Here is a 72,089-nt window from a genome sequence, read left to right on the forward strand (position 1 = left end):
TCTCAATAGCTTGGTGAATCAAATCTGGCCCATATAATTCTGTTTCACCGACTTCGAACCATCCAACTGGTGATCTACATCTCCTCCCGTATAGTGCCTCATATGGGGCCATTTTAATACTGGAATGGTAGCTATTGTTATAGGCGAATTCTATGAGTGGAAGATGATCATCCCAATTCCCCTTAAAATCTAGAACACATGCTCGTAGCATATCTTCCAGTGTCTGAATGGTACGTTCAGCCTGTCCGTCAGTCTGCGGATGAAATGCAGTGCTGAGATTTACCTGTGTGCCTAAACCCTTCTGGAAAGACCTCCAAAAGTTAGCCGTAAATTGAGCTCCTCGGTCTGATATAATAGATATGGGCACACCATGAAGCCTAACAATCTCCTTGATATACAACTTCGCATAATCTTCAGCCGTGTAAGTTGTCTTTACTGGCAGAAAATGGGCACATTTTGTAAGTCGATCAATTATCACCCAGATGGAGTCAAACTTATGATAAGAGCGAGGTAATCCAATAATGAAGTCCATATTAATCACCTCCCACTTCCAGGTCGGAATCTCTATATTTTGAAGCAATCCACCGGGTTTCTGATGTTCTATCTTTACTTGTTGACAATTGGGACACTGGGCTACAAATTCTGCAATAGACTTCTTCATATTATCCCACCAATACTGCTCCTTGACATCATGATACATCTTTGTCGAGCCGGGATGGATGGAATATCGGGATTGATGAATCTCATTCATAATCTTCTCTCGCAACCCTGCCACATTAGGCACACACAATCGGCTCTGGTATCTCAGTGCCCCATCTTTTCCGATCCCAAAAGCCATACTTTTACACTGTTGAATGCTTTCTCTTAATCGTACTAAGATAGGATCTTCATATTGTCGTGCTTTTACCTCGGCTACCAAAGATGATTCTGATGTATTCTGTACAGTAACACCTCCATCATCAGAGTCTAACAATCTGATTCTCATATTGGCTAGCTGATGAAGCTCTTTAATCAACCCCCATCTACCTGCCTCAATATGTACTAAGCTTCCCATTGATTTACGGCTGAGAGCATCTGCCACAACATTGGCTTTACCGGGATGATACAATATCTCGACGTCGTAGTCTTTCAATAATTCAAGCCACCTACGCTGCCTCAAATTCAACTCTTTCTGCTTGAAGATGTATTGTAAACTCTTGTGATCTGTGTAGATGTCAACATGGACGCCGTATAAGTAGTGCCGCCATATCTTCAAAGCATATATTACTGCAGCCAATTCCAAATCATGGGTTGGATAATTCTTTTCATGTTTCTTCAATTGTCTTGATGCATAAGCAATCACATTCCCACGCTGCATCAATACGCACCCCAAACCTATACCTGAGGCATCACAATATACCACATAACCTTCTGTTCCTTCAGGAAGAGTGAGCACTGGTGCAGATGTCAATCGATTCTTCAACTCCTGAAAACTACGTTCACAAGTGTCAGACCACTGGAATTTGGTAGCTTTTTGTGTTAACTTAGTCAATGGTGATGATATAGAGGAAAATCCTTCTACAAACCGCCTATAATATCCTGCTAGCCCTAGGAAGCTGCGGACTTCTGATGGTGTTGTAGGTCTCGGCCAATTCTTTACTGCATCGATCTTCTGAGTGTCGACACTAATACCCTCATCAGATATCACATGGCCAAGGAATGCTACTGAGTTCAGCCAGAATTCACATTTGGAGAGCTTAGCATATAACTTACGATCCTGAAGCGTCTGTAATACTATCCGCAAGTGGCCCGCATGTTCCGCCTCCGAACGAGAATACACTAGAATGTCATCAATGAATACAATCACGAACACATCAAGATAGGGCCTGAATATAGTATTCATGAGATCCATAAAAGCTGCTGGGGCATTTGTTAGCCCGAACGACATCACCAAGAACTCAAAGTGCTCATATCTTGTCCGGAAGGCCGTCTTTGGAATATCCTTCTCCCTAACCCTCACCTGATGATACCCTGAACGTAAATCAATCTTAGAGAAATACTTGGCACCCTGGAGTTGGTCAAACAGGTCATCAATTCTTGGAAGTGGATACTTGTTCTTTATAGTAGACTTATTCAACTGTCGATAGTCGATACACATCCGTAACGACCCGTCTTTCTTCCGCACGAATAGGACTGGTGCACCCCAAGGTGAAGTGCTAGGCCTAATAAAGCCCTTATCTAGCAAGTCCTTCAACTGCACCTTCAACTCTCGCAACTCTGCCGGGGCCATTCTGTATGGAGGAATAGAGATCGGTTGAGTGTCAGGCAACACATCAATGCTAAACTCAATCTCCCTTTCAGGAGGAAGGCCTGGGAGTTCATCTGGGAAAACATCTGGGAATTCGTTGACCACAGGGATTGATTGTAAAGTAGGCGGTTTCGCCTCCGCATCCCTAACGCGAACGAGATGATAAATGTAACCTTTTGAGATCATTTTCCTTGCCTTAAGATAGGAAATAAACCTACCTTTCGGTGTAGCAATGTTCCCTTTCCATTCAATGACGGGTTCACCCGGAAATTGGAACCTAACCATCTTCGTACGACAGTCAACATTTGCATAGCATGAGGCCAACCAGTCCATTCCCATTATCACATCAAAATCAACCATTTCTAACTCAAATAAATTTGCCGAGGTTTGACGACTACAAATCATCACAGTGCAACCTCTATATACCCTTCTAGCAATCACAGAATCTCCTATCGGAGTAGATACCGCGAGGGGTTTACTTATCAATTCAGGTTCAATGCCAAACTTATTAGCCACAAAGGGTGTAACATATGATAATGTAGATCCCGGATCAATCAGCGCATATACATCATAAGAAAACACAGATATAATACCTGTAACAACATCTGGAGACGACTCGAGATCCTGTCGACCTACTAGAGCATAGGTTCGATTTTGAGCACCACTCGAACTCGGCACTGCACCTCTACCCCTACCACGACCTGTCGACTGCTGAAAACCCCGTGCTGGAGGTCGAACTGATGAGGAAGAACCAGACACAGATCCAGTCGGCTGAGCCATACCATCACCTCCTCTATTAGGACAATCCCGCATCATATGGCCAGGCTGCCCGCACGAATAGCATGCATCAGAACCTCGACGACACAGTCCAAAGTGGGCCTTGCCGCACTGATCACAATGTGGTGTTGGGGGTCTCATCTGACTAGTATCCCTGTGATGTTGCGAGCCAGATGCCCGCGAACTCTGACCTGGACCAGAATAGGATCGATCATATCGAGGCCTCTGAAACTGTGGAGGAGCACTAGCTACAGGTGGCGCCGAACTCCTCGAAAACTGTGGCCTGATGCGGCCTCTGAAGTCATCAGAATACCCTGCAAATCTCGCCCTCTTATGCTGGCCTCTATCCTGCTCCCTAACTGCCCTCTGCTGGCGCTTACGATCCTCTAGGGTCTGGGCATAAGCTTGAATACGGGAAATATCCATGCCCTCCACCAAGGAGGCTGTCGTACACTCATTTATTAGATGTGGTCCCAACCCATTCACGAACATATGCACCCTATCACTCATCTCGGCCACCATATGGGGAGCATACCTTGCCAAAGAATCAAACTGCATACTGTACTCTCGCACACTCATATTACCTTGTCTAAGGTTCAAGAACTTATCAGCTCTAGCTCGTCATATCTCAACTGGCAAGTAGTGACGAAGAAAGGCCTCAGAAAATTCCTTCCACACAGCTGGAGGAGGGTTCGGACCCCTGGATCTCTCCCAACTATCATACCAGAGAACCGCTAAATCCCGTAACCGATAAGAAGCCAACTCTACTGCCTCTGTATCACTAACATGCATAACCCGAAGTGTACGATGAACTTGGTCAATAAAAGTCTGTGGGTCCTCCTTGGGGTCTGATCCGGTAAACACTGGAGGGTCTAAATTAATAAAATCACGAACTCTTGTACTAACTGGTTTCTCAGCAGCACCTGTATTCTGCCTCTGATCCTGAGCAGCTACCAAGCTAGTCAATAACTGCAAAGCACTCCGCATATCCTGGTCTGGAGTGCCAGACGGAGGAACTGGAGGCGCTGGGTGCCTTCTAATATCCTCTGGAGGAGATGGAGTAGATGAGGTATGAGAGGGCATCTCACTTTGAGCCTCACTTTGTCCTGCTCTGACTTGGGGCACCTGACTGGTACCCTCTCCCGCTGCTGTATCAAGCCGTCTACTAATCGTTTGCTTCCTAGTCGAAGGCATCACTGAAAAAACAAGGTGAATATTAGAGACGAACACTTACGACTCAACTCTACGCACGATCTAGATTCAGGAAGAAGGTAACAACCCTAGATGTCATGTAGCCTCCTGATTATAAATGTGGCGCGCTACACATCCATAATCAAGACTCTACTAGACACGGCTCATAGACAACCCCTAGGACAGACTTGCTCTGATACCAAGTTTGTCACGACCCAAACTGAAGGGCCATGACTAGCACCCGACCACACTTGCCGAGCACCAACGTACATTTCATCTAACCTTCATTATTATCTTTTAAGGCTGACGAGATCAATATAAATGGTAGACCTAGATCATGGACAACCAGCAATAAAATATGACGGCATGAACATACATAGCAGGGGATGACCAGACAATCAAGAAACTACGTATAAGGTATGAGCTACCACGCTACTATGAAAGACTATACAACAAAAACTAGCCGACAAGGCATACCAAACTATACATGAGCCGACACCTGTCTATGAGCCTCTAAAAGAACATAAGTGTTGCAACATAGCCGGAACAGGGCCCCGACATACCCATAATGTCTATAACAAAAATTGCATACCAAGACCAAGGCAAGTCCGGAGAAGGGATCTCGCCAATCACCGCTGAACTGGACAGTCTACTGTGGTGGGGGAGCTGCACCTGCCTGTCTATCAGGACCTGCAGCACGACATGCAGCGTCCACAAATAAAAGGACGTCAGTACGAATAAAGTACTGAGTATGTAAGGCAAGGAACCATAAATACGATCAGTAATGTAAGCAAGGATAGAGAATATACAACCTGTAACATCTTAGTACCTCTGAGGGCTACTTACATGAAATGCATGATACATATGTATAAATACATAAACCTTTAAAGCATTCGCCTCTGTGGGCATCATCATCATCATATCGTACCCGGCCATAATAGGCTCGGTAGAATCGTACCCGGCCACGTGGAGCTCGGTAAAACCCAACTGATCAGTGGTTGCACAATAGGTGCCGTACCCGGCCAACTATAGCGTGGCTCGGTAGAGTAAAATAGATACATATATATAATGCATGCTCGACTCATGGAATCACATTCTAAACCTTTCGGAGTGACGTAAGGTCGGTATCCTCTATACACGTTATTAGGACTAACTCTTCACTATGAACCTTATAAGATTTAGGAAGTACGAACAACATTGATAACATAAGAATAAGAGAAGTAACATTAACATCAATCGTTCCATAAGAGGGAAAACAATGTAAGTACTGCTAGCTTCTAAGAGTAGAGTATCTTGGAAGCTCGTTCATTACATTATGTACAATCGGAGTCGTGCAAAAGAAGGAAAGGGATAGCCTCACATACCTTGTATATACTGCCCCAATCTCAAGCTATGCAATTGTCAAAACTCCTTAGTCTACAATAAGAGAAACGATACTATCGTTATCATTTAAGCGTCATAACTATTATGTATCGACCACAACCTATTTTACGATGAAACGGACAGCACCTCCCCTATATATATGACCTCACACCATTCAAAACAGTCACCAAACAGCCCAAACAACATCAATAATAAACATATTGAGCCTCCCAAAATAGTCCACACATAGCCTAATCACTCCATACATACGACGACCACCGTAGTCGTGTCAAACAACCTGGAAATGTTACGAATAACTATCAGCCCATAACCCTACATATATATGGTGTTTCTCCACACCCTTCCTCCTCCAAAACTCCACAAGATAGTAGTAAAATACGCAGCCCAACAACAACGCAAAACAGTCCACAAAACAATAACATTACTACCAAGCCTTTCGATATATATCTCACAAGTTCTAGCTTCAATGGCTTAGCCGCAACTTGGATAATCTTAAATACATATAGAGTAAGAGGTTCCTTACCTTTATACAGAAAGAACAACTCCAATTTGACCTTAAATTTCCATGAAATATCCCTCCAATGCTGCCACAACAACAAAAAAGTGAAACTAGCGATCAATTAGTGTTTTTCGGCACTAGAATCACTTTAGAAGGCTTGAAATCACCTAGGATTGATATTAAGAACATGAGGGAGTATTTACAGAACATAAACCCTTTAAAACAACCTCCCACACGAGCTGAAACGACACAAAAATGAGCAACAACAAGAAGAACAAGAGACTTACTAGCGCCACGGAATTCCCGACACTTGATTTGTGTTGTTTGCCCTTTTTTGGGTCTTGAATCTTGAGAGAACCTTGAGAGGATGTTCCTAGGGTTCTAAGGTCTGAAAATAGTGAAAAGAAATGACTTAAAACGGGTTGGAGGCATCCTATATAGGTCCAAATATCTTAAACCGACTTAGTGGGCCCCATAGAGAGGTGCTTGGCGCAGTCTCGCGAAAATGCGAATATCTCTCTACTCCGAGATCGTATCGATGAACGGTTTAATGCGTTGGAAACTAGACTCATAGATCTTTAATTTGGTTGGTAGATCACCCCGTAATTCCTTGTAAATTATGAGAAAAGATTAGAAACATTTGACCTAATGTTTAAGTAAAATTATGAACCTAAGTTGCGACAACTTTTGTCGACTTTTGTTTCATAACTCGTTTGACTTCAAGACTTATGATACGGATATTATATGATTAAAATACCTTAATAAATGACCTCTTGAGTGTATTAAGCACCGCTAGATTACCTGAAAATACGAGTTACAACATCCTTGATTCGTTTAACTTCTAATACTGGTTAATCACCCTTATACACTCTTGTATCACTTAAGACCAATAGGATTGACTTCTTATCATCTCAAAGATAATTCCTTCTTGGATTTATGTTAACTAATATATGGCATGAACTAACACATGTAGATATGGGTTGTAACAAAATCGTTCTATTGGGTAAATTTATAGGTCGGAATATGAGCGATCGTTCTATGAAAATCATTGACGGCGAAGAACTTTGTGTTTCTTATCCATGGGTTAGTTTGTGTTTCGAAGAGTTTATTGAAAATTTATCACATGTTCTGACAACTGATTAAGCTAAAAAGAAAACAACGGGCAAACTCCCACCTTATACGGCGCTTGAATTCCCATTTTTGTTCAATGTATGAATGGTGGAAGTGTTTAATGATTTTCGTCAATTTTCAAGATATGATGATCGTGGGCATATATTTAGAATTTGAAGTTTTGGTTTTCAAAATCTCCCAAAAATTAAATTAATTCTATAAACTAACAAGTATTATAATTTTGTTTTTTAAAAAAAATTCCAAAACTTATGGCGAAACGCCTACATAATCTCTTATTTAGTTTGACTTAAATCTGAAGTTGAACAAGCAAACACCCCTCAATAACACTCGCGGCCTAAAGACAAATTTTAATAATGGGTCTTTAATAATTGCATTGATAAGAAAATTGAAGTTAATAAGATATTAGCCATGTTTTATAATGGTTACCTTAGATCTTATTGTAAAAAATATTATTTACCAATTTGAATATTTGAATAGCTTAATTTAAAATTATAAAATATTTTTATTTTAAAAAAATAGACAGTCATCTTTCTATTTTTATAGGGAGTTTGTACCTCTTTTTCTTATAAACTTTTTCTAAGCAAAAATAAGATGAAAAATGCAAAAGTAAAAATATTTCGGGTCCCAAATTTAGGGAACCTAAAGCAAAGACTTTAATTGTCTCCTCCTTGAGTCACCTCTATGAACCAATGTAGTTGTAAATCAACCTTTGATGCCTTAATTGGGCGACTATACGTGTTCTGTAACAAATAAAGTATGGAGTACGAAGAATAAAGTGATTAACAATAAAATTGGAAAGGCAGTGTGGATGTCATGCATCAAATGTAATTTCCTTCCGTCTCATTTTACGTGAATCGATTTGATATACGAGATTCAAACTATTGTATCTAATTTTTTTATGTGAATTGGGACATAAAAATTTTAAATTTTTGGATAAAATATACATATTTAAAAATTATATAAAATTATTATAAATCACAATATTAACAATTTAAAACATTAAAATGGTATTTAAAAGGTTACAATAAAAAAATTATTAAATTTTTTCAAATAGTAATTACGTCACATAAAATGAGACAGATGAGTAATACTAAAAAAGCTAATGAATATCTCAATTATTTAGTACTTTAGTTGGACATAAAATGTGTACCTTCGATAATGGATGGTTGATAAGGCCATAGGGAGGCAGTGTGTTTAATGTGTGGTGTTGACAACACACAATATGATTTGGAGTGTTGTAATTTTTTGACGGAAAATTTTGTTCATATATTCCCAAAAAGATGAATTAATAATCTTTATTATCATTTCACCAATTTCCTATTTTATTTATGAATCTGAATTATCACCAAATGTTATTATTAGCGCTTAATTGCATGTATAAGCTTACCAAATTCTAAAATCGTTTCAAATACTTGAATATGATCAAATTTAAGGTTTCCTTCATAATACTTTGTACATCATTTTGAGAAAGGACTGCGATTAATGTTATATTCAACGAATCAGGAAATTTCCGAAATATTTTATAAAAAAATATATATTTCGTACTCTGCACAATTTAGGACAGCTCGTTTTACTTCCGGATTAGACACAAATCACTAGCTTTAAACAACGGTGATTAACATAGTGCTTGGGAAAAGCAAGTTTTTAGTAATAAAAAAAAGAGTGTAATTAACATTAGCAAATTTTAAGTAATTAAAAAAGATGAATTGAATGGTTGGAAAACTTTAATTTTCTAAAAGCTGTTTGCTTATGAGAAGACACTTCTTATTGTTTCCCACTATTTGATTTTAGGTTTAATACTTGGCCATATAAAAGCAAGATTCCTCATCATTATTTGTTAGAAAGTAGGATTTAAAATCTACACTCTAAAGCCACGTATGCTAGTCATGTTTATAATGATATAAATACGCTCAGGCAAGCTCTGGAAATTAAAAAAGTTTATCTATAATAGGAATTTAGGAAGCATGCATTCTGATATAATCTTTTATTCTCATTTCGTTAGAATAATTATACCAAAAGAAGCCGTGAATGGTACCAAACTACTACCATTGATAAGGTTGTGGCATTAAACATCCTTCAGCTGTATATTATATTTCTAGCTAGTAACTTAGTTTTATTCTCTTAAATCTTCTCCCTTTATATGGACAATTTACAACTTCTGAATTTAATTATGCTAATGTATGGATTAGTAATAAAGAGTTTAAGTTATTTTGGGTATAGTTATTCCATCTTCTACCTAATAAAAAAATACATAAATTAACTCATAGCTTATATATGTTTTATTTACGTGGGATTATAAAATGATAATCAAGCACCGTACTTGACTACTTGGTGTGCTAAATTTTAAATAAAGTAACTAAAAAGCTATCAAATATGATATTAGCGGATTCAACTCCCCTCGATTTCCTAGTCTCTCCATTTCTCTAAGTCCATACTTGGATTGGAGACACTTGTTATGATTAAAAATTAATATATGAGATTTAATTAAATAAAATAAAGCTCTAACCATAGTTAAAATATTTAATTTCTTCTTTTATTTTTTCCCAAATAATCTCTTTTGTCTCTCTTAGTGTAGAACTTCCTATAATTCGTTAGGCAACATACATTTATACACAGTTAACTCCCACTAACTAACAACTAACCCACATAATTAACTGAAGTTATCCCTAACTAATTGTATAACTAACCTACGTCATTATTCCTCTTAACACTCCCCCTCAAGATGTGTAGTGAGAAGAGATTGAACACTCCCAACTTGGACAATAAGAAATCATGTTGTGATTTACCAAGTCATTTTGTGAGAATGTCAGCTAGCTGCAGGTTTGATGGTACATGAACTGTTTGAATAGAACCCTCATGCACCTTCTCTCTGATGAAGTGACAATCAATTTCTATGTGCTTAATGCGCTCATGATATACGGGATTTGCTGTTATTTGAATTGTTGCCTTACTGTCGCAGAATAACTTTACTAGCACTTCTACATCAAAATTCAGCTCCTTGAACAACCCTACTAACCAGACTATCTCTGCCATGGCATTTGCCATGCTTTTATACTCTGCGCCTGCTGAGCTCCTTGAAATGGCGTTCTGCTTCTTTGATTTCCAAGAGATCAAAGAATTTCTCAGCTTCACTACAAAACCACTGACTGACTTCCTTGCCATTGGTCAAGTTGCCCAATCTGCATCATAATGCACTGTGAGTTGTGATGAAACCTTAGTTGATAATAGTATTCTCAGCCCTGGTGCATTCTTTAGATACCTTACCACCCTTAGAGCTCCTTCCATGTGGGATTTCTTTGGTTTGTGCGTGAATTGACTTAAATTCTGCACAGCATAAGCTATGTCTGATCTGGTCATTATAAGGTATAACAACTTTCCTACCAGCTCCTCATAAATGGTAGGATCAGGCAAAAATTCATCTGATAGGTACTACAGGTTCCTCCTTCATCAAAATCCAGACTAGTAAGCCTTTGATTCACCTCTAATGGTGTGCCTGCTGGCTTAGATCTGGCTAGACCAAGATCACTGATCAAGTCAAGAGCAAAATTCCTTTGGCTGGCTAGAATTCCCTGTTTACTTCTAGCAATTTCAAGACCAAAGAAGTACTTTATCTCCCCCAGGTCCTTGATCTTGAAATGTTGTTGCAGCATGAGTTTAGTAGCCTCTATCATGATAGGATTGGATCCAGTGATCACAAGATCATCAACATACACTAGCACAAGGACTTGATCATGACCAGAGTGCTTACTAAAGAGAGAATAATTATGCAGACTTTGAACAAAATCAGAGGCATTTAAGGCCTCACAAAGTTTGAGATTCTATTGTCTAGAGGCTTGCTTGAGGTCATAGAGTGATTTTTGAAGCTTGCATACCTGGGAGGACTCCCCTCTGGCTAACAAGGCCAGGTGGTGGAATCATATAGACATCCTCCACCAAATCTCCTTGCAAGAAGGCATTGAAACATCCATTTGATGGAGCTTCCATCTATGCATGGCAGCTAGAGATAAGACTTCTCGTACAATCACCACCTTAACCACAGGAGAGAAGGTTTCCTGATAATCTAGGTCTTCCTGCTGCGTGTAGCCCTTGGCCACCAACCTTGTCTTGTACCTTTCCACCTCTCACTGAGCATTATATTTGACTTTAAAGACCCACTTGCAACCTATTGCCCTTTTTCCTGTATCCACCAAGCACCAAGTGTTGTTGTCATTCAGGGCCTTCAAGTCTTGATCCATAGCCTCAATCTACTTAGGATCATGCATGGCCTCAGCATAAGAAGTTGGTTCTTTGACTGCTGAAAAATTGCACACTGACTTGAAGTAGGAGTCTGACAAAGAAGTATAAGACATATAGGAGGAAATAGGATACATGGAAGTTGAACTTGCAGTAGAGGTTCCAGAAGACTTTCCTGTAGGCACTTGATGCACAAAACATGAAGCCAACCTGGTGTGTTTGGAAGGCCTGGAGGATCTCCTGGCAGCAACAGGTGATGCATCAGTATTTGTAATGCTTGTTGTAGGTGTAGCAGTTGGTGATTCTATAGGACCAGCTGGCTCACTATGTACTAAAGCAGGATGAGTCCCTGGTGAACATTTAACTAAAATTTCAACTGGTTCAACCATGTTGGGAGGGCTAACACTGTGATCAACTTGTGCATTATTTGTGACAGGAATGGACACAAAGAATTTTGTATCTGATGTTTGAGATGAAGGAACTGGTTCAAATGTGCCCCTTGTAGCAGGAGAGCTAAAAGGAAATACATTCAACCAGAACACAATATACCTACTAACAAACATAATATGGTTAGTCAGAATATAGAGTTTGTAGCCTTTCTGAGTAGGAGAATACCCCAGATGTACTGGCTTTTCTACTCTGAAATCAAATTTGTCTGTGTTGGCACCTATTCTAGTTGCATAACATAAAGCAACCAAGAAACCTTAGGTGTTGAAGGTTAGGTTTCCTGCCATAGAACACTTCAAATGGAGATTTTTCAGACAATGCAGTAGAAGGAATTCTGTTAATAAGATATACAACACTCTGCACACATGGTCCCTAGAACCTTAAGGGAATGCTTCCTTGAAATCTTATTGATCTGGAAACTTGTAATATTTGCCTATGTTTCCTCTCCATCACTTCATTCTGCTGGGGTGTATGCACACAAGAACTATGGTGAATGATCCCTACTAAACTAAAAATATCACGACAATGAGTATTAAAAACTTTGTACCATTATCACTCCTGAAGACCTTGACCGCTCTACCAAACTAAGTTTTTATTAAAATCAGAAAATCCTTCATTACAATTGAGATATCACTTTTGACCTTAAACAAAAAAAATCCAAACCAGTCTACCATGATTATCTACTAGAGTTAAGAAATATCTATTCCCATCATAAGTGGGAACTCTATAAGGTCCCCATACATCACCATGTACTAAATCAAAAGAACATGCTGCTCTACTAGTGCTCTGTGGAAATGACAGCCTAATCTGTTTGGCAAGAGGGAACATTGAGCATGAGCTGCTGCTACTTTTTTTTATACTGCTTTACTATATACATCTACTGCAATATTTTGTGAGGGACATGTCCTAGTTTTTTGTGCCAAGTCTCCTCATCACTTCTCACATGTAATACTACTGAGTGAGACATATTGTTGCTATATTTGTGATCCCAGTAGTAAAGTTCATTGAGAAGTCTACCAGTCCCCTTCACCATACCAATGTGAAGGTCCTGCATGAGACAAAAATCAGGAAAAAATGTCATACAACAATTTAGTTCTTTAGTGAGCTTAGAGACTGGAAGAAGGTTGTATTTTAAACCATGCACACAAAGAACTCCTGAGATTTTCCCTTGGTTTAGTTTACATTTACTAACATAAGCTATTGGTAGCTGAGATTCATTTGGCAAGTGTACTGTCTGACTCACTATCAGGTGTATGCTTTTAAAACATCATCTTAGAACTAGAAACCATGTAATCAGTGGCTCCTGTATCAACTATCCATTCAGGATTAACACAAGTGACCATAAATGATCTAATGATACCTGCCATGTTGCCTGTTGAAGCTGAGAAGGTATTATTGTTAGTTAGCATTATGAGTAACTAGTTGTATTGTTCTAGTGTAAAAGGCATAGGTCCTGCTCCTCCTACTCCTGCATCTGGGCCAGTATGATGTCCTCTAGAGTTAGTGTTGATTCATCCTATTGTTACATTGTATGTATCAAAGTGAGTGTGGCCTTGAGGTTGAGTAGGGTAAGATGCTACAGAACCAGACGTGTTATTAGATCCACCAAAACAATTTGTCTCCTTAGGTTTACCATAATTCACAGCATTAGGTCCACCATAATTCACAACATTAGATCCACCATAGCTCACAACATTAGCCCCTTGCTTTCTCCTCACTTTAAAATTAGGTGGATAACCATTGAGCTGGTAGCAATTTTCGTTGTTGTGGCCTTTCATCTTACAATGCTCACACTGAACAACATTGTGGCTCCTGTCATTGTAGCTTCTCCTGATCTTTTGTTGTGAGTTCTTAGCAGTCCAAAGGCAATAATATCGTTTCCCTCTCCAGGACTAATGAGGCTCTGAGTAGAATTTGATCTCTGAGTCTCATCCTCTATGATCAAAGCCTAAGCCTAGTTCAAAGTAGGCTCAGTGGTCTTCATCAGTGTCTGTCTCCTTACTTGAGCATAGGAATCATTCAATCCTCCTAAAAATTGAATCAATCTCTATTCGTGAAGATACTCAACATAGTCTTTTGACTTCTTACATCCACAACTAGGAATAAGAGCCATAACATCAAATTCATCATAAAGTTCCTTCAATTTACTGAAGTAAACTGAAACAGAATCAATTCCTTACGAGATCGTTGCTATCGCACGATGCAACTGATAGATTCTCATATGATTGACCTTATCGAATCGCTCTTGTAGATCCTTCCAAACCAAATGTGCATTCAAAGCATAAACAACTCCACTCAACAAATGTGGAGATACCGTGTTCATGATCCAAGAGAGGACAATTGCATTGCATGTCTCCAAATCCTCATGCAATGTAGTAGGAAATGATTCCTTAACACATGCACCAGTAACAAACCCTAGCTTTCGCTTGGCTTGGAATGCAATTCTCATCGACCTTCTCTATAGCCCATAATTCTCGGATCCCTAAAGCTGAATCGGATTAAAACAGAGCTTGGAGTGTCTGATGGATGTACAAATAAAGAATGAGTATGATCGATTTTAATTGCCGCCATTGTTGTCGTCAAAGAATCCCCCATTGTTCGATCAAAATGAATGAGAAATAGAATTCGACCTAGCGACTAAGGAGAATGAGAAACAATTAACTTATAGTCACGAGAACGTGGAATGCGCGATCAATTTGCTGCCATAGCTCTGATAACATGTTGATATGCAACCATGGAAGCTTCTAGATCGAGAGAGAAGAGAGAAACAGAGAATAAGAAGAGAAGTTCATTTTTTTCACTATTTCTGGTATAAATTGTACACATACATTTATACAAAACCTAATTCCCACTAACTAACAACTAACTCACATAATTAACTGAAGTTATCACTAACTAATTGTCTAACTAACCCATATCATTATTCCTCTTAACAGGTTTACTTCTTTGGGAATGCTGACTCGAATGCTTTTACACGAGTACACGACTAAAGTTGAAAAAAGTTGCTTTGAAATGGGTGTAAGATTGGAACTTACTTATAATATTTGTACTGTTCTTCAATTATTATCAAAGGATGAAACTTACTTCTAATATTTCTTATTTTATTAATAAGAATGTAAGAAGATTATGTAGAAGCGAAAAAAAATAACTCACGGAAAGAAAATTACTACAAGAGAGAAGTAATCCTAGAAAATGTGTAGCTATAATTGTGGGATTGCAAAAGATATTATTTGAGAATGAATAAAGGAAGGAATTAGATACTTTAACTATGGCTAGAGCTTTATTTTATTCAATTAAATCTCATCCATTGATTTTTAACCATGACAAATATGTCTAATATTAGCTATGTGTTATAAATAGTTTGTACATTGGATGCTACATTGGATGCCCATGTTGTAAATAACATAGTTTGTACATTGGATGCTACATTGGATGCCCATGTTGTGAATAACTTAAAGATTAAATATCCTATTTTATGTCCATCATCTTTACTTTTTATGCCTATAAAAGGCTATATAATTGCAATGGAAAGATACACCAAAATGAAAGAAGAAAAGACTTCTTCCTTCTTTCCATCTCTTCTTATTTACATTTTACTGCATTGCTTTTATTTTATAACACGTTATCAGCACGAAGCTCTAATTTTATTCTTAACTTCCGCTAAGTTGAGCCATATTTTATTAAGGCATGTATCATTATAATCATTTTATTTATGGTAGTACATATCATATGCTCATTGTTTGCAGATTACTTGTGCTCTTGGGTATCTTAAATAGTTTAAGTACATTGCAGTGATAAAATAACTATTTCCTTCCGTGCTCAAATCTTAGAGGACCTCAAAGTCATCAAACTAGCTATGCATTAATGACATACTTATAATATTCATGGATTCCCTGGATCAAAACATATCTTTAAGGCATTTTGAAGAATTGTGAGAAATGAATTGACAAGCAATAATTTTATAGTTTAATTACTTTATATTTATTGGAACATATAAATAATGTTAGACACGTTCAATTCTATTAACACATCAACAACAACAACAACAACCCAGTATAATCCCACTTAGTAGGGTCTGGGGAGGGTAGTGTGTACGCAGACCTTACCACTACCCTAGGGTAGAGAGACTGTTTCCAAATAGACCCCCGGCATCCTTCCCTCCAAGAACTTCCCACCTTGCTCTTGGGGAGACTCGAACTCACAACCTCTCGGTTGGAAGTGGGGGTTGCTTACCATCAGACCTTACCCCTATTAACACATATATATCAATAATAAAAAGTGAAATGAAACAAGTATGTAATTTTTACTTTATGGCAAGAATAAAATGAAATAGTAGATTGTTAACATGATATAACTCTATTTTCATTTCTTTTACCTTAATCGTTTTGTTTTCATTAATTATTTGTTATTATAATTAGTTCTCTAACTTATTCATCTTTTATGATAGTTTTACTATGTCAAATTTATCAAAACTTGAATTTGTGGCACTTCACATCACCGGGAGGAACTATTTATCATGGGTCTTTGATGCTGAAATTCACCTTGACGCTAAAGGTCTTGGAAATACTATTATACAAGGAAATGTAGCATCAAATCAGGATAAAGCGAAGGTCATGATTTTCCTTCGTCATTATCTACATGAAGGGTTAAAAACTAAATATTTAACTGTAAAAGATCCACTTGAATTATGGATTAATTTGAAGGATCGGTATGACCATCTAAAACTTACGGTATTACCGAAAGCTCGGTATGAGTGGATACATTTAAGGCTGCAAGACTTTAAAACCGTAAGTGAATATAATTCTGCTATCTTTAAAGTAAGTTCTCTATTAAAATTATGTGGAGACACTATCACAGATGAGGACTTATTGGAAAAAATATTTTATACTTTTCACGCTTCAAATGTGGTGCTACAACAACAATACCGTGAAAAAAGTTTTAAGAAATATTTTGAGTTAATCACATGCCTACTTGTGGTAGAGCAGAATAATACTCTATTAATGAAAAATCATGAAGCTTGTCCCACTGGATCAGCTCCATTTCCGGAAGTGAATGTTGTAGCAGCATATGATAAGTTTGAAAGAAAATAAAATAATTACCGTGGTCGTGGCCATGGTCGTAAACGTGGACGTGGCAGGGGACGAAACAATTATCGTCATTATGGTGAAAATAAATTGGAGAATAATAAGGGTTCTCAAATTTATCATTCAAAAGGTAAAACTAGTATGTGCCACCGATGTGGTATGAATGGTCATTGGGCACGCATTTGTCGTACGCCAGATTATTTTGTCAAACTTTATCAAGCCTCCCTCAGAAAAAAAAAAGAAATAATGTGGAGGCACACCTGGCCTTTCAAAATAATGATGATGAAGCAGGTCTCTCAAACAAATATGATTCTAAGGCACATCTTGCATATAAAGATGATTTTGGAGGCCTAACAAAAATTACTCATTTAGAAGCTGGAGACTTCTTTGAGGATATTGACTGAAGAACTATTCATCTTACTGGGGAATGAAGCTATAAAAGTTGTTATTTTTATGTTTGCAACTAGTTTATTTTTCTTGAGTGTATTTTTCTAATTCATCTTTCTACATTCCTAATGTATTTCTTAATGTTTTTTTTCTGTTTGTCTTTCATATTTCTTATGATGTATTTTGTTTTATGAAGAATATGAAAATTCCCCAGTTTTCAGTTGGACTTAAGATTAATAAAGATGATATATGTCTTTTGGATAGTGCTACAATACACACTATTTTAAAAGATAAGAGATATTTCTGTTATTTGGTAATGAAAGAAGCGAATGTTAATACAATATCCGGTAGTACAAGATTAATTGAAGGTTCTGGAAGAGCCAATTTATTACTACTAGGAGGAACAAATTTGGCTATTGATGAAGCACTATATTGTAGTAAATCTCAAAGAAACTTATTAAGCTTCAAAGATATTCGACAAAATGGCTATCATATTGAGACTACAAATGATGAAAAGATTGAATATCTTTATATTACTACAATAATGTCCGGTAAGAAATATGTGCTTGAAATGTTACCTGCTATTTCCTCCGGCTTATGCTACACAAGTATTAACAGGATCGAAACACATGCCGTAGTAAACGAGAAGTTTACTAATCAAGATAATTTTATTATTTGGCATGACCGATTGGGTCATCCTGGTTCTAATATGATGCGTAAAATAATTGAGAATTCACATGGACATGCAATGAAGAATCAGAAGATTCTTCAATATAAGGAATTCTCTTGTGCTGCATGTTCTCAAGGAAAATTAACTATTAGAGCATCAACTATTAAAGTTAGGATGAAATCCCCTGCATTTCTGGAACGTATACAGGGTGATATATGTGGGCCCATTCACCCTCCATGTGGACCATTCAAATATTATATGGTTTTGGTAGATGCATCTACAAGATGGTCACATGTGTGCTTACTATCAACTCGCAATATGGCATTTGCGAGATTGTTGGCTCAAATAATAAAGCTAAGAGCACAATTTCCAGATTATGCAATTAAGACAATTCGTCTTGATAATGCTGGTGAGTTTACATCCCAAGCCTTTAATGATTATTGTATTTCAACTGGGATAACAATTGAGCATCCGGTTGCTCATGTTCATACACAAAATGGTCTAGCAGAATCATTGATCAAACGCCTCCAATTAATTGCTAGACCAATGCTTATGAGAACAAAACTTCCCATTTCAGTATGGGGTCATGCTATTTTGCACGCAGCAGCACTTGTGCGGATAAGGCCCACAAGTTATCATAAAGTCTCCCCATTGCAATTGGCTTTTGGTCAGGAGCCAAATATTTCCCATCTTAGGATCTTTGGTTGTGCGATATATGTTCCAATTGCTCCACCACAACGTACAAAGATGGGTCATCAAAGAAGGTTGGGGATATATGTTGGATATGAATCTCCTTCTATTATAAAATATCTAGAGCCGATGACTAGAGATTTATTTACGGCAAGATTTTCTGATTGCCATTTTGATGAATCAGTATATCCAACATTAGGGGGAGAAAATAAGCAGCTGAAAAAGAAGATAGATTAGAATGCATTATCACTGTCTCATTTAGATCCTCGAACAAATCAATGTGAACAAGAGGTTCAAAAGATTATTCATTTGCAAAATATTGCAAATCAATTGGCAGATGCATTCACTGACCTACCAAGGGTGACTAAGTCACATATTCCAGCTGCTAATGCTCCAATTCGAGTTGATATCCCGGCCGGACAATTAATTAAAGCAAATGAGTCTAAGCCATGCTTGAAACGTGGTAGATCAATCGGTTCTAAAGATAAAAATCCTCGAAGAAGAAAAGGAGCAAGTGATCAAAGTGAACATAACACAAAGGTAGTGGCTCAAGAAGAGCCCCAAGACGTAACAAATGATAAGACCTTAGGGGAGGTCCAGGTACCTGAAAATAATGAGAATGAAGAGATATCAATAAGTTACGTCTCAACCAGGAAAAGATGCAACCGAAATAATATTTTTATCGATAACATTTTTGCTTATAATGTTGTTGTTGAAATAATGCAACAAGATGAGGATCTTGAACCAAAATCTATCAATGAATGTAGACAGAGAAATGATTGGCCAAAATGGAAAGACGCTATCCAGGAAGAGTTAACTTCACTTGAAAAAGGTGAAGTCTTCGGACCCATAGTTCGAACACCTGAAGGCATAAAGCCAGTAGGGTATAAATGGGTTTTTGTGCGAAAACGAAATGATAAAAATGAAGTCGTTAGATATAAAGCGCGACTTGTGGCACAAGGGTTTTCCCAAAAGCCTGGAATTGATTATATGGAGATATATTCTCCTGTAGTGGATGTTATTACCTTCATATCTCATAAATATGGCAGTGCAAGAAAAACTTGATATGCATCTAATGGATGTTGTTACAGCCTATTTGTATGGATCATTAGACAACGAAATTTTTATGAAAGTACCTGAGGGATTTAAAGTGCCAGAAGCATATAAAAGTTTTCGAGAAACTTGTTCAATAAAGCTTCAGAAATCTTTATACGGATTGAAACAATCAGGTCGTATGTGGTACAATCGCCTGAGTGAATACCTGTTGAAAGAAGGGTACAAGAATGATCTAATTTGTCCTTGTGTCTTTATAAAAAGGTCTGGATCTAAATTTGTTGTAATTACCGTGTATGTTGATGATTTAAATATCATTGGAACTCCTGAGGAGCTTTCAAAAACAGTAGACTGTTTGAAGAAAGAATTTGAAATGAAAGATCTTGGAAATACAAAATTTTGTCTTGGTCTACAAATTAAGTATATGAAAGATGGAATATTTTTCCAGCAATTAACATACATCGAAAAGATTTCAAAGTGATTCTATATGGATAAATCACATCCATTGAGTACCCCGATGGTTGTGAGATCACTTGATATAAAGAAAGATTCATTCCGGCCTCATGAAAATGATGAAGAACTTCTTGGTGCCGAAGTACCATATCTTAGTGCAATTGGGTATTAATGTATCTTGCCAATAATTCCCGACCAGATATAGATTTCTCAATAAGCTTATTGGCAAAATTTAGTTCTTCACCAACACAAAGACGCTGGAATGGTATTAAACATATATTCAGACACCTCCAAGGGACCATTGATATGGGTTTATTTTATTCAAATGAATCCAAGCCATCATTGATTGGTTATGCAAATGCAGGATATTTGTCTGATCCATACAAAGGTAGATCTCAGACATGCTATTTATTTACAAGTGGAGGTACAGCCATATCATGGCGTTCGACAAAACAAACTATAGTTGCTACTTCTTCAAATCATACAGAGATAATAGCCATTCACGAAGCAAGTCGAGAATGCGTTTGGTTGAGATCGATAACTCAACACATTCAGCAAACATGTGGTCTTTTTTCGAAAGAGAATATTCCAACAATATTGTATGAAGACTGTGAGCACGTGATTTTTGCCCTACAAGAACTATTCCTACAAAAATTCAAAATAAAATGGTTTTGTGTTGTTTGTGATTTATTTGTATTTTTGTCTGTGCATGTTTATTTCTACTTTAATTAAGAAAAATACAAAAATATGTGTTGCATGCGCATTTAGGATTTAATTTTACAATTTAGGAATTAATTAAACAATCAAGTTTGCTTTACAAAATGGAAAGATCACAAAAAATATGTACTTTGCATTTTTGGCGTTTAATATCCGAATTGTGTGATTTTATCTTTATTGGGTGTTTAATTACATGTGATAGCTGTTATTAAGAGTTAATGTTTTAAGTTAATTGTCAATGTTACAATTCAATTATGATTTTAGTTGAAAAGGAATTAAAAGAAAATGAAAGAAAAAAAGAGAAGAAAAAGAGTGGATATTGGCCGATTTCAGTGCAAAAATCAGGCCCAAATAATCCATGAACCAGGTCTAGTTTGGCCTGGTCAGAGACGTCTTAAAACGACGTCGTTTGGTCACTCTTAATCAAAGCCGTTGATACGACTTGATCCAACAGTCATTGATCAATGCCCCTTACCCATTCCCTGGCCCGACCTGCCACCCCGATCGACCCCGACCCCAACACTAAACCAAACGACACTGTATTGGGTTAATCTCCTTGATCCTGGCCGTTGATCTTAATTGATCTAACGACCGGGATTAAATTCCCCACCTGGTATATATTCCTAAATCCTACCCCGCCCCCTAAACCAAGCCCCCCCACTTCTTCGTCTCTGAGCTTCAGAGACCAAACATATCCGCCGCCTTCAACCACCGTCCTCCGCCCACCGGAAATCGCCTCACGGCGGTTCATGTGGTCCAAACGACCCCATTTTTACACCATGTATTCTCCTCGACCTCCCCAATTAGAACCCCTAACCCTTATCCCTCGAATCCCAGCCGTTTGAGTCGAATATTAGATCGAAATAAGGCCGGAACCCTAGTTCGTCCAATGACCCCCAATTTCACACCACAGCTCCGCCCTGACTTTTTCTTTCCAAATCCACCTTCCCCTTCCTTTGAATCTAGTCCCAGCCGTTCGAATATTGATTTTGATCCAAGAACCCTAGCGCCGCCACAAGATCCCCTGGTGGCGGCGCCTAACCTAAACCCTTCCAAACTCATACCTTTTGACCACTAGACCTCCCCAACCCCAAATCACACCCTAGTTTCATTCGAATCTCATCAGAACTATTCAACTCCCAAATCGAACGAGCAAACCCTAAACCTAGAGGCAGTTCGAGGAAAATTGGGGTTTATAATCGACTTTAGTCGAGTGTTCTCAGTTGAGAACACTCGATTAAAGTCCGTTTTTACCCCAAAAGGCTCAAGTCAGAGTTACGAGCAGAGCGAGTGAGAGATAGGTCTGAGTTCGGAGGTATTTCTTCTGTTTCTCTGTTTGTTTTCATGTTTTGTTTGTTTGTTTGTTTAAGATGAGTTCGAATTCGTCTTTTATCAATTACTCTTTTTCCTTCTCCATCAGACCTTCTTATTTGGTCCAATTTTATCATCATTTCTGTTTGTTGTCGGTTGTTGTATACTGTAATGTGTGTAATCGATTGAATAAGTGTCGTCGATTAGTCTATTATGTTTGAATATTAGATTAGCATGATAATAGTTTAAGTTTTGGTTCATCCCCATAGGTTTACCTTCCTGTTTCTTCTCTGTTCTAATGTTGTGTTGAAGTAAGCCTGATGGAATCAGTTGTTTCGAAGTGTTCCAATTTCCCTTTCTCATGGTTATCCACCATGTTCTTTCGTATGAGTTCAGTTTGTTTTCGTTCAGTGTTCATCTGTTTTGTCTAGGTTAGAATTGTGATAGCTTAATCCCTATATCAACGCGTTGTTTGATTCAGTTTCAGTTTTAGCTTCAATGATTCTGTTGGGGTCTGTGTGGTGTTAATATGGTTTTGATTCAAGTTCAGTCTGTTGGTTCCAGTTAGAATTCAGCCTTAATCATTTAGTTGTTAGAAACTTGGTAGGCTGGATTGATTATAGTTGTTGTAGTTTGTTGAATTCAGCTTGGCTAGTGGGTAGATTTGAATAAGTTGGAGTTGAAAGGCTCAATGCATGGTGAAAGGGAGTGGGTAGGACATTAATTTCAGGGTTTTAGGGGGTAATTTGGGAATTGAAAACAGGAAGAAATGGGTAGTTTGAGTGTTCTGTCCACTAAGTATTAAAGCACCATTAAACTAATGAATTGTTTGGTAATAGTGGGGAACAAAACATGATAGCATGGGGGTTAATTGAATATTATAAGCTGCCCATACCTTTGGGCACAAGACACATGATAATGGGCTGTAAGAGAATATCATGGGCAAAAGATGGTGGTGGTATTAGTTTAAGTGCTTTAGAGAGGGGGAAGGGCCTGTTTTGGGGGCAGATAAATAGAGGAAGGTTTGGACATAATAGAGTTTTTTTTTTCCGGACAGAGTTAGGGTCGAAAAATCTGAAGGGGGCTTTTTCTTTAGTCTGGGTTGGCTTTTCTTTTGGGGCAGACCTTAGAAGAGAAAAAGCAATCTGAAAAGGGAAAAATAGAGAGAGTTCTTGGGAGTTTCACTAGTCCTGAAGAAATCAGCTGGTGAGAAAACATTTTAAGTCAGTTCTTCTTTAAGTAATCTGAGAGTTTGAAAACACTTAAAATACTGGAGAGTTAGTCAGTCTCTTAGGGATCAGTTTGGGGAGTTTTAAGCTTGAAAAGGACAGAGAGAAATACTGAAGAAGTCTCCCTGTGTCATTGAAATTCTTTTCCTGCTTCAGTGATTTCATTTTCCTAATTCAAATACACTAGACTTATCTTGAGTGACTTTAAGTCCAGCTGAAGTGGTTTCTGATGGAACTTTAGTCTATTGAAAGTTTCAAGTGGTTTTGGTCGTCTCTTGGAGTTCATTTGGTTTGTTGGGTACTACTGTGGGTCAATCTTTTGGTTTCTGTTTGGTTTTTGGGTCATTGAATCATTCCTGGGTTGAAGAATAGCTGTGTTGGGGCTTTGTGAAATTCCTAATAGCTATTGACTGCCCTGCCGAGCTAACTGCTTTTACTTCCTGTTGATTTCTGATTTCCACGTACACAATTTGAACTCACCTTGATGTAACTGCAGATTTGAATGAAATGGAGCCATATTTCCAGAGCCTTGCTCGTTTGGAATGCATATGGCTGTATTTGATCATCTTTTGAGTAGTATACATATTTAGTCCATCTAATTTGTATTGTATTAAAGACTATTAAACTATTAATTCATGTAGATTATGTTGCAGACTTAGTATAGTTTAGTACTGATTTCGGTTAATATTGAGTTAAAAATTGAACATCAGTGTCGTTTGAACCTATAAATAATCCAGAAGTCAACATGTGGTGCTTATTACGATTTCAGGTTAAACGTTCTTTTAAAACAGTCCAACATGCTAGTTATTGATGTCCTCTCCTTGGTTTGTTAAGCTCACTATTTCGACGTAGGAACAAGTAGTTGCATGTTAATGGTTAATATCAATAGTCTACTTGAATTCGAATCAGTTAACTTATTCGTGAATGTTAGGCCCCCCCCCTGTTATTTCTTTAAGGACAAATAAAATAGAAGAATAATAGTCGTTTTAGGATTAGCCTTTAAATAATAAATTAGACGAGCGTCGCCAAATAAAAAAATACAAAGATCGCGGGGCCCTCGTTAAATGTATATATTAAAACACCTAGATTGCGGGACGGACCGTCTAATGAATTTCACGGCTTTTCCTAAAAAATAATAACGCGCTAGTCACTTTAGGTGCGCTTTTAATAAAGTACTTTCTTAAACTCGCGTGCACATTTATGTGACCCAAATCCAAATCTCAACGGAGTCGGAATATGTCAATAACCACGGGTGCATTGATGTGACGTGGTCCGAGATGTGTTTTCACGACGTTGCAATTCTCATTAAAAAATAATAATAATAAAAACGGTAAAAGGTTAAAATTTGCACATAGGTTCAACATGTATTAAAATCAGATAAATAAGTCGAATATGACAGTTGAGCGACCGTGCTAGAACCACGGAACTTGGGAATACCTAACACCTTCTCCCGGGTTAACAGAATTCCTTATCCGAATTTCTGGTTCGCGGACTGTAATACAGAGTCAATCTTTTCCTCGATTCGGGATTCAACCGGTGACTTGGGACACCATAAATCTCCCAAGTGGCGACTCTGAATTAAATAATAAATCCCGTTTCGATTGTTCTTTAATTGGAAAAACTCCTTCTGCGCCCCTTTGCGTTGGCGCGGGTGAAAAGGGAGGTGTGACAGCTCTGACGACTCTGCTTGGGATTTTAGTGAAACCCAGAACCTCTGGTTCAAGGTTCAGAATTCGAGCTTAGATAAATTGTTATATTTGGCTTTATCTGATTTTGTTACATGTTTGGGCCTAATGTGCTAAATGCTGCTTTTACCGCTTTGATATTATCTAAACTGCATATAAATTGTGCCGAAATCCTTCTCTTCTTACCTCCGGGGACGAGCTTGCTGGTCGAGACTCCCTATTCTGTTAGTGTCAATACCTGAAATAAGAAAGAGGCCGGACAAGTTACTAAGCCGGATGGCCTTTTGGTTCCCGGTACGTAGCCCCCTCTTCGACTCGAGTTGTCCGCTTGGGTACACAGTCTAGAGCAAATACCCAGGTTATGAACCTAGAATAACTCAGCTTTATGCCGGATCCCTAGTAGGAACGTTTGTTTGCATCACGTGCATTTGACTTTGGAGGCTCAACACAAGGGTTGGGTCTGTCTAGGACAGGTGTACCAAAAAGTGAAAATGACCATCCTGATGCATCTTACTTGATTCTACCTGTGCATTTATTTGCTTCGGACTTACATGCTGACCGGCTTTTGAATACTTTGAGGAAAGAGAGATAGAGATGGTTAATCGCCTGTTTTGAAAAATCAATAGTGTCGAACTCTGTCGATTTTTTTGAGAAAATGAAAAAAAAAAGGTTTTGTTTATGAAAAATTGTTTTATTTGCCAATGAAAAAGAGTCTTGTGTTCAAAAGAAGTTTGTTTTATCGGCCCGAACTACGCCGGTTTGATTCTCACCGGGTGTGAGATACGTAGGCAACCCTCATCGGGTCCAACCTCCCCTTTTGCAAAAATAGCCAAAAATGTTAAATTTTAATTGTCAACATAAATAAATCGGGTGATGCCATTTTTGTCAAAAGTAGCCGAATGTCCCCAAAAAAGGACGACGGAAGGCCGATTTTGCATAAATAGCCACCTTTGGTTGTTTTAAGATTTCGATCAGTTAATCTATACAGCCTTAAAATCTGCGTTCTCGAAATGCTGAAAGGCCATATTTGCGAAATCGGGTTTTTATTTTTATTTTTGGGGAAAATGTGTGTTAGTTTTATTTTGAGTCAAATAAATCTTAAATTTTAAACACCCTAATAAATGTGCAGAATGAGCACAAGTCAGAATTTATACGTAACAATAGTGAACAAGATCCCTTTGGAGTTGCACATGTGGTGGGATGATTTGGGCGGATCAGAGCGCGACACGGTCAAGCTATACTTGGGAGGCGTCACTGGGTGGCTGAAGATTAATCCTATGGGGATATCATAAAGGCTTTGGTTACATTTTTTGGAACACGGCCCACAATGTATTCCACTTCTCAGATTTCAAACTCACCCCAACCTTAGAAGAGGTAGCAGGTTATATGGACATTACTGAGGGGCTAAGGCACAAATATCTGATTGCTCCAAGAGCCGTCAATACGCGCCAGTTCATGGATCTACTGAAGATAAGCAAGGGAGTCCCGTACGCTGAGTAGGATAAAGTTTTTCTACTCTGCAGTTCATGGGCATATAGGAGGGTTCAACGATCCAAAAAGCGGGGTTAGCAGCAAAGGAAATCGGACAAAATGGGATGAACATAGGCGGTTCACCTTCATGGTAAGCATTCTTGGGCATTGTGGTGTTTCCCCGGAAAGACAGAAATATTGATTTAAAGGTGGCAGGAGTCGTCAAAACCCTGATTACCAGCAACAAAAGCACGTTTGCCCCATGATGGTATCCAAGATATGCCGAGTTCTTACAGCTTGTAAAGTCGAGGCAGATTTCTTCGAGGGGTACATAAGCGCGAGCAAAGCATACGCAGCAAATAAAGAGGGATTGCGAAAGGGACATCACTATATTGAGAAAAACAATATCCACTCTCAAAGAGCGGATCTTTAGACAAGCCCGAGATGCCAGAACAGATAGGAAGCGTTGCTATGATCTGATGGCCCGAATGGAGAAACAGATGAATGAGTTTCAGGATTAACTCTTTTACAACGCTCAAGTGTTGGGGATGCGAAATCAACAAATAGAGCGATTGCTTATGGAAAGGGACAGAATCAAGGGAAGAATCGACGATATCGGGCACTACATCACCATAGAGTTCCTAGCTTGTGAGGATATGTCCCGTACCACCTTTTTTGTTTCAATAATGATTCACGTCCACCAGATCATGGAAGATTTAAAAGATCTGCAGAGAGGCCTTGCAACAAAACTCGCGGAGAGGCCGAACGACGCCCCGCGGGTGCCCAAAATTAAAAACTCTAAGACATTCACAGTTTGAAGTCTGTATGTTCTTTGTCTTCAGAGTTTGTTGTCCGTTGGAGTTTGTAATTTCCCTTTTGTATAAAGTCTGTAGTCTGTGTCAAGTCCGTCAATTTCATTTCAAAAAGTGTTTTGCCTTGTAATAGATCGTTTTGCTAATGAAGATTGAAAAGTCCAAAAATGGTGTCTTTGTTTTTCGCACTTATGGTCAGAACTACGCACGGTCTGATTCATGCGGGGAAATGATACGTAGGCAATCCACATAAGATTCAACCACCATTAAAAAGAAAAGATAAAAAAATAGAAAAAAAAAGGGAGCACAATTACAAGAAGCCGGAATGACGCACGTAACTGAAGCAAATGCATGATAGAAAGGGTTAATTGCCTAGTTGCATTGCATCCTCAATGTGTGTTTTCTTATCTGTTGAAAACCCTAACGCTAATAGGTTGCTTCCATTTTGTCCTCTTTCAATAATCAGAAAGGTGGTTGGTTGTGATTCTAAAGTAACGCTTCCCTGCAACACAAAGGCAAAAGACAATGACAGAGAGCAGCAGAACTGAGTGGGTTGGTACCGATGCCCGGAAGCAGTTGGTTGAACATGACTACGGGTTGGTAGAAGAGGTAAGAATGTTGAGACAGCATGTGGCAGACATGTATCGGGCATGGATGACTGGGAAAGCACCACCCCTGCCACCGCCTAGCTTCCTAAACGCTATCCTTACCCAAACCCCTAACACAATACCGGACGATCCTCTATATCTACCCACCCATGACGGTTTTCCCAGCCACCCGAATAGCTCCATCACTCATCGTCCAACTATATTTTTCCAATGCTACTCCCCTCCCCAACGCTACTTCTCTCCACGGGACTCCCAAAGACATGCTTCACTTTCTAAGTACCCAGCTCCCCAAAAGGCCTATCCACGAGCACACCAGAAACCCCCTGGATCAGGTTTTAGGCCAAATCAGGCATTTAGGAACGAGAGGTTGCTGAAACGAGAAAAGGCTCTCACCCCTATCGGAGAATCTTATGCAAGTCTATTTGAAAGGCTAAAGCATGCTGGCCTGATTGAGTCGTTCCCCGAATATACTCCAGATCCACGTACAAGAAGCTTTGATCCTACTACACGATGCGCATACCATTCCAATGTCCCAGGGCATATCATTGAGAGCTGTCATTCATTGAAAAAGGAAATAGACAGAATGATTCACGAAGGAGTGGTTGCGATCGACGACAGTAATAAAGAGCATGTGAACCCTCTTAGGATATTGACTAAAGTTGAAGATGTGGAAGCAGATAGTGGTCTTGATGCGAAGCTCAGTGGCTAAGATGTCGTGCTTGGTAATTGGGAAGACACTCCCTTTCTTGGTCAGTCAGAGCGGAGCTTTGGTGGTTCATTTCGTTGTCATTTCCGTTGTCCGGGTTATTTGCAGGGTTGTAATCCGGACATTGTCTTGTGTCAAACCCTCTTATCCTTCCATTTTTGTCATAGTGGTTTGTTTAGTGTTGTCTAGGTTTGTTTTAGGGTTGTAGCCCAGTTGTTTTGCTTGTTTCATTATACGAACCGTTTCACCGCTTGTCTAATGCAAATTCCGGTCTTTTGTTACCTCCAGTCATATTCTTTGTTTAGTTCTTTTTATCCTTTTGTTTTGTCTTTGTTCAATGCCGATTCTAGTGACATTCCATGCGCGCATAGTTTGGGCCTAATCTTAATAGTTAATTATAAAGCCATTGGGAGATAATCGGGACACTTAAGGGAAATAAGAACAGCTTGAGATCATTTGAAGCCCGAGCCACGTGAAACTGGGGCAAGTAAAACATAAAGAAAAACCATAAAAGCAAGTTAGCCATATTGACAAGGGGGCCTTTCATGGTAACGAAAATGAGAGTATTGCCCAATGGTGCTTTAAAATGACAAATGAAAAGGCGAATGTGTGGATATGGTTATCAAGTCCGGCACAATCAGAAGTTGTGGCGAATGTTTAATTGTGTTGTTTGTGCTTGACATGTTTTGAAGATTGGAATGACGAAGGCATTTTATTCTTCTATCTAAACATTTTATCCTTCGTTAACCCTTTGAGCCTTATTGGTTTTCTTTCATACCCTCGTTCGGAATCAGTAGCAAAGATTAGAAAACGCAAGCATGGAAGATAAGGAAAAAGAAAAAGGAAAAGGAAAAGAAAATAACAGAAACAACAAAACAACAAAAGAGAAAGGAGAAAGGAGAAATGAGCAAAAGAGAAAGAAAAAGAAATAATAAATAAGTGGAAAGGAAAACAAAAAAGGAATTGGGAACTACGTTTGACCTGATTCCTCAAAGAGGATACGTATGCGCTTCACGACTCGGTCATAGTGTAACCAAAATCAAAAATCCCCAAGCAAGAAACTGGGGCAGAAGTTGTGTTTAATATAAAGAAATCTGGTTCCGAAGGTAATAAATTTTGAACCCAAATTGATTCGTTTTGAGCCGCTAATACCTTTTCTTTCTAGCCCTATCCAAAATCCCATGTTACGGTCCAAAGAAAGACCTTTTGACCAGTCTTCAAAAGATGCCAAGTCATGCAAATGGAAGTCGAGAATAACACTCTGATCCCCGGCAGAAAAGTAATAAAATGAGAGAGTCTTATCGGTGAAAACCTTCACGGGCACCTTGAGGCGGCTATAAGTTGAGAGAAAAATCAAAATGAGGGAGGCTTGATAGTGAAAACCCTTCGGGCACTACAAGTCGAATAAAGATTGAGAATCAAATAGGAAAGCACCAGACGAAGATTGTGAAAGGCGATTAACGACGTAGGATAGGCCACATGTGCATGTCATGGCCAATAGAGTTGGTATCCACATCTGATAGGTTTTACTTTGTAGTTTTTCTCGTTAGGAGTCATCTCTTCCTTTTGTCTTTTACTCCATTCCTTTTACCTTTGTCATTTCTTCTTCTTGAGTCTCTTTGGTCAGAACAAGTGAGAAATGATTTCAAAATTTGCCATTAGCTTTCCAATTATTCAAGACGAGATCTGAATAGTACATCAAAGTGGTATAAGTCAGGAAAGAACAAGCGCAATGAGCTGGTAATAGTCAACGTTCTTTGAGGTTCGTGCAAAATACCGAAGATTGGTCCATATCAATTCAGGGACAGTGCAACAAAAAGAGGGCCAGGGGGATTGAACCGAGGGTATATTCGATGATGAGATTGACAAAAGGATGGACCAGTGTCAAGAAGGATATTCCCGGCAGAAATCGAGGGTTATAAGGCCAAGGCCAGCGGAAAATCAAGAAAGAACGCGGAAAGCAATGGACATAATTGGGAAATTCATAGGAGACTCAAAGGTTGGGGAAATGCCAGTTCACGGACAGTACCGCAAAAGAAGATATTGGGTCTGCACCAAAAAAAGGTATTTCAGTAACACAGACGATAGAGGGAGTGGTTAATCAATGAACATGCAAGATCTTCAAGTGAAATCAGTTGTCATGAAAATACATGAGGTCAGATAAGGAGACTGGGAAAATGGTTAAGAGGTTTGTGAATAAGGAATCGTCAAGAAGGTCGGAACGTATCAGCCAAGCTTCAAGATGGTTAGACAACGCATAGATGGGAAAATGGTTGATAGCATCCCCAGCGGGAGTATCACAACCAACCACCACATTTTAAACTGACCAAATTTTCTTTAATTTGAAGCAGGGACAGGGAATGTTACTGATGATGGAAAGATGCGCCACAAGAAAGATTGTCAAACTGGGGCAGAAATTTTCGTTCATTTCGAAAATTTTCGGGAAGTCTAACACAAGTTTGGCGAAAAGCGGTATCCCCAGCAGTTTTTCGGGAGAAGGCAAAACAAGTTTTAAAGAAAGCAATGTCATGAGGAAGATAACACGAGTTTTAAGGGAGGTAGTCTTCGAAGGAAGAAGATAACAAAAAAAAAAAAAAAAAAGGAAGACCAGTTTTGCAAAAGGAAACGGTTTGCAGAGGAATGAAACATCAGTCTTAAGGGAAGTAGTCTTTGAAGGAGTAAGATAACATATTTTTGAAAAAGTGTTATCCCCAGCAATTCGCAGAGAAATGAGACACCAGTTTTGAGGGAAGTAGTTTTGAAGAAGGAAGACAGTACAAGTTTTGAGGGAAGTAGTTTTGAAGAAAGATAATTCAAGTTAGAAGGAAAATGGTTCAGGAGGTAAGGAGAAAGGAATGGCGTTTTATTTTTGAAGTAGTTGTTGAAGTCAGGAGCCCGCCTGAATAACGGATTGGCGATTTATTTTTCGAAGTTGTTGTTGAAGTCAGGAGCCCGCCTGAAGAACGGAATGGCGCTTTATTTTTCGAAATTGTTGTTGAGGTCAGGAGCCCGCCTGAAGAACGGAATGACGATTTATTTTTCGAAGTTGTTGTTGAGGTCAGGAGCCCGCCTGAAGAATGGAATGACGATTTATTTTCGAAGTTGTTATTGAAGTCAGGAGCCCGCCTGAAGAACGTAATGGCGATTTATTTTTCAAAGTTGTTGTTGAAGTCAAGAGCCCGCCTGAAGAACGGTATGACGATTTATTTTTCAAAGTTGTTGTTGAAGTCAGGAGCCCGCCTGAAGAACGGAATGACGATTTATTTTTCAAGGTTGTTGTTGAAGTCAGGAGCCTGCCTGAAGAACGGAATCACGGTTTATTTTTCGAAGTTGTTGTTGAAGTCAGGAGCCCGCCTGAAGAACGGAATGACGCTTTATTTTTCGAAGTTGTTGTTAAAGTCAGGAGCCCGCCTGAAGAAATGAATGACACTTTATTTTTCGAAGTTGTTGTTGAGGTCAGGAGCCCGCCTGAAGAACGAAATGGCGCTTTATTTTTCGAAGTTGTTGTTGAGGTTAGGAGCCCGCCTGAAGAACGGAATGGCGATTTATTTTTCGAAGTTGTTGTTGAAGCCAAGAGCCCGCCTGAAGAACGGAATGGCGATTTATTTTTCAAGGTTGTTGTTGAAGTCAGGATCCCGCTTGAAGAACGGAATGGCGGTTTATTTTTCGAAGTTTTTGTTGAAGTCAGGAGCCCGCCTGAAGAACGGAATGGCGCTTTATTTTTCGAAGTTGTTGTTGAGGTCAGGAGCCCGCCTGAAGAAAGGAATGGCGCTTTATTTTTCGAAGTTGTTGAGGTCAGGAGCCCGCCTGAAGAAAGGAATGACGCTTTATTTTTTGAAGTTGTTGTTGAGGTCAGGAGCCCGCCTGAAGAACGGAATGACGCTTTATTTTTTGAAGTTGTTGTTGAGGTCAGAAGCCCGCCTGAAGAACGGAATGGCGATTTATTTTTCGAAGTTGTTGTTGAGGTCAGGAGCCCGCCTGAAGAAAGGAATGGCGCTTTATTTTTCGAAGTTGTTGTTGAAGTCAGGAGCCCGCCTGAAGAAAGGAATGACGATTTATTTTCGAAGTTGTTGTTGAGGTCAGGAGCCCGCCTGAAAAAAGGAATGGCGCTTTATTTTTTGAAGTTATTGTTGAGGTTAGGAGCCCGCCTGAAGAAAGGAATGGTGCTTTATTTTTCGAAGTTGATTTTGAGGTCAGGAGCCCGCCTGAAGAAAGGAATGACTTTTTATTTTCAAGTTTTGAAGCTGGGAGCCCGCCCATATAACATGGGAATACATTGAAGTTTGAAGTCAGTAAAGCGGAGGGTTACAACAAAAATCCCCAGCATAGGTTAAAATTCAGAAGTCGGAAGGAAGGCAACACTAATTAGAAGAAGGGAGTTCAAGCTTCGAGGGAAAAATAATTCGAAGCTCACAAGAAGGAAATAAGCAGTTCAAATTTGGCAATCAAGAGAGAATACGAATCAAGTCAGAAGCAAAGAAACATCAGAGGAAACATAAGACAGCAAGACAGCAAAGCAACAAGGCAACAACAGTCACATGACCAAGTTTGAGAATAAATATTTGTAATTCATAGACCATAGCTTAGTATAACTTCTTTATTTTTATCAAGGTGTAACAAGAGGTCAGTAAGTAGCGGCAGCAGCAGCGACAGCAGTAACAGCAAATCCACAGCTCCAGGGTAGTCCCAGCTACCAAAATTTTCCGAACTACATTGACCTAATTCCCTTTTAGCCAGGGATATGTAGGAAACCTTTGAAGCAGAGGTTCGGTCAAATCATTCAAAAAATGCTTCACAAGGAGTAGCCGAACGGGCAAAAATCGCTCGTATCCGCTCACTTTATCTTTGCACGGAAACTCTTCATGTTTTCGTACAAAGAGGGGAAGCTGTGAGCACGTGTTTTTGCCCTACAAGAACTACTCCCACAAAAATTCAAAATAAAATGGTTTTGTGTTGTTTGTGATTTATTTGTATTTTTGTTTATGCATGTTTATTTCTACTTTAATTAAGAAAAATACAAAAATATATGTTGAATGCGCATTTAGGATTTAATTTTATAATTTAGGAATTAATTAAACAATCAAGTTTGCTTTACAAAATGGAAAGATCACAAAAAATATGTACTTTGCATTTTTGGCATTTAATGTCCGAATTGTGTGATTTTATCTTTATTGGGTGTTTAATTGCATGTGATAGTTGTTATTAAGAGTTAATGTTTTAAGTTAATTGTCAATATTACAATTCAATTATGATTTTAGTTGAAAAGGAATTAAAAGAAAATGAAAGAAGAAAAAGAGAAGAAAAAGAGTGGACATTAGGCTGATTTCAGTGCAAAAATCAGGCCCAAATCACCCATGAACCAGGTCCAGTTTGGCCTGGTCAGAGACGTCTTAAAACGACGTCGTTTGGTCACTTTTAATCAAAGCCGTTGATACGACTTGATCCAACGGTCACAGATCAATGCCCCTTACCCATTCCCTGGCCCGACCCGCCACCCGGATCGACCCCGACCCCAACACTAAACCAAACGACACCGTATTGGGTTAATCTCCTTGATCCTGGCCGTTGATCTTAATTAATCTAATGGCCGGGATTAAATTCCCCACCTGGTATATATTCTTAAATCCTACCCCGCCCCCTAAACCAAGCCCCCCACCTCTTCGTCTCTGAGCTTCAGAAACCAAACATATCCGCCGCCTTCAACCACCGTACACCGCCCACCGGAAATTGCCTCACGACGGTTCCAGTGGTCCAAACCACCCCATTTTTACACCATGGATTCTCCTCGACCTCCCCAATCAGAACCCCTAACCATTATCCCTCGAATCCCAGCCGTTTGTGTCGAATATTAAATTGAAATAAGGCCGGAACCCTAGTTCGTCCAATGACCCCCAATTCACACCACAGCTCCGCCCTGACTTCTTCTCTCCAAATCCACCTTACCCTTCCTTCGAATCTAGTCCCAGCCGTTCGAATATTGATTTTGAGCCAAGAACCCTAGCACCGCCACAAGATCCCCTGGTGGCGGCACCTAACCTAAACCCTCCCAAACTCACACCTTTTGACCACTAGACCTCCCAGCCCCACATCACACCCTAGTTTCGTTCGAATCTCATCGGAACTATTCATGTCCCAAATCGAACGAGCAAACCCTAAACCTAGAGGCAGTCCGAGGAAAATTGGGGGTTCTAATTGATTTTAGTCGAGTGTTCTCATTTGAGAACACTCGATTAAAGTCCGGTTTTACCCCAAAAGGCTCAAGTCGAAGTTACGAGCAGAGCGAGTGAGAGATAGGTCTGAGTTCGGAGGTATTTCTTCTATTTCTCTATTTGTTTTCATGTTTTGTTTGTTTGTTTGTTTAAGATGAGTTCGAATTCATCTTTTATCCATAACTCTTTTTCCTTTTCCATCAGACCTTCTTATTTGGTCCAATTTTATCATCATTTCTGTTTGTTGTCGGTTGTTGTATACTGTAATGTGTGTAATAGATTGAATAAGTGTCGTCGATTAGTCTGTTTTGTTTGAATGTTAGATTAGCATGATCATAGTTTAAGTTTTGGTTCATCCCCATAGGTTTACCTTCCTGTTTCTTCTCTGTTCTAATGTTGTGTTGAAGTAAGCCTGATGGAATCAGTTGTTTCGAAGTGTTCCAATTTCCCTTTCTCATGGTTATCCACCATGTTCTTTCGTATGAGTTCAGTTTGTTTTCGTTCAGTGTTCATCTATTTTGTCTAGGTTAGAATTGTGATAGCTTAATCCCTGTATCAACGCGTTGTTTGATTCAGTTTCAGTTTTAGCTTCAATGATTCTGTTGGGGTCTGTGTGGAGTTAATATGGTTTTGATTCAAGTTCAGTCTGTTGGTTCCAGTTAGAATTCAGCCTTAGTCATTTAGTTGTTAGAAACTTGGTAGGCTGGATTGATTATAGCTGTTGTAGTTTGTTGAATTCAGCTTGGCTGGTGGGTAGATTTGAATAGGTTGGAGTTGAAAAGCTCAATGCAGGGTGAAAGGAAGTGGGTAGGACAGTAATTTCAGGGTTTTAGAGGGTAATTTGGGATTTGAAAACAGGAAGAAATGGTAGTTTGAGTGTTCTGTCCACTAAGTATTAAAGCACCATTAAACTAATGAATTGTTTGGTAATAGTGGGGAACAAAACATGATAGCATGGGGGTTAATTGAATATTATAATCTGCCCATACCTTCGGGCACAAAACACATGATCATGGGATGTAAGAGAATATCATGGGCAAAAGATGGTGGTGGTATTAGTTTAAGTGCTTTTGAGAGGGGGAAGGGCCTGTTTTGGGGGCAGATAAATAAAGGAATGTTTGGACATAATAGGTTTTTTTTTCGGAAAGAGTTGGGGTCGAAAAATCTGAAGGGGGCTTTTTCTTTAGTCTGGGTTGGCTTTTCTTTTGGGGCAGACCTTAGAAGAGAAAAAGCAATCTGAAAAGGGAAAAATAGAGAGAGTTCTTGGGAGTTTCACTAGTCCTAAAGAAATCAGCTGGTGAGAAAACATTTTAAGTCAGTTCTTCTTTAAGCAATCTGAGAGTTTGAAAACACTTAAAATACTAGAGAGTTAGTCAGTCTCTTAGGGATCAGTTTGGGGAGTTTTAAGCTTGAAAGGGACAGAGAGAAATACTGAAGAAGTCTCCATGTGTCATTGAAATTCTTTTCCTGCTTCAGTGATTTCATTTTCCTAATTCAAATACACTAGACTGATCTTGAATGACTTTAAGTCCAGCTGAAGTGGTTTCTGATGGAACTTTAGTCTATTAAAAATTTCAAGTGGTTCTGGTCGTCTCTTGGAGTTCATTTGGTTTGTTTGGGTACTACTGTGGGTCAATCTTTTGGTTTCTGTTTGGTTTTTGGGTCATTGAATCATTCCTGGGTTGAAGAATAGCTGTGTTGGGGCTGTGTGAAATTCCTAATAGTTGTTGACTACCCTGCCGAGCTAACTGCTTCTACTTCCTGTTGATTTCTGATTTCCACGTACACAATTTGAACTCACCTTGATGTAACTGTAGATTTGAATGAAATGGAACCATATTTCCAGAGCCTTGCTCGTTTGGAATGCATATGGCTGTATTTGATCATCTTTTGAGTAGTATACATATTTAGTCCATCTAATTTGTATTGTATTAAAGACTGTTAAACTGTTAATTCATGTAGATTATGTTGTAGACTTAGTATAGTTTAGTACTGATTTCGGTTAATATTGAGTTAAAAATTGAACATCAGTGTCGTTTGAACCTATAAATAATCCAGAAGTCAACATGTGGTGCTTATTACTATTTCAGGTTAAACGTTCTTTTAAAACAGTCCAACATGCTAGTTATTGATGTCCTCTCCTTGGTTCGTTAAGCTCACTATTTCGACGTAGGAACAAGTAGTTGCATGTTAATGGTTAATATCAATAGTCTACTTGAATTCGAATCAGTTAACTTATTCGTGAATGTTAGGGCCCCCTGTTATTTCTTTAAGGACAAATAAAATAGAAGAATAATAGTCGTTTTAGGATTAGCCTTTAAATAATAAATGAGACGAGCCTCGCCAAATAAAAAAATACAAAGATCGCGGGGCCGTCGTTAAATGTATATATTAAAACACCTAGATTGCGGGACGGACCGTCTAATGAATTTTACGGCTTTTCCTCAAAAATAATAACGCGCTAGTCACTTTAGGTGCGCTTTTAATAAAATACTTTCTTAAATTCGGGTGCATATTTATGTGACCCAAATCCAAATCTCAACGGAGTCGGAATGTGTCAATAACCACGGGTGCATTGATGTGACGTGGTTCGAGATGTGTTTTCACGATGTTGCAATTCTCATTAAAAAATAATAATAATAAAAGCGGTAAAAGGTTAAAATTTGCACATAGGTTCAACATATATTAAAATCAGATAAATAAGCCGAATATGACAGTTGAGCGACAGTGCTAGAACCACGGAACTCGGGAATGCCTAACACCTTCTCCCGGGTTAACAGAATTCCTTATCCGAATTTCTGGTTCGCGGACTGTAATACAGAGTCAATCTTTTCCTCGATTCGGAATTCAACCGGTGACTTGGGACACCATAAATCTCCCAAGTGGCGACTCTGAATTAAATAATAAATCTCATTTCGATTGTCCTTTAATTGGAAAAACTCCCTCTGCGCCCCTTTGCGGTGGCGCGGGTGAAAAAGGAGGCGTGACAAAGACAATTCTGCATGCATAGCTCAATTGAAAGGAGGATATATCAAAGGAGATAGAACAAAACACATTTCACCGAAATTCTTTTTCACTCATGATCTTCAGAAGAATGGTGAAATAGATGTACAACAAGTTCATTCAAGTGATAATTTGGTTGATCTGTTCACTAAGGCATTACCAACCTCAATATTTGAAAAACTAATATATAAGATTGGAATGTGTCGTCTTCGAGACACTAAATGATTTTTCATCAGAGGGAGTAACTACACGCTGCACTCTTTTCTTTAACCAAGGTTTTGTCTCACTAGGTTTTCTTGGTAAGGTTTTTAATTAGGCAACAAGCAATGCATATTATAAATAACTATGTACATCCCAATATTTTTTTTGTAAGTTATTAATGAGACACATTATCTTACATGGACATCCAAGGAGGAGTATTATAAATAGTTTGTACAGTGGATACTACATTGGATGCACATGTTATGAAGAACATAGTTTGTACATTTGTAATGGAAAGATACACCAAAGTGAAAGAAGAAAAAGACTTCTTCCTTTTTTCTATCTCTTCTTATTTATATTTTACTGTATTGCTTTTATTTTATAACACTATGTTTGTTTTAAACTTTTAATACATAAACAACTCCATTACCAAATAACCCCTGATAATCTTAAAACAAATTTGCCTCCATTTCTTTCCCGTCATTTGAGGAGAATTCTCATAGACCAATTAAACAGTCCTTTTCCACAAAAAGAGGCATGATATTTGTTTGTTATCTAGGCTATCGCAAAAGATTTGATTTTTCAAGTTGAAGTCAAGCACATAATTATAGCAACAAGGCATGGAAATTGAAAATTGGTAATGCTTATCCACTCGTCACAAAACCACATGCTAATGGAATGAGAATATTAGGCAAAAGCTGCAATTTGAAGTTAATTGACGAGTAAACATGCTAATTAACGACCAAAACTGCAAATAGGCGTTAAGTGCGGAGCGGTATGTTGTCATTTCTCGAACAACCTTTCACTTTCTTCCTCTTTTCCTTTTTGACTATGAAATTATAATAAGCATGGATTATCGCGCTTCAAGTCTTTAATTTCATTATTATTATTATTATTATTATTACTTTGGCTTCAGTTCTTTATCCCTTTCATTCCCTTTTTGTGCTTCAATACATTCCAAATTTTAAAACGGGTAAGAGAAATTCTAAGTGGAATAGTACTAAGCAGATTATTCGAATTTGTAATACTACATATTGTAACGAACACTCAAACAACAAGACAATAAGGAGGGAGGGATTGATATAAATATAGCTGAGAAACTATGAATAACAATAAAATTTCTAAATTAAGGCAAAGATATTGATTTTTCACATGTTCCTAACTACTCATACATAATTTGCTAATTTCTAACTCGTATCCTTTGTTTCTTTTACCTTAAAACTACAATATGAAGAAATCTTCAAACAACGGTAGATCTAAAATACTCCCTCCGTTCAGTTTTACTCGTCTTTTACATTAAAAAATATTTTTACTTTTACTTGCTCATTATACTAAATGAAGAGAAAGACAAATTTTTTCATGTTGTACCATCATCATTAACGGCAATTGTAAAGACTTATAAAAATGCTATCATTATTATAGGTAAAATTGTAAAAAAAAAAAAAAAATAGTACTTCATTTATTTTTTCTTAAAAGGAGTGCAAAATCAAAAGTGGACAAATTAAATTTAATAGAGGGGGTAAAAATCAATGATTGCAGAATATTACCCTATTTGGCCAAGCTTCTCCAAATCCAAAAGCATTCCCCCCTCCCCCTCCATCCAAAAGTGTTTTTTTCCCTAAGTTAGAGTGTTTGACCAAGCTTTTAGAAAGAGAAAAAAAATCTTTTGAGGAAAAACAGAAAAAAGTAGAATTTTTTTTCCAAAAGCACTTTTTTTAAAATGTACTTTCGAGAAAAATACACTTAGAATCAGTTTTTAAAAGTTTGGTCAAACACTAATTGTAGATCCGAAATACTTTTCAAATTAATTAGTCAAACACAAGCTGCTTCTCACCAAAAGTACTTTTAAAAAAAATATTTTTTTAGAACAAATACTTCTCCAAATAAATTAATTTTTACGGCTTGGCCAAACATGCTGCATATTTGCACTCGTTAATGTTATATATAGCAATGGTGCAATCTTGATAAAATAAAAAAATTCTGAAGTTACTCAACTACACCCACCCCTATCTCTAAATAGGTGGAGACACACTTCCCACAATTATAAATTTGCACCTCACTAGTTAGGAGAGTAGTAGTCTAATTTCTAAAGTTTGTCCTGACCATATTTATGGTTATGGAGATTCACTATTCACTATTCACTATATATATATATATATAAGGAAAATGATGTAACTGTAACCAAAAAAGCAGAAATCAAGTTCAATTTCGAACAAGTACATTATCTAGCCCCACATTGAATTATTATTGTGGTAATTACTATATTGACTTTTCACCGGCAGAGAAAATTTTATGGTTCAGCTGAGGTGCTTGTGCATTTTGGGTACTATAATAAAAATGAATTTATGTTAGAATATTTAAAGTACTAACAGAACATGGACAATAACTATGCGATAATATCATGAAAGGGATTTTTTTAACTGTGTGTCAATATCAAACTTTGTTGGTATTCCTATGTGAAAAATGTAAAATCATCATGCATTATTGTCGCAATAGATAGAGGAGATGTACTGTTATAAAGTTTTATTGTATATACAGTGAATTTTATAAGGGTATGAAAAGGATGTAAATTATAGCAATTATTAATTACCAAACTAACAAAACACATCTTAAATTATGATGGAGAGATAAAATTCACTTAATCTATCATTGCACGAACGTGATTTTTAGCTTAATGACATCAGTGGTTGTAGTGATTAGTGTACCTTGATTTGAATTAGTTCCCTCGTTTAAATTATGATCTCTCCATTCCACAATTGTTGTTTTTTTTTTCTCTTTTCAAGAGTTAAAAGAAAAGGTGACATATGACCAAAATTTTTATTGTACGATTGTGAAATGAGAAAAATTACATTCAGTTAGTAAAATATGCACACGTTTTATTGAAATGTGAATTAGTCTATGTTAAGAAACAGTCAAATGTAAACTGATGAGAATATTTTAGGACAAATGAACTAGAGATATTTTCCCCAGCTTATTTAAATACTCCCTCCATTCACTTTTACTTGATATGTATACTAAAAATAGATATATTTTTACTTGTCACTTTACGTATATTAAAAGAAGACAAAAAAAATATTCAGTTATATCCACAATATTTATTACTCATTTCAAATCATTTTTTTAAATCCAATAAATATTCATCAATTAATATGGGTCTCATGGTAAATTATGCACTTCATTTATTATTTCTTAAGGGGCATGTGTGATGCCCCAAAGGGCCATCACCTGTTTTCTTACCCATTATGTGCTTCCGAGGCCTTGAAAACCTCAGTTAGAGTCGCTTCGATTTGCGTGCGCAATTCGGGCGTGTAGCCGAAAAGCTTAAATATGAAATTCTGTGAAAAATGCTAAGTTTTGATATTAAAATGAATATAATTTGGCTTCGGTCAACATTTTGGGTAAACGGACCTGGACCCGCGATTTGACGGTCTCGGAGGGTCCGTAGGAAAATATGGGACTTGGGCGTATGCCCGGAATCGGATTCCGAAGTCCCAGGCCCGAGAAATAAATTTTTGAGTAAAATTGTTTTCTGAAATTGTTAATGAAAATTGATTAGAACGTGTTGGTATCGGACCCGTATTTTGGTTCTGGCGACCAGCACAGGCCTTATATGTGATTTAAGAGGTTTCTGTAAAGTTTGGTTAAAATCGAACGTCGTTTGACGTGTTTCGGACTTGAATTCCTAAATTTGAACTTGATGAAGTTTTTGAAAATTTCATTGATCTTGAAGTTTAATTCGATGTTCTTTATGTTATTTTGGCGATTTGATTACACGAATATGTTCGTAGAATATTTTTGAGGTTGTGTATATACTTAGGTTAGAGTTTCGAGGGCTCGGTTGAGTTTCGAGTAGGTTCCGGATGCCTTAGGCTTAAAAAGATCACATGTTGCAGGTTCAGAAAATATTGCAGGTCTCTGAACCCTCTTGCGCGGTCCGCGAGAAATCGCGTGCGGCCGTGGTCGCCTTTGAGCGATCTGCGGTGGATGTTGTGCGGCCGCGGTCGGCTTTGTACGGTCCGCACGGGGTTATGATCTGCAGGTCTTCAGAGAGACCTGTGCGGCCGCGGTCCTTTTTGTGTGAATCGCACATGGAGTTTCAGAGGGGTATAAATTCACGTGGATTTCAGTTATTTTTACACTTTTCAAAACCCCAAAACGTAAGAGGCGATTTTCTAAACAACTTTTCTTCTCCAAAACGATTGGTAAGTGATTTCTAACTCATTTTCTTCACTTCTTAACATCTTTTAACATGATTTCAACTTCAAATCAAAGATTTTCATGGGGAAATTAGGTGTTTTGGGTAGAACCTAGGTTTTCTAAAATTAGGCATTTGGACTTCAATTTGAGGTCCGATTTCAAAACAAACCATATATTTGGATTTGTGGGGGAATGGGTAATCGAGTTTTGGTTAGAACTTCGAGTTTCGACCACGTGGGCCCGGGGGCATTTTTGACCTTTTTGGGTAAAACCTGGTAAAACTTATTTTCATGCATCGGGTTGACTCATTTAGCATTTATTAAGTAATTAAGTAACTTATGACTAGATTCGAACGGATTGGTGGTGGAATCAAGAGGTAAAGCTATAATTGAGACTTGAGTGGTGTTCAAGGCATCGGGGTAAGTGTTTGGTCTAACCTTAGCTTGAACGATTAAGAGTGAAGTCATATTTGCTACTTGCTTCTTGTTGAGTACGACGTATAAGCATGGTGACGAGTATCTATACGTTGGTGTCGAGCATGACCGTGAGTCTTAAATTGAAAATGGTTGTGTCCTTAAATGACATTTCATATGCTTTAATTAATGATCTTCTATATTGCGCAAAGAATTATTCTATCCTCGCAGATCTTATTTATGTTTGAGCATTGTCATTATTTGGGCTGAGTACAAGCTAAGTTAAGATTGGTTATAGCTGATTCTCCCTTGCCGGGATGATTATTTCGATATCTTTGTTCCCTTGCCGGGAAACTAATATTTTGTTTTAGTTCCCTCGCCAGGAGTTTATTATATCGCTTATGTTCCCTTGCCGGGATTTCTTGTAATTGTGTAATGAAATAGGAGCGGGTGGTACGCCTACCACAAGATATTATGAAATGGGAGCGGGTGATACGCCTACCACAAGATATTATGAAATGGGAGCGGGTGGTACACCTACCACAAGATGTTATGAGATGGGAGCGGGTGGTACACCTACCACAAGATGTTATGAAATGCGAGCGGGTGGTACGCCTACCACAAGATATTATGAAATGGGAGCGGGTGGCACGCCTACCACGAGATATAATGAAATGGGAGCGGGTGGTACGCCTACCACGAGAAATGATGAAATGGGAGCGGGTGGTAAGCCTACCACGAGATATGAGAAATGGGATCGGGTTGCATGCCTTCAACAAGAGAAAACTGAAAGTGAAAGTTGCCTTTATTTTCTTCATCTGTGATAGAAGTTATATTGCTAGCTTCCTTATTATTCCCTGTTATTTTATTTTAACTGCTATCTCCGAAGCATGTTTCCCTTCCCCAACTTTAACTGCTTATTACTTGTTTACTTTTTCGCTATATATTGTATAACTGCACAGGTTTATCTGGAGTCTAGTCCTAGTCTCGTCACTACCTCGCCGAGGTTAGGCTAGACACTTACCAGCACATGGGGTCGGTTGTGCTGATGCTACACTCTGTGCTCTTTTGCACAGATCCAGATCTTGGACAACAGCAGTAGCGCGGGAGCCAGCCTTCAGTCCAGTAAGATACAGAGGTAGCCTTGCAGGCGTCCGCAGGCCTGACGTCTCCTTTGTCTTTTATTTCAGTCTGTTATCTCATGTATTCGAGACAAACAGTTTATATTTTCTTTCAAATGGTTGTATTTAGTACTCTTAGAAGTTCGTGAGTAATGTGACACCAGCTCTTGGGTAGAGACATATGTTGATTCTCGCATTATTGTTTTGTCTTCTTTAATTTAAGTCTTCTGCATAATTATTTAGTTCTGTTGCTTTCATGTTATCACTGATAATTGTTAAAAGAAGTAATTGTTAATGAATTAAGCAGTTAAGGATTGGCTTGCCTAGCTCACATTAGTAGGCGTCATCACGACTCCCGAGGGTGGGAAATCCGGGTCGTGACACGTTGGTATCAGAGCTCTAGGTTACATAGGTCTCACAACTCACGGACAAGCTCAGTAGAGTCTGAGGGATCGGTACGGAGACATCTGTATTTATCCCAGAGGCTACAGAGTTAGGAAAATCTCACATTTGTTCTTTCTTGTCGTGCGGATTTATTCCTCAAATGCTAATTGAACTTCTACTCTGTTCTTCGCAGATGGCGAGAACACGCACTTCCTTATCTACCGCTTAGCATCCAGAGCCCCCTGCAGTAACTCCCGCTAGGGGCAGGGGGTGAGACTGAGGCCGTGCTAGAGGCCGAGGTAAGAGCAGAGCTCAGCCTCGAGCAGCAGCACCATTGGCGGAGCCTCAGGTTTATTTCGAGGAGGAGGTTCCGGCCCTAACAGTTCCAGTGGGCCCAGCTCAGGTCCTAGAGGGGTTCATTGTCACCCCAGTTCTTCAGGACGCTCTGGTCTAATTGGTGGGCCTCATAGAGAGTGTCACCCGAGCGGGTTTGCTTCCAGTAGCACCAGCCACTTCTCAGGCTAGAGGAGGGGCTCAGACTCCCGCTACTCGCACTTCGGAGCAGGTAGCTTCCTAGGTTCCAGCGGTTCAGCCAGCGGTGGCAGTTTAGCCGGGTGTAGTGGCTCAGACCGGCGATGGAGCAGCTATGTCCGCCGATGCTTTGTGGAGACTGGATAGATTCACCAAGATCTTCATTACTACTTTCAACTGAGCTCCTTCTGAGGATCCTCAGGATTTCCTATACAGCTGCCACGAGGTTCTCAGGAACATGGGCATTGTTGAGACCAATGGGATCGATTTTGCTACATTTCGCTTATCCGGATCTTCCAAGACTTGGTGGAGGGATTATTGCTTAGCCGGGCCAGCCGGGTCGCCATCTTTGACATGAGAGCAGTTTTCAGTGTTGTTTCTGGAGAAGTTTCTCCCCGTGACTCAGAGAGAGGCCTTCCAGAGGCAGTTTGAGCGCCTCCAGCAGGGTTCCATGATGGTCACCCAGTGTGAGACCAGGTTCATTGATCTCGCTCCCCATGCTCTTGTCACACTTCCCACCGAGAGAGAGAGAGGGTGAGGAGGTTTATTGGTGGTTTTATTCAGCCGATTCGTCTTCAGATGGCCAAGGAGGCCGGGAGTGATATCACATTTTAGGAGGCGGCCAATGTGGCCCGCCGAGTTGAGATGGTTCTGTCACATGGAGGTGGTCATGGGCCGGATAAGAGGCCCCGTCATTCGGGTAGATTCAGTGGTACCTCGTCTGGGGGTAGAGATTCATATGGTAGAGGCCATCCTCCTAGGCCCTTTCAGTCAGCTCTTCAGGTCTCCCATGGTACTCTAGGTGGTCGTGGTTCCCAGACACACTATTCTGATCAGCAGTCTTATAGTGCACCGCTGCTTCAGAGTTTCCAGGGTCGTCAGCCCCAACAGCCGAGGGCTTGTTTTGCTTGTGTCGACATGAGGCACATTGCTAGGTATTGCCCTCGAGCTCCGAGCAGTTTTCCGCATCAGGGTTTTCGTGCTATGGTACAGGCACCAGGTGTTCCACAGACTGCCCAACCAGTTAGAGGTGGGGGTAGAGGTGCTAGAGGTGGAGGTAGAGGTCCTAGAGGTGGAGCTCAGGCCGCCAGAGGTGGAGGCCAGCCAGCAGCAGGCCGTCCCAGAGAGGTAGTTCAGGGTAGTGGGGCCTAGCCCCGATGCTACACCCTTCCAGCTAAGCGCGATGCTGAGGCTTCAGATGCAGTTATTACAGGTACTATTCTGGTTTGTGATAGAGATGCTTTAGTGTTATTTGATCTGGGGTCTACGTATTCGTATGTGTCAACTTATTTTGTATCGTACCTGGTCGTGCCTAGTAGTTCGCTGAGTATGCCTATTTTTGTATCTACACCGGTGGGTGATTCTATCATGGTCAATCGAGTTTATCGTTCTTGTATTGTAGTGATTGGAGGTCTTGAGACTCGTGTTGATTTGTTGCTTTTAGATATGGTCGATTTCGATGTTATATTGGGGATGGACTGGTTATCCCCGTACCACGCTATCTTTGATTGCCATTCCAAGATTGTGACTTTAGCTTTACCGGGTATGCCTCGTTTAGAGTGGAGAGGGACCCTGGTCATTCTACCCATAGTGTTATCTCTTATGTGGAGGCTCGGCGTATGGTTGAGAAGGGGTGTTTGGCCTATTTGGCTTATGTTCGCGATTCTAGTGTGGAGGTCCCTTCTATTGATTCTGTACCCATTATTCGGGAGTTTCCTGAGGTTTTTCCTTCAGACCTACCGGGTATGCCGCCCGACAGGAATATCGACTTTTACATTGATTTAACTCCGGGCACCCAGCCCATTTCTATCCCACCGTATTGTATGGCTCCACCGGAGTTGAAAGAGTTAAAGGAACAGTTTCAGGATTTGCTTGAGAAGGGTTTTATTAGACCCAGCATTTCGCCTTGGGGTGCGCCGATGTTGTTTGTGAAGAAAAAGGATGGTTCGATGAGAATGTGCATTGATTACCGACAATTGAACAAGGTTACGATCAAGAATAAGTATCCACTGCCGAGGATTGATGATTTGTTCGATCAGCTTCAGGGTGCCAGGGTATTTTCAAAGATTGACTTGAGATCTGGCTACCATCAGTTGAGGATTAGGGCATTCGATGTTCCTAAAAAAGCTTTCCACACTCGGTACGGGCATTATGAGTTCTTGGTTATGTCATTCGGGTTGACCAAAGCCCCAACAGCGTTTATGGAGTTGATGAACCGAGTATTCAGGCCTTATTTGGACTTGTTCGTGGTAGTCTTTATTGATGATATTCTGATATATTCCCGCAGCCAGGAGGAGCACGAGCAACACCTCAGAGTGGTTCTTCAGACTCTGAAGGATAGTCAGTTATATGCTAAGTTCTCGAAGTGTGAGTTCTGGTTGATTTTAGTGACATTCCTGGGTCATGTTGTATCAGTAGAGGGTATTTAGGTTGATCCAAAGAAGATTGAGGCAGTCAAGAACTGGCCTAGACCAGCATCAACTACAGAGATTCGGAGTTTCTTAGGGTTGGCAGGTTACTATCGTCGATTCGTGAAGGGGTTTTCATCTATTGCAGCCCCGATGACCAGGTTGACCCAGAAGGGTGCTCAATTCAGGTGGTTGGACGAGTGTGAGGCGAGCTTTCAGAAGCTCAAGACAGCTCTGATTACGACACCAGTATTGGTTTTGCCCATAGGTTCAGGGCCTTACACAGTCTATTGTAATGCTTCCCGTGTTGGGCTTGGTGCAGTGTTGATGCAGGATGGCAAGGTCATTGCCTATGCTTTAAGGCAGTTGAAGATTCACGAGAAGAACTATCCGATTCATGATTTAGAGTTGACAGCCATTGTTCACGCATTGATGATTTGGAGGCATTACCTGTATGGCGTGGCATGTGAGGTGTTCACAGATCACAAGAGTCTTCAGTATTTGTTCAAGCAAAAGGAGTTGAATTTGAGGCAGAGGAGGTGGTTGGAGTTGTTGAAGGATTATGACATCACTATCTTATATCATCCGGGAAGGCCAATGTGGTGGCCGATGCTTTGAGTAGGAAGTCAGCTAGTATGGGTAGTCTTGCTTATATTCCTGTCGGTGAGAGGCCGCTTGCCTTGGATGTTCAGGCCTTGGCCAATCGGTTCATGAGGTTGGATATTTCTGAGCCTAGTCGAGTATTAGCTTGCACGGTAGCTCGTTCTTCTTTATTGGAGCGTATCCGTGATCGGCAGTATGATGATCCCCATTTGTGTGTCCTTAGAGACACGGTGCAGCACAGAGGTGCCAAGCAGGTCACCTTAGATGATGATGGAGTTTTGAGATTGTAGGGTCAAATTTGTGTGCCTAATGTGTATGGGCTTCGAGAATTGATTTTAGAGGAGGCCCATATCTCTTGATGCTCTATTCATCCGGGCGTCGCGAAGATGTATCAGGATTTGCGGCAACATTATTGGTGGCGTAGAATAAAGAAGGATATTGTTGCATATGTGGCTCGGTGTTTAAATTGTCAGCAGGTTAAGTATGAGCATCAAAGACCTGGTAGTTTGTTTCAGAGGATTGAGCTTCCCGAGTGGAAATGGGAGTGGATCACTATGGACTTCGTAGTTGGACTCCCGCAGACTCGGAGGAAGTTTGACGCAGTATGGGTCATTGTTGATAGGCTGACCAAGTCAGCGCATATCATTCACGTGGCAGTCTCCTATTCATCCGAGAGGTTAGCTGAGATCTATATCCGGGAGATTGTTCGCCTTCATGGGGTACCGATATCCATCATTTTGGACCAAGGTACGCAGTTTAGCTCGCGCTTCTGGAGAGCAGTTTAGCGAGAACTAGGTGCTCAGATTGAGTTGAGTACAACATTTCATCCTCAGACGGACGGGCAGTCCGAGCGGACTATTCAGATTTTGAAGGATATGCTCCGAGCTTGTGTCATTAACTTTGAAGGATCGTGGGATCAGTTCTTACCTTTAGCAGAGTTTGCCTACAACAACAACCACCAGTCGAGCATCTAGATGGCTCCCTATGAGGCTTTATATGGTAGGAGGTGTCGATCTCCGGTTGGATGATTTGAGCCGGGAGAGGCTCGGTTTTTGGGTACGGATCTGGTTCAGGAGGCCTTGGGCAAGGTTAGGATTATTCAGAACAGGCTCCGTACAGCTCAGTCCAGGCAAAAGAGCTATGCAGATCGTAAGGTTCGAGACGTGGCTTTTATGGCTGGTGAGCGGGTGTTGCTCCGAGGGTCGCCTATGAAGGGCGTGATGAGATATGGGAAGAAGGGCAAGCTTAGCCCTAGGTTCATTGGTCCATTTGAGATTCTTGATCGAGTGGGAAAGGTGACCTATAGACTTGCATTGCCGCCGAGCTTATCAGCCGTGCATCCAGTTTTTCATGTATCCATGCTTCGGAGGTATCACGGCGATTCATCCCACGTGTTAGATTTCAGCACTGGCCAGTTGGACAAGGACTTGTCCAATAAGGAGGAGCCGATAGCTATTCTAGACCGGCAGGTTTGTCAGTTGAGATCCAAGAGTTTCCCTTCTGTTCGTATTCAGTGGAGAGGTCAGCCTCCTGAGGTATCGACCTGGGAGTTCGAGTCCGATAAGCGGGACCGTTATCCTCACCTTTTCCCCGACTCAGGTACTTCTTTCTTCTGTCCGTTCGAGGACGAACGATTGTTTTAGAGGTGGAGAATGTGATGACCCAAAGGGCCATCACCTGCTTTCTTACCTATTATGTGCTTCCGAGGCCTTAAAAACCTCATTTAGAGTCGTTTTGATTTGCATGCGCGGTCCGGCGCGTAGACGGAAAGCTTAAATATGAAATTCTATGAAAAATGCTAAGTTTTGATACTAAAATGAATAAAATTTGACTTCGGTCAAGATTTTGGGTAAACGAGCCCGCGATTTGACGGTCTCGGAGGGTCTGTAGGAAAATATGGGACTTGGGCGTATGCCCGAAATCGGATTCCGAGGTCTCAAGCTCGAGTAATGAATTTTTGAATAAAATTGTTTTCTGAAATTGTTAAGGAAAATTGAAATGAAAATTGATTAGAACGTGTTGGAATCAAGCCCGTATTTTGGTTCCGGCGCCCGGCAGAGGTCTTATATGTGATTTAAGAGGTTTCTGTAAAGTTTGGTTAAAATCGGACGTCGTTTGATGTGTTTCGGACTTGAATTCCTAAATTTGAACTTGATGAAGTTTTTGAAAATTTCATTGATCTTGAGGTTTAATTTGATGTTCATGATGTTATTTTGGTGATTCGATTACACGAATATGTTCGTAGAATGTTTTTGAGATTGTGTATATACTTGGGTTAGAGTTTCGAGGGCTCGGGTGAGTTTCGAGTAGGTTCCGGGATGCCTTAGGCTTAAAAAGATCAGATGTTACAGGTTCAGGAAATATTGCAGGTCTCTGAACCCTCTTGCGCAGTCCGCGAGAAATCGCGTGCGGCCGCGGTTGCCTTTGAGCGGTCCGCGGTGGATGCTGTGCGGCCGCGGTCAGCTTTGTGCGGTCCGCACGGGGCTATGATTTGCAGGTCTTCAGGGAGGCCTGTACGGCCGCGGTCCTTTTTGTGCGGTCCGCACAGGGAGTTTTAGAAGGGTATAAATTCACTTGGATTTCAGTTACTTTTACACTTTTCAAAACTCCAAAACGTAAGAGGCGATTTTCTAAACAACTTTTCTTCTCCAAAACGATTGGTAAGTGATTTCTAACTCATTTTCTTCACTTCTTAACATCTTTTAACATGATTTCAACTTCAAATCAAAGATTTTCATGGGGAAATTGAGTGTTTTGGGTAGAACCTAGGTTTTCTAAAATTGGGGATTTGGACCTCAATTTGAGGTCTGATTTCAAAACAAATCATATATTTGGATTTGTGGGGGAATGAGTAACCAGGTTTTGGTCCGAACCTCGAGTTTCGACCACGTGGGCCCGGGGACATTTTTGACCTTTTTGGGTAAAACCTGGTAAAACTTATTTTTATGCATTGGGGTTGACTCATTTAGTATTTATTGATGTAATTAAGTAACTTATGACTAGATTTGAGCGGATTGGTGGTGGAATCAAGAGGTAAAGCTATAATTGAGACTTGCGTGGTGTTCAAGGCATCGAGGTAAGTGTTTGGTCTTACCTTAACTTGAGGGATTAGGAGTGGAGTCATATTTGCTACTTGCTTCTTGTTGAGTACGACATATAGGCATGGTGATGAGTATCTATACGTTGGTGTCGAGCATGACCGTGAGTCTTAAATTGAAAGTGGTTGTGTCCTTAAATGACATTTCAGACGCTTTAATTAATGATCTTCTATATTGCGCAAAGAATTGTTCTATTCTCGCAGATCTTATTTATGTTTGAGCATTGTCATTATTTGGGCTGAGTACACGCTAAGTTAAGATTGGTTATAGTTGATTCTCCTTTGCCAGGATGATTGTTTCGATATCTTTGTTCCCTTGCCGGGAAACTATTATATTGCTTTTGTTCCCTCGCCAAGAGTTTATTATATCGCTTATGTTCCCTTGCCGAAATTTCTTGTAATTGTGTAATGAAATGGGAGCGGGTGGTGCGCCTACCACAAGATATTATGAAATGGGAGCGGGTGGTACGCCTACCACGAGATATAATGAAATGGGAGCAGGTGGTACGCCTACCACGAGAAATGATGAAATGGGAGCGGGTGGTAAGCCTACCACGAGATATGGGAAATGGGATCGGGTTGCACGCCTGCAACAAGAGGAAACTGAAAGTGAAAGTTGCCTTCATTTTCTTCATTTATGATAGAAGTTATATTGCTAGCTTCCTTATTATTCCCTGTTATTTTCTTTTAACTGCTATCCCCAAAGCATGTTTCCCTTCCCCAACTTTAACTGCTTATTACTTGTTTATTTTTCCGCCATATATTGTATAACTGCACAGGTTTATCTGGAGTCTAGTCCTAGCCTCGTCACTACCTCGCCGGGGTTAGGCTAGACACTTACCAGCACATGGGGTCGGTTGTGTTGATGCTACACTCTGTGCTCTTTTGCACAGATCCAGATCTTGGACAACAGCAGTAGCGCGGGAGCCAGCCTTCAGTCTAGTGAGATACCGAGGTAGCCTTGCAGGCGTCTGCAGGCCCGGCGTCTCCTCTATCTTTTATTTCAGTCTGTTATCTCATGTACTCGAGACAAACAATTTATATTTTCTTTCAAACAGTTGTATTTAGTACTCTTAGAAGTTCGTGAGTAATGTGACACCAGCTCTTGGGTAGAGACATATGTTGATTCTCGCATTATTGTTTTGTCTTCTTTAATTTAAGTCTTTCGCATAATTATTTAGTTATGTTGCTTTCGTGTTATCACTGATAATTGTTAAAAGAAGTAATTGTTAATGAAATAAGCAGTTAAGGATTTGCTTGCCTAGCTCACATTAGTAGGCGCCATCACGATTCCTGAGGATGGGAAATCTGGAGTGTGACCGCATAAAAAAATCAAAACATGTCAAGTAAAAGTGTACGGGATGAAGTATATCCGAACATCTAACAAAAAGATTAGCATTTCATGAGGATTATTACCGTTAAAGAAATAAATTATGGTCCGGGTTTTGCCTATTTAATATCCTCACAAGTCACATGCATCCTTTTGTTATTGAAACAAGATTTAATTACTCGATGACCCAATACAGGTTGCGTATTAAATACCTTATTTAAACCCAACGGTAATTATAATTTAGGCGCCCCACAACAAGGTTATTATGGATTTCCAAACACACTTAACAAATTTAATTCTTCTCCTGCTCTGTTAATTCTCGAAAATAGAATTTATCTGATGAATTTCCAAATTTAGACCTAGAATTACCATCAAGGTATTAGTACGAGTCATTCACACAATAAATGTGAACCGATTTTTTTGTTATCTTTTTCCCCTCCTTTCTTCCAATACTTCTTCCGTATCAAATTATTTCTCGTGTTTCTCTTTTACATGTTCTTAATAAAATATTAATTAGATGAGATTTTTGACTATTTCATCTTTATTTATATTTTATTGGTGTTTGAACAATCATAACGTCCTTCCTTAAGTGAGGTGTTTGTAGGCTTCAAAAACAATTACTACTCCTAATAATAAGGGTGTTAATGGATATTTAAAAATTGATGAAACCGACCGAATTGTATCGGACCGAACCAATTTTTAGGTTTCTTTTCATAAAATCGTAGATTTTCATATAAATCTATAATTGCACCGATAATTAAGTTATATTTTTTATTTTACTAAAATAAACCGAAATATTATCAAACCGTACCGAATAAATTTATATGTTAAAAATATATTTATATATTAAGTTTAAAAATAATAAACCATCTTTCATATTTTCTTAATCCATCAACCTTTAAACATTAAAAATGTCTAGATAATTTTGATACGTCTTGTAAAAGTAAGTATATTATCACATTTAACTTCTACTAGTGACTATTATATGACATTTGAAAAATACGGAAAAGTTATCGAACCGTACTGATACCGAAGAGAAACCGACGTGATTGAGTCGGTTTCGAAAAGTTTAATTTTGGTTAGACATATATAATAAAATAATTGAAAAATTGGTATCTTATAAATTTTATAAAGAAAACCAACCAAATTGAACCATTGACATTCCTAACTACTAAGGGTAAAATAAAAAAATATTATTCTAAATTTTTAAAATGACAAATAATTTAAGATAGAATCATAATAAATAATTTGAGACGAAGGAGGAAGTACTTATGTAATTACAGAATTAAATGAAAGAAAAAACCTTCCAAGTCCCTCCTTATTTAAGCGCCATAATATTGCTGGTATATCTTGCCTGCTTGCCAAACAACAACGAAATCCCTCTGAAATTGCTTATCAGCTTACCCTGCCCCTCCCCCTACTTACTTCCCATTAACTCCATTTTCAATTTTATATAGCTTTCCAAATTCCAACACTCTATCTCACATCATTCTCTTATTATTCAATTCAATTTTTATTTTTTTTTTAAAAAGAAAAAGAGAGAAAGGAAAAGCTCCAAAAAAAAGTAGAGAAATATCAGTCACAGAAAAGACTCATAGTACAGAAACTAGTTACTCGTGTCGTCGTGGTATTTTTCTCAAATCCCTCCGCAATTTCTCTGTCTCCTTCTCTCTTTCCATGTGAAGAAATCACCGAAACAGAAATCTGAAAAATACAGAGACTCGATAATGAAGGCAAATAGTGCTAAGCTTATAGTTTTTCACCCTTCTCTTCACAAACAAGGATCCGGAACAGTAATTACTGCTTCTCCTCGCATTTGGTTTCTCGTTTTCCTTTCCTTTTTCACTTTCGCTTTTGCACTTTCTTTCTTCACCGCTAAGGAAACATTACCCAGTTCCAAAACCAGCTCCGTCACATCCGCCGTTAACTCTCCGTTACCGGCAACCGTATTCGACGCGCTCATTCACTATGCTTCAGTAAACTCTTCCACAGTCTCTTCTCGCATGTCGGCGGTGGAGCTGAACACAATCGCTGCCGTCCTACGCGGCTGCAAAAAACCTTGTAATTTCCTTGTTTTTGGGCTCACACACGAAACTCTTCTCTGGCATTCCCTCAACCACAACGGGCGCACAGTTTTTGTCGATGAAAGTGCTTATTTGGTCTCTAAATTAGAAGAAAAACACCCAGGGATCGAAGCTTACGATGTTCAGTTCACGACAAAAGTAAGTGAATTGCACGATTTGTTGGATTATACAAAAGAGCAGCTCAAAGGTGAGTGTAGGCCCGTACAGAATCTTTTATTTTCTGATTGCAAATTGGGCATAAATGATTTGCCAAATCACATATACGATGTGGCGTGGGACGTGATTTTAATAGATGGGCCACGTGGGTTTTCCTCGTCGGCGCCGGGAAGGATGACGGCGATATTCACCGCCGGTGTATTTGCTCGGAGCAAAAAAGGTAGTGCAACAAAAACGCACGTGTTTGTTCACGAAATTGATAGAGAAGTTGAGAGAATTTGCAGTGAAGAGTTTTTATGCGGTGAGAATTTGGTAGAAACGAAGGAATTGTTGGGCCATTTTGTTGTGGACAAAATGGAGGCTAATAGGTTTGAATTTTGTTCAAATTTTGATCCTTCTTCATCTCCTTCAAAATCATCATAATCTTCTTCTTCAGGTGTTTGAGAAAAAAAAATCTCAAAGAAGATATTATTATTTTCTTTTTTTAGTATATCACGTTTATAGATATGAGTAATGTGATGTAATATTTCATAGGTTCCAAGTGTGAAATATTTTAGAACCTAAAGCATTGGTGAACCCAAGTATTGCTTTTCAAATTTTAGCTTTCTTCTTCTTTTGATTTGTTATACTATGAATTTAACGAACTTTGTGGAATTTTGCTGAAAATGACACTAGCTATTTTCTTGTTGAGCGAAATTGGTTTGGAAAATTTTGCTATTAGTAATAATTCCAATTTCTCTAATGAGTGACAACTCAAAATTATTTTCTTGTTTTAGCTAAAAAATTGCTTCAACCTGTTCATAACATAATTTCTTGTGATATACCCATTTGTAGCTCATGTGTAAGCTCTTTTTACCTTTTATTTAGGATTTTTTACCAAGTCTTATATGTTCGATGTTTGGATTTCGCATCGTACTGTCAGTTGTTTAGGATTTTTATTGTTAATCCTATAAAGGGATTTGGGATTGTTCCCCAATATTCAAATAAATTTTACTCTCTCCGATTCACGTGATCATTTTAATTTTTTATTTTAGTTTAAAATAAGTATTTATTTATATAAATAAAGAAGGAATTAATTTTATTTTTTTCAAATTTACTTTATTTACATATTTCAATATTTTAAGGTAATAATTAATTAAAATTAATTTAGTGAATATTTTTTTTCTACGAGTTTATATTTCTTTAATTATTGTATCAAAGGTAAAATGGTCCGTATTTGCATGTCGGAACGAATTTCATTTAGATATGATAATTTTTTTTTTAATATTAATTATTAATGGTGTCCAAATCAAATGAAATACATAATTAGGACATGACAAGTGTAGTTTGTGCCTTTTTTAAGAAGTTGATTCAAATCATAAACACCTTTCTTTTTGAGGAGTTGAAAACAAAGTTGACCAAATATTTCAAGATAGAATATGCAAAATTATGAGTTTTTTAGATTTAAAAGTTAAAACATTGTAATTGTAATCCAAAAATCTAATTTTGAAGTTTGGTATGATTTGAAACGAAACCAGGAGTGGACACTTGTGTTTGAATATTGGATGACCCGTCGGTGATTGATTTCGAATATTTGAAACTGAGTTTTAATAGCTCTAAATTCTCAAAAGTTGACCACGCGCATGGAGCAAACGTTATTCTAACCCGATTCAGATTGTTCGACGCGCGTGGAAATGAAGTCTAAGAGTGCGTGAGATAATAAAAGTGTCAGCGGAATTCACGTGGGCGTCAGTCCAGAATAACAGTGGGCCTACAGTTGTACATAGGCAGGCCCACGGGCTCATTCTTCTTTTATGGCTGATCACGTGCGTCACGTGACAAAAGTCTTAAACGCAAAACGGGCTTTACGGCGGTAAACGTGTCGGTGAGGTAAAGCACTGCAGTCTGGCTCTGACCCTTAAAATGGATTACCACGTCATTTCATCAACAACAAAGAATCTGCACGAAGAAGATTCGGCCCCTTCTTCATTTGTATTGGGCCTGTGATAATCCATAACTTGTTCTATTTTTCTAAGGCTTGTTGGCCCACCTAACAATTAACCGAACGGTCCACATATCACATTGCTATTAGTACCATTATGGACAAGTTACACATTTGTCCGATCAGTCAAAATATTTTAGGAAAATTTATCTTCTATAGCAAATGTATATCTTATTTATTATAAATTAAAATTATTTTAAAATATTATTTTTTATAGCTACATTTTATATTTTATAGTAAAATAAATATTTATGGTATATATCCTATCATTGAGGCATTAAATATACTATTTATGTTTTTATTCTCTCTTAGATAGCTGGACATACCTATTTTTAAGGTGATTGCCGTTACATTATTCATGAATACATAACGCGAATACATGTGAATACATGCACATACAGCTGAACTGCCTGATTTTAGGCATTTTTTACTGCTGTATTCATGAATACAATAGCGTGAATATATGTGTATACATGCTCGTACAACTGGACTACCCTGATTTTAGGCGTTTTTTGCTACTGTATTCATGAATACATGGCTCCAATACATGCGCATATAGCTGGATTACCCTAATTTTTAGGCGCTTTTTACTGTTGTATTCATGAATACAGCTGCGCCAATACATCGAATACACTACCCTAATAATTAAATAGTAGCTATAGAAAGTAATTATGTATATGGTAGCTATAGAAAGTTAACAACCACTAAACAATAGTGGTTTCTGAAAATTCCTCAATATTATATTTGCTAGCCAATGTACAAAAAATATACACTGATTATGTATCGAAGATATATATTTTTTGTATATTATATATTAATTTAAAAAAATATTTAATTTTCTAGCTATTTTGCTTAGAGCGACTATTCTATGCAGTTTTCCCTATAATTTTTCTTATACGATAAACAAGGGAGTAAGGAAAACCACTTGGGGGTCGTTTGGTTGGAATACGATTTATATCGGTATAAGTTATATTGGGATAAGTTATGCTGAGATTAGTTATGTTGGGATTGTTGTTTATTCATTGTTTGGTATGTTGTATCAAGAATGACAATTGCATAATTTCTAAGAAGAGGGTATAAGTTATACCGGTGCTAATTACTCCACCTTCTATAAGGTATACGTTATCCCAGTGTTAAAATTAACATCGGGATAACTTATACCTAGTTCAGTAACCAAACAGAGTATTAAGATGATATTAAATTTTTATACCACCCTTATAACTTTTTATATCTCATGCCAAACGACCCCTTAGAGAGCAGTGAAGAAGAAGTTATTTATGCTTCCATTATTGATACTGTAGTTCGAAATATGACTTTCTTTGTTAATGTGTTGTCCCCTCTGGTATAGTACATTACAATTATGGACCAAAAGAATTGGAACCAGGTGTTTTAGAATTTAGGCTTGGAATGTGACGGTGGGAAGTGGGAAGGGTTCCCATCTATTACAAAGGAGTTGTTATGATAAAAATCAATGGTCTTCCTTTATGATCTTTCTCTCAAATGGTTAATGACATATTCAATGGTATATTTTTTTATGTTCAATGACATATTTCATGATATATTTTATTCACTTTTTATACCTATATAAAGGCCTTGTAATAGATAGAAAAATATATACAATTGAAGAAGAAAATCTCTTCCTTCTCTCTATCTCCATTTCTTGTTCATGTTTTACTAAATTGCTTTTATTTCCTTGTTCCATATTGTTACTTTGAGTTATATTTCATAACACGTTATCAGCACGAGTCTCTAACTAATTGTATATATATCTACAAAATTTTTCCTACATCCGGAAAGATTACAATTAGAAGCTATACATATCATCACATGGTTAAATGTAAAGAGAAACTACATATGGTAAGTAATGAAATGTAAGAAGGTATGATTATCTTACACTTGTCATTCCTCTAAAATCTCATATGCACACAACTTCGTATTACACCTGTATTGCATAAGCACATATTAATATTACATCTTTTATATCACATGAATGGAATAAAATTTTTGAAGTTCTATATGTGAAAATCATAGTAGCAGTTAATTGTTGATATGATGAATGCCATGGTAACCAAGGATATTTTATATAAATTGTCTTATGCATATTTGTGTGTTATCTTCAATCTGTCCTGCCTCTTTTAACATTTTCTTTTACTTGGATGAATATTTGTTTTCCTTTTGGATTTTTACACTTGCATATAGTACCAAAAAAAAAGGAATAAAAAAAATAGACATACTGATTAAAAGCATAAATCATCTTGAATAAAACAAGAAATACTTCACATCTTTATCTAGGTTGATTAATTACTTCTTTGAAATTTGGAAAACAAACCAGCTATTGAGAAAGTATACTTCATAATTTATGGTCGTATCATTTGAAAGCAAACAATGATTAGTATGACTACTAGAAGAGGTATTTTTCAGTATCCATGACCTACTTGATGTTTGCTACTGACTTACCATTTTTAAGTATTTTATATGAATGATGCACAAGCTACAACTGGTAAGTTGTTACCTATAATATCACTTTTCAGGTAATATAAATGCTGAATTTTTATATTAGTATTATATATGTGTTGTTACCTATATAGTGTACTTTTGATAAATTTATTCACTAATTGCTTGGTTGAATTGAGTGAAGGAAAGTCATGGCGTTAAATCAAATCCAATAGGTAGGGTATACCTTGAAAACAATAATATTTTTGAGAGAGACTCAATAAATATTATGACAATGATTTTATGATCCTTTTAAACTCTAATAGAATTTACAAGAACTATTCTGACTACAAACGGTTGTATTTCATATAGATGCTACAAATAATTAATAAAGTTTTACGCTGATTTGAGATTTGTACATTTATTTAAGAAAGAAAATTTGATTTGCTAAGTTGCAAATTAGTTGTGTATAACTTTCTTGGTATGTGATTGAAATTAAGGCTTGAGAATGAATCTCAATATTGTTTTGCCTATTATGCCATTGATTGAGGGTAAGACATCGGGATCAAGTCCAAATGTTCTATAATGATAAGAGTTGGATTTGAGTCCCAATTTATTATGGCATAGCATGCCTTTATATTGGTAAGACATTGGGTTTCAGTCCCAATGTACCAGATTGATGATATAATGATGACTAAAGAAACATAATATATTTTTCATCAAAAGACATGAAAATTGTCCCACTTGATTTGCTCCATTCTTGAAGTGAATGTGATAGCAGTGCCTAATAAGTTTCAATGAAGACAAGTGGTTGAACAATGAACGTGGGCGTTCCAAATATCAAAATAATAATAATCATCACTATGGTTATAAAAGAAGAACAATAAGGGTTCTCAAAATAGTCCTTCAAAATGTGAAGGCAATGTTTACCATCAAATTGGTATGAAATAATAAAGCACGTCGCTAATTACGATCCATTTCTTGAAGAGAATGTGACTTGTGATAAGCATTGAAAATATAAACTCATTCCTAAAGTTGATTGTGGCAATATGTGATAAAAGTAATGAATAAAGACATACAATTCATGATTATATGAATACCGCACAACTCACCTCTAAGGGAGGTTTGAGTGAAATAAAGAGAATAAATATTATTATGTGGTTACATGAATATGTCATTGGTCGCGTACATGTGATACGCCAAAAGTTATTTTGTCATGCCTTATAAAAAGTTATTAAAGACAAAATTAAAGCAAGAAATGATTTTTCTTATGATGATTCTGACCATGACAATTTATTATGATATAAGTTTCTCCGTGAAGGAGACATTTACCATATGAATGGTATGATACAAGATCTTGTAGTATAAAAGTTGTTAAGAGCTCCGGAAAAACTAATTTGTTACTATCCGGATGAATAAAATTATTCATGACATTGATATTGTAAAGTCTCAAAAGAAATTTTTTGAGTTTCAAATGTATAAGTCAAAGTGGTTGGCATATTGAGACTATAAATGAAAGAAAGATTGAATATCTTCATATTTCTATAATCATACCGGGTAAATATGAAAGGTTACCTGATCTTCTTTCTTTTTGTACTACACAAAAATATAAGCATGATGCTGGAATCATATGCTACAAGTAAACTAGAGGTTTACTAAAATAAATATTAATTGGTATGACCAGTTGGCCATCTCGGTTCAATTATGATACGAAAAATTAATTGAGAATTACATTGGCATATATTGAAGTAATAAAAATTTCTTCAAGAATTCTCTTGCGATGCTTATTCTCATGATATACCAGTTAAAGGTTGGGATTGAATCCCTTGATTTCTGGAACAAATAAAAGGTGGTAAATATATGGGCCAAGTTACCTGCCATGTGGACCGTTTACTATTATATGATTTTAATAGATGTATCTATTCTATGGTCACATGTGCATTTGTTATCAACTTGCAGTTTGGTTTTTGCAAGATTGCTTGCTCAAGTTATTAGAGTACAATTTCAGAATATAAATTATGATGATTTATCTTAATAATACTGGTTTAAATCCAAGTTGGTTTAGCAGAATTTGTATGCCTCCAATTATAGCTAAATCATTGGTTATGGGAACAAAATTCCCAAAAACAAAATTTGGTATGGGATGTATTATTTAATATACAACAGCACTTGTACGCATCTAGCCAAGTTATAAAAATTTCTCCCTATCACAATCGGTTCAGGGTCAGGAACCAAATAATTTCTATATAGAAATATGGATGTGCTATATGATTTAATTATGCCACCAAAATGCACAAAGATGAGTTCCCAAAGATGGTTGGGAAATGTGTTGGTGATCCCAACATTAGGGGGAGAAAATGGGCAGCTGAGAAAGTGATACGTGAAATAAATTATTATGAATACATATAGATCCTCGTACAAGAAAATATGAACTTGAAGTTCAAGTGATAATTCATTTACAAATTATTGCCAGTTGCATTTGCTTACCCAAAGCTAAATGTCATATTTCAGCTGCTAATGCTCCAAATAGAATAAAGTCCATGAGGGACAGAGTCTATGGCACGCATGCAGCGTAACAGACCAATCAGTTCCAAAGATAAAACTCCTTGAAGAAGGAGAGAGACAAATATTCAAAATGGTCATAATAAGGAGGCAAGTGTCCTAGAAGAGCACCATGACATAACACTTCATAAGACCTCATGGGAGAGGCTCAGGTACCTAAAAATAATGAGATAAAGAGATCTCAATAAGTTATGTCTTTATTAGGTAATAATGGAACCAACATAAAATGATCGTCGACGATATTGTTAATATAATGTAGCGCTCAATATTATTAATATTGACGAGGATCTTGAGATTAAATCTGTCATGAAATTTGGACAGATAAATGATTGACCAAAATAAAATAAAATATACACAATCAAAATTGATTTCACCTGAAAAATGTGAAGTTGGACGGATAGTCCCAAACCTGAAAGTATAAAGCCAGTGGAGGTATAAATGTGCTCTTGTGCGAAGAAAGACAAGTCGATAGACATAAAAATGACTTGTGTCACAAGAAGATTTGTAAATATCTTGTCATTGATTATATAGAGACATGTTCTCTTGTGGTGGATGTAGTCATTTCAGGTTTTAATCTGGCAATACATAAAAAAACTTGATATGCGTATAATAGAAATAATTGAAGGATTTAAATTGTTCTGAAGCATATTATGGTTCCCAAGAAATTTATTAAATAAAGCTTCAATAATCCTTATATGGATTGAAACCATCAGGGCGCATGTGGTATAATCGCTCGAGAAAATACTTGTTGAAAGAAAGGTACAAGAATAATTCAATTTGTCCTTGTAAAAGGATCCGAATTTGAATTTGTTATAATCGCCGTGTATGTTGATGATTCAAATATCATTAGAACTCACGGGGAGCTTCATAAAGCAGTAGACTGTTTAAAGAAAGATTTTGAAATGAAAGATCTTGGAAAGACAAACTTTTGTCTTGGTCTACAAATTTAATATATGAAAGATGAAATTTTTTTCCATCAATCAGCATACACTAAAAAGATTTAAAGAGCTTCTATGTGGATAAAGCACATCCATTAAGTACCCTGATGGTTGTGAGATTACTCGATATAAATAAAGATACACTCCGACCTCATGAAAATAATGAAGAGTTTCTTGGTCTTAAAGTACCATATCTTAATGCAATTGGTGCACTAATATATCTTGCTAACACTACAAGGCTTGACATAACTTTTTCAATTAATGTATTAGCAAGATATAGCTCCGCTCAAGGAGACATTGGAATGAAATCAAGCACATATTGCGTTATCTAAAGGGGATTACCGATGTGGGGTTATTTTATGGCAATGATTGCATTACCGATCTTGTTGGTTATGCCGATGTGAGGTATTTATCTGACACACATAAGGCTTGATCTCAAACATGCTATGTGTTTACATGTAGAGGCACTTTCATATCTTGGCGATCGACTAAGCAATCAATCGTGGCTACTTCTTCTAATCATGCTGAGATAATTGCTATTCATGAAGCAAGTCGAGAATGTGTATAGTTGAGGTCTACTATACATCTTATTCGAGACAAATGTGGTTTGAAGTGTGACAAACTACCGACAGTTTTGTATGAAGAAAATACAACATGCATAGCGCAATTAAAGAGAAGATTCATAAAGAAGTTAGGACAAAGAACATTTTACCTAAATTATTGTTCACTCATGATCTTCAAAAAAATGGTAATATTAATGTGCAACGGATCCGTTCAAGTGATAATATGGCTGATTTGTTCACCAAATATCTACCGACGTCAACCTTCAAGAAACTAGTATACAAGATTGGGATACGAAGGCTCAATGATGTGAACTGATGATCTCATCAGGGGGAGTTAATACGCGTTGTACTCTTTTTTTCCTTATAAGGTTTTGTCCCATTGGGTTTTCCTTGCAAGGTTTTTAACGAGGCAACCAAAAGGCGTATTTCTAAATATGTGTACTCTTTTTCCTTCATTAGGATTTTTTTCCCATAGGGTTTTTTCCTAATAAGGTTTTAACGAGGCACATTATTTATGGACATCCAAGGGGGAGTGTTATGATAAAAATCAAAATATGGTGGATGTCTACTCTTCCTCCATGATCTTTCTCTCAAATGGTTAATGACATATTTTCTATGTTCAATGACATATTCCATGACATATTTTCTTCACTTTTCATGCCTATATAAAGGCCTTGTAATAATTAGGAAAATACATACAATTGAAGAAGAAAATCTCTTCATTCTCTCTATCTCCATTTCTTATTCATGTTTTACTAAATTGCTTTTATTTCCTTGTTCCATATTGTTACTTTGAGTTATATTTCATAACAGGAGTGATATTTTATAAGGTAGAAAATTAATCAAGCAAGGCTGTAACATCAAACCCCAAGAACGATGGGTGGCTATTCCTCATATGCCCATAAATTCATTAATACTAGTATAAGAACCCGCGCGATGCGCGGAAAGTTGACAGAATATTAATTTTATAAAATTATAATATAATGTATCATATTAATTTAATAAATATTAGTTATATTTTATTATTTAATATAGTGTGAAAAAGTATAATACAATCTATAAAAAATTAAAGGATATACATGATATATATCCAATAAATTGTTTGTTCCTTTTTATTTTTATTATTGAATTAGCAAGTACTTAGTACTATTGATAATTTTATTGAGTGTTATTTATTTATATTTTATTTTTTAATTAATTAAAAATATAAATAGCATAACATTATCTCCATCCCCCTCTTTTTGTACATTACTTTCTACTGTAATACTTATTTAATTAGTTATCAGATTTTGTAGTTTATTAAAAATTTAAATAATGTAATATTTTTTTACTAAATTATAATTTTGAATTCATCAATATAAATAGATAAGATATATATATATATATATATATATATATATATATATATATATATATATATGCTTATCTTATATATAATATCCTAATAGTATCTTTATATTTTGTATTTTTCATTTGAATTGAAAGTTTCTTTATTTTTTTATTTTAAAATAAATTTAAAACTTAAACTTGAAACTACACCCCAATTTGAATTGGCAATTTTTTATTTCTTTATTTTCGTTTTTTATTTTAAAATAATTTTAAAACTCCAATTGAAACTATTACCCAACTTGAATAGGTATTTTTTTAATTTATATTTTCGTTTTTTTTATTATAGCTAATTATAAGATATCTGTATTTATTAATTCAAATAGAATAACTAATTAATTCAAAATTTGAAAAGGATTTTTTTGTTTTGTTAAAAAGGTAGTTTATTTTGTCCTAACAGTGCCACTTGGCCTTTTGTGGTTATGTCACTTGTCTTAATAATATGCTTTTACCTCACCTTTTATTATATACTAGTATAAGTACCCGCAAGGATGTGCGGATACTAATCATGTCAAATATTTAAGTTATTTAGATTTTATGTAAATAATCTTAAAATTCACACTTTTTTAGTAAATGTAGATAATCATTGGATATTAACTACATGAAAAAAATTAACCATTTCTTCTATTTTTCTTTTTTGATACCATTCTTGCTGGTGTCATTGGATCCTAAAAATAGTCAGAAAGCAAAATAATAACTCATATTTATGGCAAAACAATCAAATTTTGAGACAATGAATGACTCTTTGGATAAGACTTAACTCTTTTACTATTAATTGAACTCTTATTTGGTATGTTGATATCTCTTAAAAAATATTTCTTTCTTAAAATTTCAATTTCTAAAATATTATTTTTCAATAATAATTATTTTTATAATAATGTAATTGAAAATATTATTCTTAATTCAAAACTCATTTTAATTGGCTATCTAAAAATATAAAAAATCTTTAGCTAGTGAATTGTTTTTACTCTATTTTGATATTTGATATTAACCATGTTAAATATATGAGTTATTTGAATTATATATAAATAACCTTAACATTTAAACCTTCTAAATAATTATAGATAATCATCAGATATTAATTAAGAAACACTACATGAAAAAAGACTAACATTTTCTCAATTCTCGTAGTGATAATTTTATTTTTGCACTATTCTCATAGGTGTTATTGGAACCTAAAAATAGCCATAAAGTAAAATAATAACTCATATTTATGGCAAAATACAAAGGTTGACAAGATATAAATTTTTTCTAACAATTGTTTCAATATAGATTTTCCTTTATCTTATTTTTTATGCCATTATTTATTTTGATACAAAAAATTAATTTATTTCAGTATAAAAGGATGAATTTTAATAAAAATTGTCTACATATGAAATTTAATTATATTTTTAGTCTTTGGTTAAAATTATTTCATTTTTTTCTTTTGGCTTTATCTAATCAGCCTAAATAGGTGCTCACCAGACCACTTAAATTAAAAAATTGAATGATATGTAATTTATATATAATCCATATATAATATGTGTATAATCATGTGTTGTCGGTATATCATTTATTTATATTAGCTATAAAAAGTAAACAATAAATATGACCGAATATTATGCAAATATTCCATAAGATTTCGGTTTTTTGAGTTTATCCATTATATAACTTCTATTATAATAATTTTAAAACTTTCTACTAATATTCAAAAATATATTATTCATACCAATTTTTTCTTTATATATACTCTTTGTTACACTTAAAAGTCGCTATAGAAACTATCAATTAGAAACCAATTTATCTCTTGTTAAGTTTGAAAAAAAAACCTTTCACATAATCTAATGATTCAAAACTAATATTCTTCAACGAAAAAAATATTATACCCTTGCAATATTGGTTTGACTACAGCTAAATGAAGAGGTTTCAGCTTATACCCTTCAATTCTTTGAATGTGCTAAATTTAAATTAATGATAGCAATTGTATAGCCAAAGTTTTGGCTATTTGTTTGATGTCTATTTATAGATTAAAGTTACCATATACTATTGACATTTATTAGCTTGCCACTTGGCTTAACCATAATGTCAATTAAATATGGTAACTTTCTCGCTTTAATATATATATAGATTTAAATTCGAATTTTAGAACTTTATCTATAATCAAAATTATCTTATATATGTAGATATATAGATATTATATTATATTATATTTGTATTAACTAAAATAGTCAAATATAGAATAAAGTTATCATATACTATTAATATTTATTAGCTTGCCACTTAGCTTAACCATAATGTCAATTATATATGATAACTTTCTTGTTTATATATATATATATATATATATATAGATAGATAGATTCATACACCTTGCGTATTTAACTACTTGCTGAAGCATAATTGGTTAATTGGTGTAACCACCTGAAATATTGAATAACTCCAGATAGGATATTGATAATCATTACTCTACCATGTTTTTGTTAGTAATCTGTATTCGAAAATATATATTAAAAAAACAGTAGCAAAGTGAAAAAAGAAATGTGTATAAGAAACAGAAAATTAATCCGAGTCCATTGAATTTACAGTATCTCCTTAAGGAACTTAATCCCCTTCTGGCTCCTAGTATCTGAGATTTAGGATTATTTCCTGCCCAAGAGCTATTTTAGTATTTGTTAATCTTACTATTAACAAAAAAATTTGGTCCAAAAAATTAAATATCAATCATTTGACTGAATCCGAATCTCAGTCGAGCAACAACAACGACGCGAGACTTGTCTTCTTCTCACCTCTTTAGGAGCTAGAAGAAGTACAATTGTGTATATACACATCAAAACTCTTTTCCTCATCCAATATCGGACAATATCTTTTTGTCAAAGAGGAAAAATAAAATATTTTATTTTCCCCTCAATTTCCCATTCACTCTGGTTTAAACTATTACATGCTTAAACCCAACAATTTTTCCCCCCTCTACCATGGTTATTGTGCACATTTTACACTAATGAGAAGGTCAGGTCTAATCGAAGTCTTATTGTGCACATTTTACACTGACGAGATTACAACAAACAACAACAACAATCCAGTAAAATTTCATAGGTGGGGTCTGGGGAGGGTAATGTGTACGCAGACCGGGTAGAGAGACTGTTTCCGAAAGACCCTCGGCTCAAGATAAAAAAGACAAAACGACAGAATATTAGATTCACCACGGAGATCATAGGAAACATAAACATAAAATGCAGAAAAGTGCAAAGCAAAAACGATGGCTAGTAAATGGATAATGCGTCGAAAAATAGAAAATAATAAGACACGACATTGCCCCTAGCTATCTTAGACAAAACCCTACTATACTAGGCTCACAAAGGTATAAAGTAACGCAAGACTCAACTGCCTCCTAGCCTACAACCATAATACTCGACCTCCACAACTTCCTATCAAATGTCATGTCCTCGAAAATCTGAAGCCTCGCCATATCCTGCCTGATCACCTCTCCCCAATACTTCTTAGGCCGCCCTCTACCTCTTCTCGTGCCTTCCACAACCAGCCGCTTGCACCTCCTTACCGGAGCATCTGAGCTTCTCCTCTGTACATGCCCGAACCATCTGAGCCTCGCTTCCCGCATCTTGTCATCAATGGGGGCCACATACACCTTCTCTCGAATATCATCATTCCTAATCTTCTCCATCCTAGTGTGCCTGCACATCCACCTCAACATCCTCATTTCTGTTACTTTCATCTTTTGGATATGCGAGTTCTTAATAGGCCAACACTCATCCCCATACAACATGGCCGGTCTAACCACCGCTTTATAGAACATACCTTTAAGTAGCGTTGGCACTCTCTTGTCACACAAGACTCCAGATGCTAACCTCTACTTCATCCATCCTACCCCAATATGGTGTGTGACATCCTCGTCGATCTCCCCTCCCCCGTGGATAATCGAACCAAGGTACTTGAAGCTGACTCTACTTGGGATAACTTATGACTCAAGCCTCACATCCACGTCCACTTCCCCCGGCTCAGCGCTGAACTTACACTCGAGGTATTCCGTCTTCGTTCTACTTAGGTTGAAACCCTTAGACTCAAGAGTCTGTCTCCAGACTTCCAATCTCTCGTTAACTGTCACGACCCGGATTTTCCACCATCGGGAGTTGTGATAGCGCCTACTAATGGGAGTTAGACAAGACAAACCATAACTACCTACTACACTTTCATATTGCTTCATTTAACAAATATGAGGCGATAACATGATACATCAAATTTTTTTAGTAAATAAGCGGACGTCAATAGTAGTAAAACTTGAAACTACGTCTATTACAACTCTTAAACTTTAAATACCCCAAAATCTGGTGTCACGGTATCACAGACTGTCTAAGAGTCACTACATACAAAGTCTGAAGAAAATACATAGTAATGTTCCTGAGTAAGAGATAAAGGAAACAGGAAATAGAGATAGAGGGAGACGCCATGGCCTACGAACGCATGCATGTCTACCTTAGGTCTCCGAGTGGACTGAAGGAAGCCCTCCAACTACTGCCCAAAAGCTGCTCCGGGATCTGAACACAGTACAAAGTGTAGTATCAGCACAACCGACCCCATGTGCTGGTAAGTTCCTGGCCTAACCCCGGCGAAGTAGTAATGAGGCTAGTACCAGACTCCAGATAAACCTGTGCAGTTATATTACATATGGCGGAAAAGTAACAAGTAATAAATCATTAAAGCTGGGGAAAGGGAAACATGCTTCGGGGGTAGCTGACAAAGCAAAATAACAAGGAATAACAAGGAATCTAACAATATAACTTCTAACACAAATAAAGAAAAGTAAAGACAACTTTCACTTTCAGTTTCCATCTTGTTGCAGGCGTGCAACCCGATCCCATTTCTCATACTTGTGGTAGGCGTACCACCTGCTCCCATTTCATCATATCTTGTGGTAGGCGTACCACCCGCTCCCATTTCATAATATCTTGTGGTAGGCATACCACCCTCTCCCATTTCGTAATATCTTGTGGTAGGCGTACCACCCGCTCCCATTTCGTAATATCTTGTGGTAGGCGTACCACCCGCTCCCATTTCATAATATTTTGTGGTAGGCGTACCACCCGCTCCCATTTCATAATATCTTGTGGTAGGCGTACCACCTGCTCCCATTTACAGTTCATCACACAATCATAAGAAATTCCGGCAAGGGAACATAAGTAATATAATAACTTCCCGGCAAGGGAACAACAATATCGAAATAGTCATCCCGGCAAGGGAGAATCAGCTATAACCAATCTCACTTAGCTGGTACTCAGTTCAATTAACGGAAATGCTCAATCATAGAAGATCATTAATTAAAGCATACAAGGTGTCATTCAAGAAAACAACAACTTTCAATTTAAGACCCACGGTCATGCTTGACACCAACGTATAGATACTCGTCACCATGCCTATACGTCGTACTCAACAAGAAGCAAGTAGCAAATATGACTCACATCCTAATTCCTCAAGCTAGGGTTAGACCAAACACTTACCTCGAAGTTTTGAACACCACTCAAACCTCAATTATAGATTTACCCCTTGATTCAATCACAAATCCGCTCGAATCTAGTCACAATTTACTTAATTACATCAATAAGTGCTAAATGAATCAACCCCAATGCATGAAAATGAATTTTTCAAAGTTTTATCCAAAAAGTCAAAATCACCCCCATGCCCACGTGGTCAAAACCCGAGGTCCAAACCAAAATCCGATTACCCATTCCCCCACGAATCCAAATATATGATTTGTTTTGAAATCGAACCTCAAATTGAGGTCCAAATCCCCAATTTTAGAAAAACCTAGGTTCTACCCAACACCCAATTTCCCCCATGAAAATCTTTGATTTAAAGTTAAAATCATGTTAAAAGATGTTAAGGAGTGAAGAAAATAAGTTAAAAATCACTTACCAACGTTTTGGAGAAGAAGGGTTGTTTGAAAAACCGCCTCTTATGTTTTTGGGGTTTTGAAAAGTAAAAAAATAGCTGAAATTCCCGTTTATTTATTCCCCTCTCAGACCCCCAGTGCGGACCGCATCAAATGGACTGCGGCCGCACAGCCTCCACCGCGGACCGCATAAAGTCGACCGCGGTCGCGCTGGCCCCTCCCTGAAGACCTGCAGTTCAGCACCCTGTGCGGACTGCACAAAGGCGACTGCGGCCGCACAACTTCCACCGCGGACCGCACAAAGGCTACCGCGGCCGCGCTAGCCCCTCCGCGGTCGCAGGCGATTTCTCGCGGACCGCACTAAAGGGTTCAGTGACCTGCAACTTCCTGAACCTGCAACATCTGATTTTCTAAGCCTAAGGCATCCCGGAACCTACTCGAAACTCACTCGAGCCCTCGAAACTCCAACCCAAGTATACACACAACCTCAAAAACATCCTACGGACATATTCGTGTAATCAAATTACCAAAATAATATCACGAGCATCGAATTAAACCTCGAGATCAATGAAATTTCTCAAAGCTCTTTTAAACATCAAATTTCTCAATTAAGGTCTGGATCGCGTCAAACGACGTCCGTTTTCAACCAAATTTCACAGGAATGACTCAAGTCATATATAAGACCTGTACCGGGCGCCGGAACCAAAATACGGGTCCGATACCAGTGCTTTCTAATCAGTTTTCATTTCAAATTCACTTAATCAATTTTACTTAAAAATTCATTTCTCGGGCTTGGGACCTCGGAATTCGATTCTGGGCATACGCCCAAGTCCCATATTTTCCTATGGACCCTCTGGGGCCGTCAAATCACTGGTCTGGATCCGTTTACCCAAAATATTAACTGGAGTCAAATTTATTCATTTTAACATCAAAATTTAGCATTTTTCACAGAATTTCATATTTGGGTTTTGTGGCTATGCGTCCGGACTGTGCACACAAATTGAAGCAACTCTAATGAGGTTTTCAAGGCCTCGGAGACATAGAAATCAACTGAAAGCAAGTGATGACCCAAAGGGTATCACTAAAACAACCGTTCGTCCTCGAACGGACAGAAGAAGGAAGTACCTGAGTCGGGGAAAAAATGAGGATAACGGCTACGCATATCGGGCTCGGACTCCCAAGTTGATGCCTTAGGAGGCTGACCTCTCCACTGAACACGAACCGAAGGAAAACTCTTCGACCTCAACTGTCGAAGACAAGTCCTTGTCCAACCGGACAGTGCTGAAATCTAACACGTGGGATGGATCGCCGTGATACTTCTGAAGCATGGACACATGAAATACTGGATGTACGACTGATAAGCTAGGCGACAATACAAGTCTATAAGCCACCTCTCCCACTCGATAAAGAATATCAAATGGACCAATGAACCAAGGGCTAAGCTTGCCCTTCCTCCCGAATCTCATCACGCCCTTCATAGGCGATACTCGGAGCAATACCCGCTCACCAACCATAAAAGCCACATCTCAAACCTTGCGGTCTGCATAACTCTTCTGCCGAGATTGAGCTGTACGAAGCCTATCCTGAATGATCATGACCTTGTCCAAGGCCTCCTGAACCAGATCCGTACCCAACAACCGAGCCTCTTCCAGCTCAAACCATCCAACTAGAGATCGACACCGCCTACCATATAAAGCCTCATAAGGAGCCATCTGGATACTCGACTGGTAGCTATTGTTGTAGGCAAACTATGCTAAAGGCAGGAAATAATCCCACAAACCTCCA

At 37.9% G+C, this 72,089-nt stretch overlaps 2 protein-coding genes across 2 annotated transcripts; one reads left to right on the top strand and one right to left on the bottom strand.

The window, feature by feature from the left end:
- Positions 1–10,645: 10,645 nt before the first annotated feature.
- On the bottom strand, positions 10,646–11,252 carry LOC138877191 (uncharacterized mitochondrial protein AtMg00810-like). Its single transcript, XM_070156782.1, has 2 exons — positions 11,141–11,252; positions 10,646–10,980 (listed from the first exon to the last, which is right to left on the bottom strand). The coding sequence occupies exons 1-2, from the start codon at positions 11,250–11,252 to the stop codon at positions 10,646–10,648; spliced, it is 447 nt and encodes a 148-aa protein (XP_070012883.1).
- A 42,426-nt stretch (positions 11,253–53,678) lies between these two features.
- On the top strand, positions 53,679–55,156 carry LOC104232525 (protein IRX15-LIKE-like). The gene has a single exon (XM_009785744.2). The coding sequence runs from the start codon at positions 54,048–54,050 to the stop codon at positions 54,981–54,983; it is 936 nt and encodes a 311-aa protein (XP_009784046.1). The 5' UTR covers positions 53,679–54,047; the 3' UTR covers positions 54,984–55,156.
- The last annotated feature ends 16,933 nt before the right edge of the window (positions 55,157–72,089 follow it).

This window comes from Nicotiana sylvestris, chromosome 1, assembly GCF_000393655.2.
Source record: "Nicotiana sylvestris chromosome 1, ASM39365v2, whole genome shotgun sequence".
NCBI classification, from domain to species: domain Eukaryota; kingdom Viridiplantae; phylum Streptophyta; class Magnoliopsida; order Solanales; family Solanaceae; genus Nicotiana; species Nicotiana sylvestris.

Bases quoted from the DNA above. Each gene is read 5' to 3' on its own strand.
- LOC138877191 (XM_070156782.1), bottom strand. From the start codon at position 11,252: ATGGAAGCTCCATCAAATGGATGTTTCAATGCCTTCTTGCAAGGAGAT. The intron at 10,981-11,140 runs GTATGCAAGCTT...TCCTTGTGCTAG, and splicing joins CCAGAGGGGAGTCCTCCCAG to TGTATGTTGATGATCTTGTG.
- LOC104232525 (XM_009785744.2), top strand. From the start codon at position 54,048: ATGAAGGCAAATAGTGCTAAGCTTATAGTTTTTCACCCTTCTCTTCAC.